The following is a 55829-nucleotide window of genomic DNA, read 5'->3' as shown; positions in this document are numbered from 1 at the left end:
AAACTTTGTTACCATCCTTATAAAGCACGTATAGCTTCATTAAAACTAAATACTTGCGAAATTTATTTTTTATTTCTCAATAAGTTTCTCTTTCAAAAAGCTTCACAAATAATAGTATCCTAGCCCACTTTTTTTTTGTAAAGGGTCAAAAGTGTTTCTAGCCTATAGGTAAGAGGTGGTCATGTCAAACACCTTTTCACACCCCTCCCCAGATCCGCCGTCGCTGGACGCCCGTCTCTTCACACCCACCCGCGCCCAACATGGGGCTACAACTCCCCCAAGCCCCCGCGGTCACGGTGCATTTGCGCCGACGCGTCCCCGGGCATTGTGACACAGCGTAGCGTGGCTGTTTGCTAAGCTCAAACCCCCCGTATAGTCCCCTATTAGCTGTGTCTGTCGTCGCCTTTGCATACGTCGTTACCTCTTCTTTGCCGCCCAGACGCTGTCGTGCCGCGTGCGTACCGGTTGTTAGCGTGATGAATGGCGGACGGGCGACCTGTAAGGTACCTCTTATTTTACGTCGATTGATTTTGATGTTGACCGAAAACTTGGCGTCGGGCTGTTTTTGAACTTTTTAGCGCGGTGATTATTCGTAAATGATCATAGTTTTGCCAGTGTTGTTATTTCTAGTAAACATAATTTAAATTGTGATGCTAAAATAACAGCTTTGAAATACCTTAGAAGCGGTTTGGCAAACAAATTTTAACCCTATTATGAAATGCTAAAAGCTCACGTACACCGCCTCGTTTAGTGTGTAGGTTTAGTATTGAAATTAACCCCTATCAAAAAACTTTAAAACGTGTATTTACTTCTAATTTTATACATTTAAGTTTTAACTCTGACTAGAATTAGTAAAAAACGCAACGTTTGGGGACCGTGGTTGCAATACACTTTGATGTACGTGACTTGTAACAAAAATGCAGGTCTATAATATATCCATATTAGCCTGACCGTATAATGATAATTTACTAATTTTTTGTGAGTGTTTAAAAAAAAAACGTACGTGCTCACGCCATCATTGCATCCCGTCCCGAAACCCCGGCATTAAGCATCATACGTCATCCCTTAAGAGTGAATAGATTCGCTGTAACTCTACAGAAGCAGCAGAGAGATCCTTATCCCCGGCCTTCGCCATTTGCAAGTCACCCGCGATCCGTATCCGGCTAACGAGCGGCGACGGGCAAAGTGCTGTCCCGGGGCCCAAACGCCAACCCCTGACGCTTCTGACGCCGCTCAGCCAGCTCTGACGAGCAAGCGCTCTCGCTTAAAAGCAAGCGATCCATAATCGACGACGATAGCGGGTATTTTGCGTCAAGGCGCTTAGATAGTTTGAGACAAATCGCGGATCGGGGATAAGAAGTCGATGCCCCCGTCTCTCGTAATTGAAATAAAGCGCCTTTAATTGCGCGTCTTTTTTTAACCCCGCCCGTCGACCCCTCCGCGATTTTCGATCGCTCGAGGCAATTTATCACCCCCTCCCCCCTTCCCCCCTGCCGCAAACGCAGTCGGACTAATTTCGATGTCGGCGCGCGTTTATAAATATTTAATCTCGACATGCGACATGCTGTTGATTTCCGATGTTTCGTCCATCGTTTGTTCGACGGCTTCTCCGCTTTTTGCTCCTTTTTCCTTTTTCAATTTTTTCTGTATTTTTTCTACGTCGCGTTCGACGCGACTACGTCACGTGGTTTTGGCGCCACTCGGGGTGCCAGGTTTGTTTTACAGGCGTGATGTTGTACGCGACCGCGACTTGTAAAATGTACGTTTTTTGCGTGCGTTTTTCATTTTGGTTTTGTTTTCTAGTGAAATCCATACAGATATACATACTCCCGAGTCAAATTATACAGCAGTTCTTGCGATAAAGTAACGGGATTGCAGCGACTTGTAAAACATTGCGTTTTGTAGCATTTATCGCGGTATAGCCTATACCTATAAGCTCCTTGACCGAATTCGTAAGCTTGAAACATTCGTTGTAAACACCAAACAAACAATAACTAGCAGCTCCTTTTTTACATCATTCTAAAACAGTTATAATAAAAAAATGTTCGTTCCAGCAGACATTGGTATCTATACACACAACCAAATTTGAAATGTCTCAGGAAAAAGTGCATGTCGCACCTAAAAAGCTATGTGGACAACTTCCAAATGGCGGCCCACATGTTATGAAGCACTGATGTTGCTGTTCGTATAACCTGTGTTGTAAGCAAGTCATATTGACACCTTGATTACCAGTCAGGTAATTTTTAAATAAGTCCAGGTAAAGCCTTTTTAAATCAATAACAATTCAACTCCTAGTCCAATACATCCGTTGTCCAAGTGAAATACCATCAGTTAAGCTATTATTAGAGCAAGTAATATCATTGATATAAAAATATAACGATAAACCAATAAAGTTGGTAAACGTGCCATTGTGTGCAATAAATAATAAGCTACAAAAGACAAAAACGCAACATATAACAAGCAAAGTATTTTATATTAAAAAATTAGGACAATTTGGCTATTTTGGTTTAAATTGCTTAACGGAAAGATTTACCGTAATTTAAACCCAAGTCAACTTTAGTCAAGTCAGGTCATTTAAAAATAGTGATTTAAGTGCACATTATTACAACACCGTTCTATCTAAACATTGGTTGTGTAGCTTCTTGTGTGAAAAAAAATATGTTAATATAAAATCTCAAAGGTATTATACACGTTTTTTCAAATTTGTTTTTTACATTCCTAATCATGTTAGAAATACATTGCAAAAATGGCGACATTGACAAGGAATAAAAGCAGAAATGCTTGTATGAAACATTTTTACAACTGTTTGTATAAAATATTTACTGCTTCAAACAACTATTTTATTTTTATTCGTGTTGTAATATAGTAAACTGAGACACTTGGCGTTATGGCGTCCATATATTTCTGTCAATATTACCAATTTCGGAATTCCGAAGTTGTTAACAACACATTTGATACTTGTGTTTGAGTTTTAATAACTAAAAATATATTTTATCCTCATAGTTTGTTTAAAGTTATGTGACGCAATTATAAGCAAAGTCTTTGGTTAGTTAAAAAAAATGGTTAAAAAAAATGCTCTGGCATGTCAACCATTTTGGTTGCTCTTGTCATTTGACAACTTTGATCACTTTTTGATCACTATAACACCTCAAATTTGTAACAACTGGAGTTATTTCTCATATAGGAAAAGAGTACATAACGGTTCAGAATGTGGGGAATTTTCAACGACGACAAAAATGAGGCGCAATTAGGGTGGTAAGAAAATGTCGCTAACGACAAACAACAAAACATATCACTTTCAAAGCGCGCTCGTGATTTGGCCAAACGGTGAAAGCCTAAAAAACTGAAACCCGGGGTTATAGCAGTCAAGGTCGACCTAGCGTGTAACGCATACACCCCGGGACAACCGGCAATGCCGCAAAACGCCCGCTAATGATTTGTTTCGCCGGTACGATTTAACGGTCGCTAAATACGGAACGCAGAAAAAACACGCCTTATTTCCAACGAGAGGCGCGCACGTGTTTTCTTTGCTACCTGAGCGTTTGAAACCGTGCGCACCCTTCAGAAGCAAGCGTGTGTTTTGCTTTGGCGAGCTAGGGGCATCAAAACACGAGCGGCCAACGCCAAACAATAACACCAGCGCCATTTATCTCGCTGTTGTCTCGCCCGACCGCCAAGTACAGCAAAAGCGGACGAAAAAGTCAGCTTCTAGGACCATTTCGAAAGCGGCCGGCACCCTTTTCGACCACGTTTTTTATGTCTGATTTTAACCCTTCTCTGTGTGGACGCCTCAAATAGCTACTAGCTTAAATTTTACCCCATTTTTGTGCACTTTTTGCAAAATTAGTGGCTTAAAAATGTCATAAAGTTGCCTAAACAAAGAGGTAAGGGGGGCAAAAATCGGCCTGGCGGGCCGGCCAAAAAATGGGAGGGGTTCGATGACGCAATCGAGCGCCGGGGCAAAAGTGAAAACAAGCGTGGCGCTTTTGGCCATTTGCCGTCACCTGTATACTACACGCGTGCCTGCCGATCAATTACAATATCGCCTTCCAAACCCATCGCGGCGACATGGGAAAGTGAACTCGGGGGCCAGCAGCGCGCGGTATGCGCCCGACCCTGCCCCACGAACAAGGGCCAACGCCCCAGAAGAGGCTCGCGGTCGTGCTAAGTGCGTGGGTTACGTGTGTGGCGATTCGGGGGCTTTCGGACGGGGGGTGGGGGACTTGACCCCGCCGACGCGATGCGCTTTTGGGTGGAGAGCGCCGAACGCGAGTTTGTTTGTTGGGTTTTGCTCCGTCGACTTGAGGGCATTTTTCGGGGCGTCGCTCCCCTGAAGCGATCGACGTACTAAAGGCACTCAACCAATGTCTATATAGGTTTGTTTAACCTCCAGGCTGGCCATCCTATGACCCTCAGTTTCGTAGTGCACGTTTTAAAGTCCACGGGTATAGTACTGTACAAGAAAGGGCAAGCATGTTCGCGAAAAATGTATACGAATTTATGTAAAACAAAAGGTCTGAAAAAAAACAAGTTTAATAAAGCACAAATACCGGTACTACATGTATATATTTTAGTTCTGCTTAAAATAGCAAACACAAGAAAATGACAATTACAAGAAAATGATAAAAATTTAAGCAACTTATCTCTATAATCGAGTTATTTCTATAATTACTGCGATCAATTCTAATCTATAAAACATGGGGATACATTTTGTGTGTTGCATGTGAACTGCAAATTAGAAAATTGGTGCATACAGCGAATATAAAGTCGCTCTTCCCTAGTAAAACATAAAAAATCTACCATTCGATTGGCTCGGAATGGTATAAAAATATAGTCACCCTTATAGTTAAGTTAGTAGAGCGACGGCCCTGATGTGATCTCATGCCCGTTGCTTTTGCATTTCTTGCATAAAAGTTTGTTTTCTAAAATCACTTTTCCCGGCGACCTTTGCTCATAAATATGTGTGTTGAAACAGTACTGACCGGGGCGGGGGATTTGTTAACCTGTTGACACTCGCCGCACGTTTCTTGGTAAAACAAGCACCCGTGTGTCGTGTAATGACGTAGAGGGAACGCTTCGGCCATTTTGAATCCCCGCCTTTTATCGCTTCGAGAACTTTCGATAGCGACGCTTTTGGGGCTACGGCTTTTTAATTCATACGAGGGAAGAAATAAGAAAGACGTTCGACAAACTTAATTCAGTGGTTAATTGTTTTTTTAGCGGTTAGTATTGATAGACTATTTTTAATTTCAAGTTCGAAATCATTTTTTTTCAAAACAATCATGACTGTACATAAATAGTCATACTCACATCTATACTGTAAACAAGTGAAAAGCAGAAATCATTCAATAAACTATTGATCAATTTATAAAAGAAAATTGAAACACACAAGTTAACTAAAAAGTAAGAACGCCATTTAACACCTAGCCAAGATTGCATAAAAGGTTATTTTCTCCGTCGGAACACATGACAACACACCTCGATTTAACCTAATCGCTTAGATCTGTTTTTTGGTAACTTTTTGCGAAAGGTTTTAGCGTGAGGCAGACACGAACAAGTTTCCCCATCGCAAAACATCGCACATTTATTTCTCGATGACGTCACACCCGAGAAAACTTTCTCGCGCCTTCGATTGTACAGTTCTGGGACAGACACGACGAACGTCCTAAGCGCGAGGTCTCGAGTGGCGAAAAAAAGCGGCGAGATATTTTCGCACGGAATTCTCGCCAGTGTATAGAAGCCATTGTGTTCGAGATCTCGGCCCGGAACACGGGCAGATAAGCAACGGGGTCTGCTAAAAGCAACAGCTTACGGCCACCGAGGTCTGTGTGTTGACCTTGGACAAGTCGCAGGCTCGATCGTGTAAAACGCCGGTCGAGACGGACTCTTTAGTTTTTTTGGCATACCTGGGCCCTCCGCCCCCCTTTCGAGGCCTGTTGCCCCCCAAAAGCAGGGACTCGTGCGAATGGACACAGAAGCAAGGCGCCCTTCGGCAAACAATTGGCATCGCGCTGCGAACAATGACGGTTTATCTTCTTGGCCATCGCCGGAGACAATGAGCGGAGCTGTTCTCTCGGCTTGTCGCGTTGTTGTTCCAGCGTCCGAAGCCAGCGAAGCCAGCAAAGCGCGCGCGTTTGATATTGGGAAGGTCGCGAGCGTCGCGCCACTGTTACGCAACACAGAGGGTCCCCCCGCCCCCTTAAGGCCGGTCGCGTTATGAAAACGGCGCCGAAATCGCCCGCATCCTGGATTCCAGCGACGCCTCCGGTTCGCTGGCGAAAATGCGTCGAAAAACGATGGCCGCAAAATCCGCTTTCGCTTTCACGTTTGCGTGCGTCGGAAATCTAGGCGCGATTTACGAGTGTGCGTCGCCTCCGCTTGCGGGAAATGTAAAAGCGCCCGACGCCGCCCGGACAGCACGACAGGTTAACGAGCGATTGCTTAGGGGGTGGGGAGGGGTGCTGTTTCTTTTCGCGACCGGAAATCGCGGGAAAATATAGCGGCGTCACGCGTCAATCAAAGGCCGACAAACCTTGCAGTTGTTGTTCGCCGTCGCCGGCCGCTCGCGCCAATGTTTGTCCAGTCCGCGGTAAACACACCTCGCTCGCCGCTCGCTCTCTCCAAAGCCGAGAAGAAAATCGTGATCGAGCGGTTTCCGCATTTGTTCCATAGCTGCTGCGAGAAATCGAGGCGCGGGTGCAGTTTCAAAGGGCTGACGTAAGCCTCGTTTCTGAAACGCGTGTTTATTTGCTCGCGACGGCCCCTCACCCCCACACCCCTAGGGACCAGCCGCCGGGTATTCAGACATTGCGGCCGGGCAAGAAAGCGCCCCAGGCCGGGTTACGCGCCGGCCATTCAGCCCTGGAGTGCCGGTGCTCGCCGTTTGAATGCGAAAGACAAACCGGGCTCGAGTGGCGCTGCTTAATCGCGCTGCTGCCGAAACAAGACAGGCCACTCGGGATTTTGACACGTTCCGCAAAGTATTTGACACCCTCGCTGCGCGCCGGCCCCATTGTTTCCACCCGGAGCCCCCTTGCAGGCGGGGCCGGCGAACAGAAATCGGAGCCGGGGCGCTTTGTCGACCCTTTGAGAGGGTTTGTCTTTTGCGCGATTGTCCCGCCGTGTATCGTTTACTTTTCGCGCCTTTTGTCACCCGGGGGTTGCGATCTTTTCCACCCCGGCGCAAAAACAAGAGGAATCCCCCCTCCCCCCCGTGGTCGACTCATCAGCAGTTTACTTTTATACGCCCGCGCGCAGAAATCGGGCCCTTTTCGTCAACGGGCCGCCATTATGTGTTCGCAGCGCCGCTGTTGTGGGTGCGAGGGCCGAACACGCCGCGCGCCTTTGTCAGTGCGATCAAAAGAAAACAAACCCTCGAAAAAAAAAGTTCGGCTTTTTCTTCGCGCCCCCGTTGTTTGCCTTGCGCCGCGCGCTACTTTGTACTCAGGGGGGCCGAGCGCGACTTCTTTTTTTGCTTCTGTTGCCGTTTCGGGTCGAGCGCTCCGCGGCCCATTTAAATCGCCTTCGCGCGAGGTGTCCGGTTCCGTGACTGACCGCTCTCGATGTCCGCCGGCCCGAGGGTCATCTGTCCAGCGGCACGCCACCCCTGGGTGATCAATCATCGCGCCCGTCTGCGCCCTGACAGCCCCCTCTTCGCTGGGGTAATGCGCTCTGGGGTCCCAACGCAATCGAATCTAGAGCATGCGTGCCATTGCAACGTGCCACGTCGGTCGGAAGCAAAGGTGCCGAGAGTGTGGCGTGTTGAGGTTTACTGACACGTTGCTTGAAAGTCTGCCCCCTTGCTGAAAAGCATGGGTTCCACCCTGAAAGAATTGCTTTTAAACACCTATATATGCATTATAAAGGGGCATAGTTCGAGGTTGTAAAGTAACACGTAAAAAGTATATCAAAGTCCATACACAAGTAGGTAAATGCTTTAGCTTTCGTTGGGTACCAAATTTCCCCTTATACCTTTGCGTTTTAATTGGACACCAATCTATATTATTCTTGCATCACAGACAAGTGCTTTGGATTGTTCTCAATTTACTTAACCCTAAAAAAAGATGGGTCACCCAATGGGTTTTGATGTTGATTCAATGCCCCCCGTCTTTAAAAGCAAATCATTTCGCTAATCGACAACTAAAACATGGAACGACTGGTTGCTATAAGTTTGAAACATTGATTAGGATTTAGCCCTTAACCATTTCCTTGATTACGCAGCCATCATTAAAATATCGCTCTTTGCCCACATTTACTTTTTACAACATTGTTGTTGGGCGTTGTACTAACGCAAATTGTCTTTTGTGGTCCCTATTTACTGTACTATACAGTTCGAAGGATTTCATGGGCGCCTATATCTGAACAGGTGTAAAAAGGCTATTGTAACATAGGGTCAATAAGTAATCCCAACTCACATTTGACAGCCACATCAATTGCTTTAGCGTTCCAACACGCCATCTGTTCTGAGTTTTGTTTTCTTGATTGTACAGCTTGAATCAGAGCCCAACACATGCACGCAAAAAGTGTAAGACTCGTCCAGGTTTAAAAATAGCCGCCGGGGCGCCACTAGCAGTCGAGTGCAACCGGTCAGAAAGTCTCGACGCTGGGGCGGTGCTGGGGGGAGGGAAGTGACCAATGCACCTTTGGCGGCCCCCCAAACCCCCCAGTACCCAGGGCTCGATTGCATCGGGGCGGGAAGCGCTGGAGTGAGCAGGCGCTAAGCTTCCCGCTTGCACAAAGGGGCCCCGGGCCCTAATAAGTGTGGAATATCACACCTCGGCGTCGGCGGCACCGGGCCAGGCCCACTCCTGCGCGGCGACAGCACAAATATTAGTGTAACTGGAGCCCCAAGCGCTGCGCCAAGGCCCTGTCAAGGTGAGTGTGGGAAAATGGGGCGTTATTTTTTTCATTTTGTTCCGACCTTACAAATCGTCCGAAATTCGGGCTGGCTTGGGTAGCAGGAGCATTAGGGTCGCAAAAAGGCAGCGATTTTTTCTTAAGAACAAGGCGATACGTTAGATTCCAGTAGCAAATGGAGAAACGTGGTTAAACGCATGGTGTTGGCCTGTGAAGATTTTTTGCTGCAAAATGCCCAAAGCGCACCTTTTTGCTACATATCTTAGCATTAGTTGTATAGCTTCATTTACTTTCCACTAAATTTTTCGATTTGAAAACAAACGTTTCTCATTCTAAAACATTCTTGGCTTGGCGTTAATTTGGTAAAGCTAGCTTTGGGCCTTGTAGGTATTTAAGTGTCGAGTTGTCTGCAAGAAATATATATCCATTAATGTTATTCACACTAACAACAAATACATAAAAGGTGTGCTTCATGTTGAAAAGTGAACTCAAAGCATGTTGCTGGTCTTAACCAAATTAGGACACGATTGGGATTAGGGTGGGTTCTTTGCAAACTGTTTGAGTTGCTGTTTAAATATATTTATAATTTGACCTTCCACAATGTTTCGTATGCCCTGCATAAAACTTTATTACAAGCCCACTCATGATTTTATATTGCCAGACTGTAACTTCACGAAAGGCTTTAACTTTATTTATAGACAGATCATCAAAAACAAAACGTTCGAATTTATAGAAACCAAAAATACATAGAGACTGTTTTATAACAATCAAATCAAAACAGTTTGTTTTAAATTGTTGAACCAGCCTTTTTGTGTTTTAGTTCAAGCACCTTAGATTACGTAACCTCTCCGACTGATCTTTGGTCCAAAAAAGGTTAACCTCGTTTAGTGCAGAGTAACCACCCCATTCCTTTGCGACGAACTGAGTAAACAAACTTTGAATCGATTTGTTTTCGGATTAGGAGCTTTGGCGAAGTTTCGCCTTTGAACAAAATGGCGATTTACAGGTGGTTTTGGGAAATGAAATTGTGTCCGTGTTGGTTAATCACGAAACGTCTACAATTACACAAATCAGCCATATTGTGATTGCTTATCAATATTTCGAACGCCAACGAATATATTTCCTATTTATTTTTTAGTTTGTCCGTGCGAACTAATGGGACTATATAGTTTTTTTATGCTTTCGATATTTGTTTTGAGTTCTATAACATCCCTTTGAAAATCAGTGAAACGAATGTTCCTTTGAAAAGTTTTCAATTCACTATTGTGTCGCGGGTCGCCAAAATAGCTGAATAATCATTTTGTGTGCTAAGTCTAACACGCAGTGTGAATCAAGCCAATGACTGTTTTCAAATTACTCGACTTGACATAAGTCTTTTGGGCAAAATAACTTGACTTGCCCCAAGTCTGCTGGACAAATGAATTGATTTAACTTAAAGTGTTTTGGACAAATGGCTTGGGTTAAAGTGTTTTCATTAAGAATTGTTTTTATAAAATTAGGTTGTGCAGGCCTATCTTAAGTTTTGCACATAAATCAATTGAATTGCAATATGTTGACTTGGTATTTCAAAAAGACTTTTCTGGGACTTAACAAAGCTTTAACAAACTAAAAAGGTATTAATCTACATTATTTTTTTAATAATAAAAATTTTGCACTAGTTTTTTACACATCTTATTACCCGTATTTCGTTGCACTAAAAAAGGTCACAAAACATAATTTTGTGGTTTGAACTTAGGAATAAACAAACAATAAACGTCCAGTATGTCTTCGATTGCTATCATCTGATAAAAACATAAAAAAGGCTAATATACCAAAAAGCAATCAAGGTTAAATAATATAAATTTGGCTCTGCCAGGTACTTTATTTACCATTTGTTCGCATAGTAAAAGTACTGAAAAGATATTATTTGACATTAATTTATGTACTGCTGCAGTAAACATATTGCATTTTTCAAAATGGATAAAATCAAAGAGGTGTCGAAATTGCGTGATCAAATCAGCGGTTGTTACAGAAAGGGCGATCTCATCTCATTTTGCCAATTATGTGCTAAAAACAGCAACTTGGGTTGTGGTGAGGTACTTCAGAAACAAAGGTTTCAACAGACCCATTTACACGACCCTCTGCAGATAGCTGGTTGCGAATTTCAAACCTTTTTGTCTTGTTGTTAAGCCACCTGGCCAATTTTAATTAAATTAATTTTTTTTCGTGCTGACTCGTAGGCCAACTGTTTTTTTTAATTGTGAAAAATTTTGTCGTGTCACTTATTTTAAATGTTTTTCTATTTGCACCCAACATCGCGATAAAACAAAACGATGAAAGGGCCTACAACCTTTAAAACAATACCGTTGAAATAAATTGCCTTTTAAACCAGGTTTACCATGTACTGGGCCTTAACGTTAATCCCCGGGTCGAAAAAATCCGTGTTTGGCTGTTTACCCGAAGCAGTCGCTCTTTGGCGCGTGTTTGGTTTCAAGCACAATAATCGCCATCCCTCTCGCGCTCTCACCAGTGTTTTCGGCGTGGCGGACTCGAAAGATAGCGGCTACAAGCTAACTGGAGACGGTGCCCGGGCTTTGCCTTGTCCGCGCGCTTGTACTACATGACAGTCGCTAGCTGTCGGACTGACAGTCCGTGTTGCTGACGACGAGACACTCGGAAACAACACAATTATGGCCGCCTGTGTACTGTATAGATGGTGCTGGTGCTGCGGCGTAAACGGGTCCCTTCCCACGCCCGCACAACCAGCACACTCTCACGCCAGCCTGTTAGCCTTCCATGGCCGGACGGTGGCGTCTGGCAGCCTATAATGATTAACTGGTGACAGGCCGGAGTATTGTAGATATGTTGGCGACCTGATTTGGTGCAGACTGCTTCGGATGTATCTTCACAGCAGCAACACTCCATACGTCAATGTGTTTATCTGGTTTGGTTTACAGGTTCCAATCGATTTGTTTTTGCGAGGCAGCCATTTAACGCGGAACTTTTTTCCTCTGGCTGTCAGTTGTCCCAATTCCGATACACTATATCTGCCAAATTTGACAATACAAGTTCAAGGCATTCCCGCTTTTGCTAACGGGTAGATTACCGGTTCGGAACATGTCATCAGGGTTAACAAAAGTTAACCCCTGGGCTAAAGTAAATCTAGAACTAATACAAATGTCATTCAAAGAGAACAAAGAAGGGCCTTCTATGGACTCCCCTCTATTTTTGCCCCTCCCATTTTTAGTCCAGTCAAACAAACGCCATAGTTTGTCTGTTGTGCTTTGTAAACCAACCTCGAACTTGGCCGCTTTATGTTTGACTGACACTTTCACTACAGCGTTGAACGCGCTTGTTTGTACTTAGGCCTTCACCCACTTCGACCGCCTTACCCCCGATCCAAGCACCCCTAAATCGGGGGCGTTCACCCTCACTGACCCCCGACGGTCGCGATCACTTTTCGGTGCAACCCCAAAGCGGACCCCACAAGGAGTCGCGGTCCCATGGGGGCAGAAAATGCCAGCGGGACTTTGGGGCTAAAGCATGCATAAGGCCAACAGACCCCAATTGTGACTACATTCCAACCTTTCTAAAGCATGTTTTGACAACTGCTGTCGATTTGTAACTGACAGAACGACATAAAGAAGCGCACAATGCTTGAGGGCGGACAGCAGCCTGTGGTACAGCTTGCCATTTTATACGCGTTTGCATTCAAGCGGCCGTTGCTTCACTACCAATACAAGAGGCACTTTGTCATCATTGAAAGCTACAGCGAAATTAAATGTGCATTTTATTCCAGTAAAGTACTATACCTGCAGCTACATATAGATAAATTTGAAACAATAAACATTTTTTGCTATTGTCCATGTAGGTCGTCATTCTCATTATTCTTTTCAAAAAAGTTTAGGCTTGCTTGAGCATTAAAAAATAAAATCCTTAAGTCATTTTAAATATAAAGTTGTTAACTATTTAATTATAAAATGAGTATGAAATTTGAATTGCACAGACTTATTTCGTATAGGTCGTTTAAGGAAATCCTCAATATGAGTTATACCAATTTTTGCATTTCCTTAGAGCTGATACGTAAAAAAATATGCTGTAGCAATTTTAAATGCGCCATATTTTTGGTTTTAAGTGTAAATGTTAGTCAAGGCCTTCTTAAATCCATAATACTTTATGAAACGTTTTAGGAAAAGAGTTACGCATGTTTGGAATTTAAGCAAAACAGTCCCATGCTTCAAGATTGTAGGCCTACGTTTAATATGGCGCTAACAAATTTACTATTTTGCCTGCTTTTAAAGAAATGCTGTTTTGTTGCTACAAACCGCTTCACTGCTCGGGAAAAAAATGCCGGTTGAAAAAAAAACACACCGACGGTTATTTGTGAATGTGTCACATCACCCGGCCATCAGACCGACGGGCGGAGCTGTTGTTTGCCGATTGTTTACGATTTGTTTCCGTTTCGGGGCGCGGCAGCCCTGGCAACCTTAAGGACAACCTTGTAGCTTTCTCGTGGGATTTTCACCTGAAATTCCCGCCTAACTTTTGACCTGCTGGCCGCCTTACAATAGAACCGCTTAACGACGTTGTAGGTGGCCATAGACCACAATGCCGGACGCTGTTTGCAACACAAGCGCGTTAAGCTGGATTCAAAGCATCGCCGGCAAACAGATCGCCACTTTCGCCTAGTTTTTGGGTAAATATCATCAGCCCGGTTTTGCATACATCTAGCTAGCAGGGAAGCCCAGTGTAGCGAGGACTTGTCTCGACCTGTCGACTGTTTTGTGTTAGTTTAACGCCCGACGCCTGAGACTGTCGCGAAACAAAAATAACAACAGTGCTGTATTGCCTCTTGCTATATACCAGGGGAGCGCTCTGCCAGTCAAAAAAGCACCATTCGATTTCGTTAGAGATTTTCTCGTCTGTTCGTCGTTCAAAAATACAAGCGCCAATAAGGAAATAGGGGACACGAAAAAGAGAGCGGAGAAAAAAACAAAAACAAAACGGATGAGAAATAGCGAGGCTTCGGGTTTGCACACAAGTAAATAGGGGGGCGGCCACAGGCATCGCAGCGTGTGAACCGCGTTCTAGTGTATACTCGCCGTGCGATGCCATTAAAGAACAAGAACGTGTTGTGCTAAGATTGGGCTTAAGAGGCCGGTTGCAATATTCGCATGCAAGTTTTTATCACTTCTTGTCAGAGCCAAGTGCGACCAAAATAGCCAGAAAAAAACGGAAGAAACTTAACGCGAACGGTGGGAATATCGAAGCACACAGACACACACGCTCATACACACACACGCACATCTACGCACGCACGCGCACGCTCATACACGGCAAGCATGCGCGCAAGAGTAACATAGCCGTCGTCGTTTCAAGAAGGGTCACGTCAATGTTGTACACAAGTCATCGTCACAACGAAAAAGTACCTGATGCAAAGAACGTATATAGTGTTTTGGAGCATTTGAAAAAAACAAAGCGATAGACCGAGCAAAGAATAAATAATAAATTAAATAGGTATAGCATCTCCTCTGGGCGCATGGAACGGGGATAGGGTGGGGCGGTCAAGTTGGTGAAAAAATAGTATGTAAACAGCTTATATGGTAAACGGTTCTTCAAAAAAAGGTCATTTTAAACAAATAGCGAAAAATTTAAATTTATTTTTCAAGTTGAAGCAGCTGTAGGTTTAGCGTAATAGCATGCCTCCAAGTCGGCGTAATTAAATATTTGTAACGTATGATGCAACTCACGTCAAAAGTATGGCTTCCAACCGCTGAAAGTTTAATAAAATTTAAAGGTTACCGGCTGCGTTTGCGCAATAAAGCAGCAAAGGACGCTAAGCGGGTAAAACAAAGCACGTCATTGTGCCGAGAAATGCCAGCGCACTTTGTCTTTACAGAGAACGACGCGTTTTACTTTAAGCCAAAACGATGTCAATCAGTTGCATCTTGCCCTGCCGTCGGCTCAGGCGGAAATTAAACCCGGTTCCTTTGTGTGTCGAGCCGGCGGCAAAAGGGGGGCTGCCAACTCCACGCGTTGGCTTTGGGGCGCTTTCAAGTTTTTTCTTCGCAAGCCCAACGACCAGCCAGCGGTCGCTCGCGATTCGCCGAGAGAAGGTTCGAGAAGAAACGCATGACGTAAATAGAGTGTACGGCACCGGATTAAAGAGTTTAGTGATCGAATGAGCGCTGCTTTTTTCAAAAAATTACAGCCTCGTCTAATTGGCTTTAAGTACATAGTTTAATAATTTTGCAGTTTTTTGTGGCCCCGAAACGCCTTGACCCGGTGCCTGTAAATGCGCGCTACTGCAGTAAACTGTATATATATATGCAATAAGAGCCCGAACGGGCCAGCAGTAAGAAACGAACGCACGCGACTGATAAAATAAAAAGAAGCACCGTGACGACGAAATACTTATTGATTGATTGATGTTGCGTGAAATTCTCTGCGAACAAAAATGGCCAGAAAGCTTATATCCGGCCCGATTTTGATTGCGTTTGGGAAGTTATTGCAAACAAACCAGTGTTTTTAACTGCTCACACGAAAGCAGCTTCGTTCTTATAAGTGATTGATGCGCAAACGGCAAATAGAAATCCAGCAGTCGTGTTGTGCGCCTCCAGTGGTCGAAATGGCGAGGAAAAAAGCGACCGGCGATGATTGCATTTTAAGCTGACTTGCTAGAGTCACAATGTAGCATCAACAACGAAAGTATAGATTACTGAGATTCTTCCGACTCGGTTTTTCGCTTTTCTTTGTTTAGACGTCCATTTTTTTAATTGACAATGTCCCGCGAATAGTGAGGCCGTTAATGCCTTTTGTTCTCCGCGTGCTGCAGTTTTTCAGCTCTTTCTGGGCTCTTTACCAGCTTTTAGCGTCTCTAGAACCCTTTCGCAGATTCGAGCCAGTTTCAGCCGCTGTAGTGACCCAAGTCCCGGCTTTTGCGTGCGCCGATACAACGCCAGCCCGACAGTCAGTGTTACAGCAAGTGCGGCGTAAGTGTGGCGTTGAGCTAACTGCAAGCCGTCATGTTGGATTCGGCTGTAAGAGGGGTAGAGCAGGCGTTACCAGGCTCGTGACTGGCCGACGATACCGAGGGAATGCTGCTGATCTCCGAGTCCGACATCGAGCTCTGGTTGTGATCGGAGAAGTTGCTTACCTGGAAAAGAAAATACACGGTTATCTATTGAGAAGCATGTTAAAATAGCGTCAACCGTTTTCTGTTGTTTTTTCTTTCTCCGGTCGCTATGGTAAGTAATTTAGGCGGTGTTAAGCTATTTCTCATTTTCAACGGCTAGTTGGCAGTGTGTTAAAAAAGAAGCTCTACGAACTAGTATTAAATAGGAGCTGGTCACCATCAGTGGTGAATAAAAGTGGCATGTGCTATATTGTGTTGTTTTGCGGAAAAACAGATTGGGACAAAAACTGTTAAATTTAAAAAAGAAGCTTGGATTTATTACGGCGCAAACAGCAGTCACTGAGGTATGGATCAAGATTCAGCAAGATTTATGTTTGTTTCGGAAATGCTTGAACGTTTTCATGACTGGAAATAGTTTGCGTACTAAAACAGAGGAAATATTAAAAAACGTGGAAAAGGCGGTTCGTAAACCTCAGTGCTGGATAACGGACAGCTACAACGCAAAGGATTCTAATCTTGAAGCAAAGTGTATGACAAAAAAACTACATTGTTTTAAAAACAGTTAAAGAAAACTGAAAACTGTGCCTGTCGCCAAATTCAATGCAATATTGCTGAACAACAGTGGGAATGGGTCGACAGAATCGTATAAAAACAATTAATTTTAATGACCAATTTGGTTCCTTAACATTCGGACTGACTTGCTGGACAAATGTAACAATGGGGTAAACGTCGTCGCAAAGAAACAAAGCCAAAACAATCAATTTAAGAAGGATTTGCAACCTAAATTGTTTCAATGGCTCGTCGAACAGCGCTGTAAAGCCCAAGGATCTAAACAGGCCAAAAATGACTCCAAAAGTAAAATAAAAAGTGTTATAAACTTACCAGTTGCTGGAAGGCGGGTTGTTCGATCTCGCTTTGTAGCGCGAAGTCACTTAAAGCTTTCCAGGCTGGCTGCTGGTAGTTCTGGACGTCGATCGGATTCAGGGAGCCAGTCGAGTCGTTCCGGACCGGTTCCGACGCCACCATCGGGACGCCGCTCATGCCCGAGAGGGCCTGGCCGCCGTTGGGACCGCCCTGGAAAGAAAGAGTGACGTATTAGCCAGTGAAACGGTCATTTTCCTTAAGGTGTGACTGAAGGCATAATAGTTTTGGCACTTTCTGTTTGGCTGAATCGTGGGTGTTTGATTTTGAATCTTTTGTATATTTTGGAAAAGTCATAATTGATTTTTCATCTGTTAGCTATTTCGAAACTCTTGTGTCTATTTAGGATGCTCTTAAAAGGGATGGTTTTAGCGGTTGCTAATCGTGATGGTTAAGCGATAAAACGTTAAGAAAAGTAGGAAACTACACTTTTTCTCAAAGCCACTAAAAGTGTATCTCTCCAACATAAAACTTGTCAAATAATTATCATTTTAACGAAACAGGCTCGCAAGTTATCGACCCCATGTTGTGTAATGCGAAAGCGGTTTTAATAGGTTTAAAAAAATTCCAGGGCGCCAAAATGTCACAGCGCAGCGTAATTTTCATTTGCCGTTGCATTTACGCCACTGGAAAAAAAAACGAAAATCGCTCGGCGGCGACGAAGGCAAGCGTACACAAAACGCGCCGCTATTGAAATATGCAGAGAATTCCTTTTCCGTAAGCCCGTAAGAATAGCATACGCTCTTCGGCCTTGTGGCGAATAACCGATTCTTTGTTGGCGCGTCGCCGTCTTATCGCGGCAGCGTCAATTTGCCGAGCAAAGCAAATGTGTGCGTCGGGCGCCGGGCCAGAGTATGGGACAAACGGACGGACTGAGAGTGATCAATGATTCGCGACCCTTCAGCAGCCATTGCTCGACGAGTGCGGCGCGCTGGGCGGATAAGACCTTGCGTTCGGCGAAAATCACGTTTTATTTCCTTGTTAGCGCTACAGCGGCTAACCTTGCACTGAAACAGACCCCTGCTCCGACGGCCAGTTAATTTATTTTGGGTATTTTTTTAAATAAATCTTTTACATTAATTGCAATGAAAATGTTAAAGCCAGCATACTTTGTTAACTTGACATAATTTTGTTATGGTTTCTTCAAGGGTTTTGGAAAGCTTGTGTCACCATCGGTGTAATAAAAAAGCGAGTATTGAATCACTAAGAACGCAATAAAAAAAACGTCGATATTAATGGTTGAAAAATTTTTATAATTCATTGAATTGCTTTTCTCAATATTGCATAGCTTTCTGAAGGCGTTTTGAAAAAAATTGTCATTAACAAAGCGAAGATAAAATCGTTAAGGACGCTAAAAAACGTCTAAAAAATATTGTTGCAGTTCTTTGAAATGTGTTTCCATGCTATATTGCAAAGCGCAACAAAATTAAATTTTCCCTAGCAAAATAATTAATTTCAAAACCTTTGTAAAATGTTAAGCCTTAAACAATGTGTCCATAAGCAAGATGTTGAATACGAATGAATTACATTACCTTTAACCATTTAACTGTTGTACCACTGTAGGTGTTTAATTTGATGTCTAGCAGTTTGTTTTACCCTAAACTAAACGATTGAGCCAGTGCGCTGTAACCCAAAGACTTGATTGTCGGCAACGAGCCGATTTTCGCGACATTTGGCTGCATTACAAGTCCACTCAAAAACATCCGTCCACCATTTTCCCGCCCGCTATTGCAACGTAGGCCGCAAGCAAACCGCGGGGTGGAAAACCGGCAAAGACAAAGGGTGGAAACTCGAGTTAACCGCCGTTGAAGTGGAAGTGTTTTTCGGCCGAATCCAACACGGTGTTAGGTTGCCGAGTGTGTCTGCCGCTTTTCCGCTGTATTTGTCTGTGCTTGACGCTTTGGTGCAATTCTACTGTATAACGTGACTTAAGTCTTTGCGATGGTAAAGCAAAGACGTGCGACTTTGCGATATAATCTTTCGAGGAGTATAAAAAGTGGGTGATAAACCCTAATTTTGTCCAGTTTTATCAAGTTTTACCAGTAGTTTTTCTATCCCTATGGTCAACTCTAAATTTAAAGTTGCATTTTGATTTCGAAAATAAAAAAAAACAATTAAACGTGGGGCTTTACGTAAACCATAAATATAAATCTAGCTGTGTTTTCCCGAAAAAAGTCCTTTGTATTTTGGCAATTTGCGATATTCACCGTATTGCTTAAACGACGTACATTCTCGCCGCGTTTAGTCAAAATATTCGTTGAAATTGCGGTTCGCGGTCAACCCCCCAAAAAACTTTTGTGTGTACCGCTCAAGTTTCTGAAGTCATTTGGGCTGCTGCCGGTTTAAAATCCTACTGGCCGTTGCTTGGCTCTGTGGGGGGCTGGTATGCCACTTCAGCGTCCCTGTGTGACCTCGATAGCCCAGGCCAAGCGGGAGGCGAGATAAAACTTAACCCAATACACACATATTTGCTCAGTTCTCTTTCGCCCAAGCTTTTCACGGCCCGCCGTCCGGATTAATGATTTATTTTTAGGCGCTGCGGCAGCGAAAAGGTGCTGCTATACGTTTGGAAAGTTACGATAGCGCGATGTTCCCTTCCACCACACAACTTACATTAGTTAATATACTAGTTTAAAGGTGGTCGTATTTTCTCAATCCACCCAGAACAATTATGACATGGATGCTTTAAAAGGATGAATTCCTGTTTTTCCTATACAGTTATCTTGCTATTTTTAGGGTGGAAAACCAAGCCTTGTTCTTTGACAGCATTCACGGGGGGTGAAAAAGCACAATGCTATCTGGTTGCACCAGAGAAGCTTTCGAACGGGTCGCAATGTAAACTTGCCTGCTGGTTAACTGTCCCTTGGTCTTCGCGCGTGTTTGTCTTTCTGTCTGTGTAGGTGTACAGTATGTGAGCGCGTTTGCGGTCGTGTGCGCGACTTTACGCGTAAGCTTTACGTGCATGTGTGTGTGCGTGTGTTTGTGAGCACACAATCGCCCCTCGCGCTCAAAGGTTATGTCAACGGGCGTCGTGAGCGACCAGAAAACACGGAGGCGCTGAGCGGCGTAGATTAACATTTATTTCATTGCGCCTCTTGGCAAGCTACTGTGGAAGACTCTACACGCGGCTGACGATGCTTGAACTGCTCACTTCTCTGCTCGGTGCGTCAATAAATTTACAGCCACGGCTTGAGCTTGTTTGCTCATCTGTGCTCACGCAGTCTGGTTTCGGGAAACGGTTAAGGCCAGTTGAAGTTAAGTTGCAGGTTTTAAAAGTACAGTGAGGTGCATTTTTGATCCATTTTTTTAGAGCCCGCGAGACGAATTGAAATGCGTTTTTTAACAAGGTTATTTTGTGTCTTTGATACATCTTTGGCAAAACTAAAAAACACGCTTTTTTAACCCAGATTTTATGTTTTTCTTTTACTTGTTTGTGCGTCTACGTGGCTGCTTTAAAACAAACACGATCGTATTTTTACCCACTTTTTTTGTGTTTTTCTTCCCCACTGCACCTTACAATTTTAAAACGCACTAGATGCAAAATGTTTTTTACTTTTGCAAGTTTTTCCACCCTAGAGTCAGTGCGACCGAAAATCATGTAACCAAAACAAACAGGTCTCTCTTTTTACACCCTCCCCCCTATTTTCACACAAGCAAACCTGAAAAAAGAGCCGACTTTTTTGATTTAGCAAATTATAGCCTTAGTTAGTCTAGGTTGTATGGCGGACAATTTCCTTTTCAAGTTGCCGGTCACTCTGCTTTATTGCGATTTTCTGGCGTGACGAATTTACGGCCCCGTGCTGTAAAACCGCCAAATGCCGAGAACTGGGGTCGGTATTCTTTTTTTCACGCGCGCTCGCGGTGTCAATGCCCCCCTGAAGGTCTTGCGACACGCCTGCTTCAATGGAGAGCTCCTTGCATAGCGCAATAAAATTCGTTTTGCGTGTTGGCCGCGCCGAGATTTGGCGAACTTGACAAGGCGGATTAATCAACTTAATGAAAGGAAATAATTTGATTTCGGAAACGTGCTCACTGTTTCTATTTTTTACTCGGCGCTGCTTTAAAGTTTTGATTGAGAAAATTAATCAGGCCCGTTTGGTTTTATCTTATCCTGACAATTAGCTTTTTAAAATTTCCTGAAAACGACAATTATTCCTAAAATTGAAATTAGTTTTTTTACAATAAATTCTAAAAATGAAATTAGGTTCTAAGTCACACATTTTGATAAGAATAAAACTGTATAAATATGACACCGCTAAAGTTCTACTTTGTATATGGTATATTGGAATTTGTGAATGCGTGTCAAAACCATTGCACATGGGAGATGTACTTTAAGTTGTCAACTGCGAGCAAAAAAATATTTGGACTGAGGAAGGCCATGACAGCTGTCGCACCTTTGTAAAGCTAGAGGCCCCTAACTAAAGTAAATACTTCGAAATTACCCCTGTTAGCACGCGGGGAGATTTAACGTGGGAATAGATAACGATCACATTAGGCTAACAAAAACCATAGTATAAGTAAAAGGCGTTGGGCGCGTCTTACCTGATCACCGCCGTGCTGCTGTTGCTGCTTTGCCTGTTGCTCCTGCATGTGTTTTAGCGCGATCGAGCGCTTCTTGTCCTTGCAGCGCTTGTTCTGGAACCAGACGCGGATGACGCGCGACGAGAGGCCGGTCATCTCGGTCAGCTGTTCCTTCATGAGGGCGTCCGGTCGGCAGTTGGCCGCGTAGCAAGTCCGCAACGTGTGCAGCTGTTTCTCGTTGAGCACCGTGCGCACCCGGGTCGTCTTGCCGTTCTTACTCTTGCTGCTCCTATGTCCTCCTCCTCCTCCACTCTTGTGGTGGTGATCCGAGCCTCCGCCTCCGTGCATCCTCGTCAGGGCCGGAGGACTTACGATTCCGCCGCTCGGGACACTGGGAGCCGGGTAGCCGGGCATGTGGTGGGCGTCGTGTCGGCCTAAGAAAGACGAAGCAAAAGTTTTAGTGACGAGTTCCCGGGGTCGTGGGTTCGAGTCCCGATCAAGGGCAGGATAGTTAACATACGTTTTTGGGGTTGTGGGCCGGGCCAAAAGGGATTTTTATGCGATGTAAACGGAGCTACATTTAAAAGTGGGTCTTAAACTCGAACTTGTTTTTATTTTAGTAATATATATTTGAGTAAATTACTTAAGAATTCATCATTTTCATGTTGCAAACCATTTTATTTTATCTTGAAAAATAATGAAAAAAGGGATGTTTAAACTGTGTTATTATGCTTTAATGCCAATCGCGCGATTTTAGGCTAATACATAACAGTCTATTTATTTTCCCAGTGGGCTAAATTCCAAATCGCCAGCTCATCGTTGCGGCAGGTTTCGGAGAAGGGGCCTAAGCGCCTACTGATCGCTTGTTTGATCGGCTGTAGTGTTCGTACACGTACACATTGGCACAGCGGGTTCTATTTTAACTCGGGCAAGCGGTGCTCAGGTATGCGGCGGACGCCCGCTTCCCCTTGGAGCCCCTATCGCATCGGAGAACAAATAAACAGCAGCGGGCAGCGACATCTGGCTTCAAAGCAGCCCAGATCTAGCCCGGCCGATCCTTATCGACATAATTGCAGCGTGTGGCTTTTGGCCTTGCGTCGTCGGCCTTTCGCAGTGAATTTCCGTTTGGCAGGTGCTTGTTTTTTAAATACACAAGGCAGAGCTGTGGGGCGAAGACTGTGGCTGAAGTTGGTTTTCAGCTTGAGAAGACTATATAACAAGTTTTACCCTTGAAACCCTTTTAATTCGCAGTGTATTGTAGTTACTTATGCTGAAAAAAGTATTCCATAGTTTAAGGCTTGTACGTTTTCATGTATTTCAGCTGCATTTTGTTTGCGCACTTCAGTGACTTAAAAGCGGCACACTCTAATTTTTGATGCTTGCGTTCATTGAGACTGGATCTCTTCGGTGAGAGAATGGCTTATGGCCAAACCAATAGTTATGTTTTCATTGCAAGGGCCTCTGGAATGAATCGCGCTATACTTTGCGTCTCGGGTTTCGGGCGCGTCCGAACGCTAATCCAACACGGCCTCGCAGCGCAGGAGTGCAGCAGCTATCAGGGGAGAATCTCCCCGAGCGATCAAAGCGCCACAAGCTCTCTGCGCGACGGCGCACGCCTGTCAATCACGCCGAGAGGATTTGCTCTTCTGTGGTCAGTTCAGGAGATCTCTGTGTTTTATCCAGCGCCGAAAACCCACCGGAACGAATCTGAAGGACCGCGCGGCGAATCGCCAGGGCACGCGGCGCCGGCCACAGACTGCCCGATGCGACCCCTGGACGGCCAGCGCTGGACGCTGCCGCCTGTTCCTGCTGACCCTTGGGTACCGTTCTGTTTCGATTCACAACGGGCAAATGGGCCTGCTGTACAGCTGTGCACTTTACTTTATTTAGGTTTTAGTCAGTGGCGACTAGTTTGCAAACAGCCACCATAAACAGAATTGGGTCAACTAAATCAGCGTTTCTGTAGCGTAGCTTTAAAATAGCAAATGAAAAACAGGAGAAATTAGAGATCGGCCAGTTGACCACAAAATGGCCAAACATGCTTTTTATATTTTGTCTGTTGGGAAAGAACAGCTGGACACCTTTTAAGTGACAACAAAACAGGCATTTTGTGTGTTAAGCGTAATCATTTTTTCTTGCTACAAACGGTGCCGGCTTTATTTTATAAACAGCCAAAGGCTAAAGATAGGCGCTTTGGCGAAATATGGCGCGCCATTTGCACATTTCATTCCACCGGTAAGGCGTTTTTGCCTCTTCAGCCGCTGACGAAAAGAGCCAAACAGCTTCAAGCGGCCAGACCAGGTTTTACAACTTCAAAACACGGCCCCGATCAGAGCGGCGGTCGCCTTCGTAGCGCTGCTATCGGCGCGATCGGCCGGCACGGCGAGAAAACGCGCCGTCGATAAGGATCGGACAGGAGAAAATCGCGCCTTGATCCTCCCGAACTAAACCCTCCTCTTTGTGCCTTGCTCGACAGTCTTTCAGCTTGTTGGCTATAAACACGGCTGTGGTGAGCTTGGGGAGAGTAGACTGATGATTGTTTTGTTTGTAAGGGCGGTTTTGGTGTATAAATGGAAAGCACCGGGAATTTAGAGTTGCGTTTTTTATTCTATGGTAATCTTATCTAAGGTTAAGCTTACCCTAAGGTAATCTTGGTTCAATTTATTTTTCAAAATGCAGTTAATTTTTTTTTTTTTTTTTTTTATCCCACTACCCGTAGCCCTGCTGGAAGCTCGCTTAAACTAAAATGCTAGTATTTCTAGTATTTTTAATATTCATGCCCATTTTTCAATCCTCTACCGTCGATACGGAGAAGGGTTAACAAGGGAACGCAAATTCTCGACAAAAAGATTTAAGCGAGTTATTTACGTCATTTAATAATTTCCACCGGTTTGCAAGGCTGCACAGCGGCCTGCATATTCACTTTTTCACATCTCTACAACATATTCAAAGGGCGTTTTTGTTTTAGTTAGGCACAGAATACCTATCTTCCACCACAAGCGTGTGCGTTTAAACATTTTTCAACCCTCTTTTGCAACTTTCAGCCTCGTATATCCCTGACCCTTTACAGCAGGGCAAGCCTATAAAAAGCAGCCATATTGGACGGCCAATTACGCGTCGTTTGGCCAAGATGAGCTGCGGCGTTTCGAGTATTTTCGCCGAACACAGCATCACGCTGGCATGTTATCACCGCGCGGGAGAATGTTCTTCCTTCCACGTTCGACGGGCCCGACGCGACCCCGATGATTCGATTATGTCTTGCGCCCGGGGTCGCCGCAGCTACGCGTGTTTAGGCAACACTGTTAACCTCGTCTGTGGAGGTAGACTGTAGGGCTTCAGGAAAACTATAGCGGCTTCTTCGAATCGTGTTTGGGCGAAATTCGACTCGGATAGTTTCGATTCAGGCGCAAACACTGCGCAGCCATTTTGAACACGCCTGAGTGCGTTATTTATGGTTATGTAGCGCATATAGTTTGTACTTGATATGCAAAGTAGAAGTAATGGAGTAAACATTGTTTTACCATCAACAGCTTTTGTGAAACCTTTGTATGTGGGCTTACAATGCATTTCTTAAAATTACAAATTAAGAAATTAAAAGGACTGACTCGTTAAAACATGTAAGGTATTGGAAGAGTCAAACTGATATTGTTTGTGGTAAAGTGAAAGTTTTTTCGCAACAATCAACTCAACATCTGTTTATTTATTAATTATACAGATCCAGCCTTGTATAGGTCATTAACATCACAAATTACTAACGCGTTTAATTTAAACTTAAATCCGCGGACAAATTGTCATGTTTTGTAATATGCAACTTAAATCTTTTAACGGAAACTTGTTAAAATTCTTCCGCTTTTAAATTGTTTTAAAACGATTAAAAACGTATTAAAATTGAAACCAAGGATAAAATCGATGCTGCCATAATAACAGTTATTTTTACAGACTTATGAGTCGAATTTGGCCGATTTCAGGGGCACTTATAGAATTTGAGCTCTATCTGTAACTATCCTTGTGTCATATAAGTTCTAAAAAACAAGCACTCCCAAAAGCGCACTCAGGACCTACCCATCATGTCGCTGGCCGCCACTGCGTCGTGGTCCGCCTTGCAGAAGAGCCCGTCATCCCTGAGAGCGAACTCGTCTCCTGGGATCAGCTGCCGGCTGCAGGCGACACACTTGAAGCACTGAATGTGGTAGATCTTGTCCCGCGCTCGCATCACGAAGTCGTTCTTGCTAAAGCCCATTCCGCACTTGTTGCATTTGGTGCCGAACAGCCTGCAGACCGCAAAAAAATGAGTTCAGAATTTCTTGGTGATCGTGTTTTGAATTGTGATTTTCCAAGATTGATATGATGATATTCAAAATAAACAACTTTACCAGAAAAGCACATAATGTGGATTTGTATGAAAATGCATGTATGACATATGATATATGCATGAAAAAATCTTGTAATTTTTGCTTTTAAGGGGTGGATAAAAAATATAAGCCAAACTCTGACAAGCAAAGACTACCAACAAGAAATACAGTCCAGCCCTTGCCCAAAAACGAAACTCGGAAAGTTTGTAAAATCCTGTGGCACGTCAATTTGGTATGTTAACACACAACAAAAAATGCATTCTAACTAAAATCAGAACACCAGTGTGAAAGGCTGGAAACGCCGTTATGGGCCACTAAATAATTACAAATTCAACACACATTTTTTGTATATTAACTTGACCAAAAAAAAGAATGAATTTTCATAGGAAAGACGTCATGCTTTATGTGGCGTGTACGCGTAAAAAAACATATCTCGCACTTTAACGAAATTAAACTCTCGCAAGACGAAGCGCAACTCGACCCTACTAGTTTTGCAACTTGTTAGTCGCCCGCAGATACTGTTACCGAGAGAGAGACAGAGAGAGGCGAAAGATAGCGAGGAGAATACATCCCATGCAACCCAAGTCGCATTCTTGCGCACAATTCCCGGCACGACTAGGTTGCCAAGTATGCACGATACAAGGAGAAGGCGCGCTTGGCGAAAGCGAAATTGCTGCGCGCGCGCCCAAAACGCCCGATATTGTTGACCCGCCGAAAATTGCGGCAGTTTGCGGTTTTTCAGCGTCTCGGTCGCGATTCGATCGCGCCAAGTCTCGGGTGTCGCCAGGACTTGGCAAAGCGGCCGGCTCCCTTTTTTTCGTGGCCCGCTTTTTGGGCCGAACAGCGCGAAAAGCGGCCGCTTGTTATGAACAAGCTAGGAGATGATTGTTATGAGGCCGCGAAGCCTTTACCTTAAAAATTAGGTAATGCTGTCGTGGTAAAAGTGTTACTCACCAATTAAGTCGACCCGTAACAAAACTCAAGTATCTCTTTAATGAATTTACAGAAGTTAGGAGTGTTTTGGGGTGCTGTATTGACATTTTTAAGGTTTGTATTCGACGCCACTATTGCATTTAGGTAAAGATAGTAAATCACAGCACAGGTAATCCCCCTTTAAATTTAAGAGAAATTTTAATGGAATCAATAGGGAATATGAAACTTTTGCGTGGTAGAACAGACTTTGCGTTCATATTTGGCGCTTTTACAGCTTACGGTTTAACGCCAACACAAGTGAGCGCTGTCAAACTGTATTGACAGCTATCAAACTATACTTTGGTCATACTTTAACGCTTCGGCGGTCGCTACGGAAAACGCGGCAGCGTAAAGGTATAGGACAGCAGCTGTGCGACAGTGACGACCTACTTTCGCGATAATGGCGCTAATTGAGAAGTCTTGTCGCGTCGCTGCAAAGGCAAGAGAAGACTTCCAAAGGGGGAAGACGAGGCGGGGGGAGCCGGTAACGCAAACAAGCAGAGAGCACACCAGGGGTCGCGGCGCGCTCGCTTCTGCGGCCAACGAAGTCTTCAGAGGCCGCGCAGGCATCGGCTCTCCAGGGAACGGTTCAGGATTCGACGGAACACAGCCGCTAATTGCCTGCAACTGGCTTGGAAGCGTCGCTGGTCGGGTTTGTAGCGTTTTCACCTACGCTGGCTCGACGCCCTTTCGAGCGCGGGCTCGGGCCTGGGCTCTTGACAGATTCACATCGAGGCACGCAGCTGGGCGCGATATGGTGTGACGTCATAATGGGAGCGTCGGGATGCGTGGAGTGGCTCCGTTAGCTGTACAGAGGGACTGACGCAAATCTGTTGGCCGGCTTGGATAGAGTGAATACAACTGCTGGTGGCTTACTGCTACGTTGTGTTGTTTCCAATCAGCGAACCGACTTCAACTGTACGCGTTTTTAATTTTTCTCGTCTTGAAAGTTCATTTTTGATCGATTATTTAAGTAAGTAAAATAAACTCGCCATTGAAAAGGTTTGGGAACCTTTGCTATGAAAATTCTCCTAAGTCGGTATAAAAGTCTGTGTCATTGTGTGAGTGTTCCAGTAAAACAATGGAAACTTTTGACGTCATAAACCGTCAAACCCAACTGTAAGCCGTTCTCGCGGTGTAAAGTTTACCCATCGATTAGAAAAATTCTCTCTCCTTAAAAATTTAAATTAATATTTTTAGAGGAAAAAAGTTAAGGGGTTTGGAAACTTAAAACGCCTTGCAAACAACAGGTTTAAAATTGCAAATGCTTGGCTGTACTGTTGTAATTTCTATGGACTTTGAAATAGCAAAATGGCACGAAACTCAGGACAAAAAACAAAAGCTTAGAGAAATATATCTAAACTACTTCTAAAGAAAAGTGATACAAAGTGTTTTTCAGACAGTTTATAGCTCGATTTTCCAAAAATCTTTTTTGAAGCAAGGTAATAATGTGCTGAACGTGCTGAAAAAAGGTCGCCTTTTTTAACTTCCCGGATTAATTACTATCGATTGCCAAAACATCGCCAATATTTGCCACTTTAGGCATAGACACAAAACACAAAAACGCGGCGTCCCGAACAAGCTCTAAACAGTCACACTCTCCCATTAGGCGCGGGCAGCCGACCTCGGGAAAGTTGAAGTTTTCCAGGCTATTGATCCTTTTATGGGTTTTATGCCACAGGGGCGGGTCAATCGAAAATAAATACGACGGCGCAAAAAATCGGCGAATCTTTTAAATCGTTATCAGGCCGACTTTGTTTTGCAAGTCGAGAATAAATAATGAAGCTATGCTCGATATCACCCTAGGGCTGATGACTTAAAGCCGACTACAGACTTTCCTGGATATCAGTGAAGTTCCCTGAGGTATATTTTATTGTGTTGATGAAATCGCGATTACCGTTGAATTTTTCGAGGGTGTGTGTTTTCTAAAATCGATCGTTATCGTGTGACTCCCAATTAATTTGAATCATAAAGGTACAAGTTTCTAAAACATATTTTCATCCAAAAAACAAAAATCTTATCAATTTTCGACGTTCAATGAATAAAAAACATTGAATTATAAACAGAAACAATGGTTGTGATTAAAGTTTTACAAATTTTTACAGATGCGAAAGTTCTTATTTCGACATAAATACACAACTTGAAGTTATAACATACAGTCTGCACTGTGTGGATGACCGTTTTACACCTTTACAGAACACAATTTCTGGCCGATTGAAACAAAAACATATCAAAACAGGAAAACTTGGCCTTGGTTTTAACAAAAACGTCAAAAAATGTTGTTACCTCACGTACAGCTCGTGTTATAGGCTTGTGTATAGCCGACACAGAAATCTTGTTGGTTTTGCTCTAGCCGGGTTGCAGCTAAAACGGGCTGGTCGCAAAAACACAATTCGCCCGCCTGTAACAACAACGAGCGACGTGTCGCGCTACGAACCGCGGCCAGCGACATGCGACACAAAGGGCGAGCTTTCCGCCCTTTTGTCAGCTCTTGAATCAACAGCACGCCGCGAAATTTTTCGCTCGGTTTATTTTCGCCCGAAAGGCGCTGATGCATGCGCGACACGCGACGTCGCGTTAAAGGCCTTGTGAAATATTAATGCGCGCGACAGGGACAGAATCATTGCGACACATTTGTCGCGCCCGGGCCGGAGGAGAGAGCTTAGCGCTCGGGCTGGATTTCAAAGCCGCTTTTAAAAGTTATTTTTGTCCACCTTTCTACCCGGGCTGCTTAAATGTGCTGGTTAAATTTTTTGATTTTTTGCATTTTGTCTCTTTAAAACCTGACCGTTTTTATGTCTGGAATAAACGGACATAAAAGTTGTCTGGAATAAACGGCTGCTTCAAAAACAGAAGTATTTTAAGTGATTTGGTTATGTTTTTTGGACGACAACTTTTGCTTTGTACAAGCGCTTTGAGTAAGGCCTTTTTACCATTTTTTTACGTTTTGGGGAAATCTAAACTGATAAATTTTCCGGAACTCGCGACGAACAAATGGATGTTGTATTGTCGTATATTGTAAAGTGGCCAGAATAGTTAGGTTACTAATTCGTTAACATGTAGCTGAAACTGATTGCATCTAGTTCAAGTTTTTCAGCACTAGCAAACTGCGACCGAGGGCGCGTCTTTGACCTCACAGTGGCCCTGTGTCTCAAATTGCGCGATAAGTCATCGACAGTTTTTTTCGGGGGGGAGGAGGGGAGGGGGGCATTGTTTTCGACGCCGTCGGCTTAACGCGTTCCGCGCGAATTCCGCAAGGCGCTTATTACGCGTATCGGTCGGAGGTGTAAGGCGACACCATCTGATGCCGCATCGCCTTGTCTGTTTCGCCATCTCAAATGCGAGCAACGCCCGCTGTCAATGTTTAATGCGCGCTCTAGGCGACTGTCGGGCAGGTGTGCGGTCGACCAACTTGACCGATTCCCCTCCGAGATAGCCGCACACTTGCGCGACCGGCTTGGAGTGAAATTAATTGAAAAACCTTGGAGTCATTCTGAAGATGATTTGCTTTTCTTTGGAACAATGCTTTTTTCAACTCTTGATTTTTGTTCTTATTTTAGATTTGAAATCGATTCTATTTGATTGGTTTACAATTGCGTGATTTAGACAGTCCTTAGCTTTTACCTCGCTGGCTTTTCTGCAAAACCGCATAATTATGAAGTATAATGACCGACAGATAGGTGAAACGCTATTGACTGTAGGACTTAAATAGAACTTTCACTACAAACTTTTTGTGCTGCCAAAGCATGGGCATTAATTTTGCATATGGTGCCTTTCGAGAAGCACATCAAGGCCACAGGATTTATTTTTGTTTCGTGCCTATTTTTCGTTTTCTTCTGGCATCAAAACGCGTGCCAGGCAGTCCGGCGCGTTTTCGGGGGAGGCGCCGAAAGAGGGCCAGTGACGTCACCAAAATGGTCGGGGGCGCCGAGAAGAGCAACTATCGATTCCGCGACCCCTCCCCCTCCCCCGGTCGATGAGTAAAAACATGACGGGAGCGCTAAAAAGTCGGGCGCGGAAGCGTGATGGATTTGCGCCGCGCGATAAAAGGCGAACTATTAATCCTAATTGCAGCGGCGAGATAGAAATTCCTAGGGTCGCCAGGTACGCGGCCGGGGGGCAACTGTACCGGGGAAGGGGGTGCGCCGGTCAGCCGGGCCGCGACGGGCATCAATAATTAACGCGCACTGCGCTTTCGTGATTTTATTTTTCGCTCGGCCGAGGGGTATAAATTACTTTTTATGTGTCGCCGTCGCCGGGCACTTTGCGTTTTCCTCGTAGCACGCTCCTGTTTTGTTTTACCGTTAATTGTACCTCACAATTTACGTCACCTTCACCTGCTGCGCCCTCGCTACACGGCTGCTGTTTTTTATGCTATAGTTGCTTTCTTTCACTCTCTTTGCCTGTGTGTGTGATAGGAGGGGGAGGCCTTTGCTTTTTACCTGTCTGAGGTAAATTTTTCCGAAATAATAACTTCCTTGTCATCTTTACGGCTACACATTTCGGAAAGATTAATAAACGCTTTTAAAACTTTTCGTTTCCCTTAGCATATTGACATCGTCAGTAACAATAAATATCACGTTTGTTTTTTTCCAATTTATCTGCTAAGTATCCATAACGTTTAAAAGGCTGTTTAATTGTTAAAAATGTCAAGCCTGTGTTTTTCCAATCTTATTTCCGCAAATTTGTCCACTGAAAGTTCTTGAACCCTAATTTTTTAGTCTAGGCAACTTAAATGATATGACCTGACTTTGACTTTACCAAAAAAAGCTTTACAAGATTTCAATACAATTGTTTTTATAACGGCCGTTTACAAAGATTCAAATTTAGCTACTCTTTCAAAGTTACAAAAAAGTGACCGCCTGCGACAACATAAAAAGTTACTGCCACTGACAATACCAAAAGTGACTATAACTAACACTACAAAAAGTGACTGCCACTGACAAGTCAAAAAGTGACTGCCACTGACAAGTCAAAAAGTTACTGCTACTGACAATACAAAAAGTGACTGCCACTGACAAGTCAAAAAGTTACTGCTACTGACAATACAAAACGTTACTGCCACCTATTCGCAGCTGTAGAACCGTAAACTTGTACCAATCTACATTCACTCACCGTGTGTAGTCCCTCTTGCAGTAGGTCTTGCCGTCGCGCACGAAACATGTGCAAGTCTCGTCCAGGTATTGGCCGCAGTCAGCGCACTTCAGACAGCCGGCGTGCCATTCGAGGTTGGGCGCCACACGCAGGATGAACTGGTCGTGGATTGGGAGCCCGCATCCAACGCACAGTGGTATGTGGCAAGGATCTGCAATAGGCAATACATGCATATGTTTAAGCGACATTCGATACTTGTCCGGCTTACAGGTTGTTGCATAACTTTTGGAGTTTTGTTCTGCCTGATTTGGGGTCCCACAACCGAAGTAATAGACCAAGCTTTGATGTAAAAATCGAAGGAGACTTGTTGAATTAGGAATAATGCATATGGCTGCCAATAACTAGAGTTGTTTTTGTTAAGTTCATTTGTTAACTGGTCCAGGGAAAAAAATCCTTTAAATTGTTTTTACAGTTATCACGTTGAACGTTAAATAGAAGACGGGCGTATGGTGGTAATGTTACAGCTGGTGGCATTTTCCAGTCCGCAGTATTTCAAAAACTAGGAGACCAGTTTTGGTTAAAGTTCCGGTAAAACTTTCCTAACCTATATAACCACAACCATTTTTGATCCTGAAAAGTACAAGATTCAAAGTTTTCGCCTAACAAACTATGCAGCTTTTAATTGCAAACAACTCAAGTTTTAACTCGTCACATTATTGTCAAGTGCTCAATAAGAGGCTGAAAACATAAAAATCTAACTTTTACTTTGAACAGTTTTTCAGATTTTTTGCACAGCAACCGGCCGCGGGCGTGATTACTGGATCGAACCTTTCTGACTTTTGCGCGGTCAGTCGCACACATGCAAACGCAAAGCGGATTGTGTGTGTCGGGCGAATAATTAGAACCGATTGTCGGCTGATTCGCGATTAAGAGTGCGATTCAAATCCGGAAGGACCTAATATCGTACGCGAGAACGACTTCATTGTAGCGTGGATAAGGGGGCGGGCGCGCGACATATGCTGTAATTGAACCTCATAATATAGGAGCCCCGCCGCCTATTGGAAAGCTGCAATACTCTCACGGCTATTGGATTCGTTATCTGGAAATTAGGCGCCTTTACTTTTAAAAGGCGGACCGCTCGGCATTCTTGATTCAATGCAGAACTGGCTTTTTAGTGTTCAATGCGTCTGGTTTTGGACTCTGTCCGTGCCGTCTGAATTTGGTAGACAAGTTACCAATAGCAAATTGGATTTTTGGTCGTTGAACAAAATTTGGCACACCTCTAATTTAGTAATAATTAGACAAAACTAAGTGGAATTATAGGTCACATGTATTCGTGCCCATTTATAGTTATATTACAGAGCACAATTTTACAAAGATGGCACAATGTTTATTCGAAAATATCACATTTTTTTGCTAATCTTGCTAGGCCAAGATAAAATATTGATTGCGTGGATTTGGGTAAAAAATTAACAAAAACTGCTCAACTTATAAAGCATTACATGTTACGTTTTTTTCTTGCTGCGAAAGTTTCCAAAACCGGTTTCGCGAACATTTTCTTGAAAACATGGCGCGAATGCCGAACCAAACCAAAAACCTTTTTTTTCATTATTTCCCGCCAATTTTCGTCTGGCCGTTCGCCACGCAAAAAGTCGCGCGTGTATAGCAAATGACGTGGCGATAAAATGCCTTGCAACGAAAATATTGCGACCGCGGGCCGAACTCGGAATGACGCGCGAAGCAAACGGGCTAATGGCGTATCGCGGTCTGCATCGAACGCAAACAAGCGCGAATAGTCGCCGACGCGTTTTCTCGCTGGCGCAACGATTTTTTGAGCCGTCTGCGTATTGTCAAACGCGGCCCAGGTTTGAATGCTACCCTGGCAACTTTTGGGCCACGATTTCACGCTTTGGTGAATATTTACAACTCTGGGTTAAACACAGCAATCGTGTTTTTACGTCTTGGAGTCAAAATGCGATATAAGTGCTTCTACAATCGAAATAAGAAAGGTGCCGGCCGATTTTCAAACGGTCGTTTCGAATGGCCAGTTGCCGAGCGCTGGCGAAAATTTGGGGGCGAGTTATGATTTTATCGGCCTAACTGCACAGGTGCTGCCGGCCGACAAAAGATCAGAATGTTAACGACGCCCAATTGCGCCACATTAAAGGCCCGGGACGGCCGACCTTTCTGACCCCCCCCTGCTGGGGCCTGTTGCCAGCTGCCCGCCGCGTTATGCACATTTCGGCTTAAAACCGACGATTTGCGGTTTTGGCGCGATTCTAATTTTGCTTGAGCTCGACCAATTGCTACTTTGTCGGTTTCTGCAGACGGGCGTTGGCTATCACGCCAACTATTTTTCAGATTACGTTCCATTATTGATACCTGCGCCGAAAAAATAAGGGGTCTTGGGGCCTTAAAAAAACCGCGACCCCTTCTATACACACACAGCACTATCGCGGGCGCTCGAAATCTGCACCCTGGCCGCCGCGCTGGCGAACTTTCGACTTCAGTTCGAGTCGCATTAAACTTTAATGGGGTCGGCGGGAGCAAGCGTCGCTATTATGCATGCACCGTCATCCGCTAGATGGCAGGATTCCAGGAGAAAGGGAGACGAGTCTGTTTCTCTTTTTTCGTTGGGAGCCTTTTGCGCTTTATTGTGGGATCATCTTTGTCGGCTGGAGTTTCCGCGCTAAAGTGCGAAAACAACTTGAAGGGACTGGCTTATAATAGAAAGTTAGAACGACTTGGTGATTGAAACTTGAAAGCATTCAGATGGTTGCTGATGGTGGCTGTGGGTTGCGGAACGACGTAAAAATAACTTGGAAACCCCGTACAGAATCCAAAACAGCACATTTAAAAAAAACGATCAAAATGCTTTTCGGGCCACTATATACGGGGGCTTATGTACAACAATTCAATTAATTTTTGTTGATATTTATTTAATTCTAAACCTGGAAATCGGGTGCCACTGTTGAACGACCAGTCGTATTGTCGAGATTTTTTTAATTGATTCATCACTGCTAAACGCAGTATTAAGTAACGGTGCTCAACATTCTGCTTTTCATAGTGTGTGTTGGCGATTCAGATATACTCTGTGACAATTTATATACAACTCAAACTAATATACAGGCGGTTATGTAGGTAGAGAGCAAAGTTAGGTAGTGTTTGCCTTTTCCTGCATAGTTACTTGGCAAGTAATCCGTCAGATTACTCAACACACGCTTTACATAGCGTTGTTAGCACAGCTGTCCTTCGTGTATACGCCAATGTAAAACCGATTCCCCTTATTTAACGATGTTGCCGTTATGTTCGGTTGAAATTGCTACTTGAACCACTACTTTATCCACGGATATGCGAGGTAAAATAAAGACAACAAGCGGAAATTTTCTTTGCTATAAAACCGTTTTTAGACTTTGGGCAATTGCTAGTACTAATAGATTAAGGCTGTTTTGTAATGGAATAACAACCCACCTCAGAGCGCACTGATCAAAAAAGTTATTTGAGAAAATGGCCCATTCGAAACACACCACTCGGCCCCAAATTGACCGAAAGCGTTTTTTTGCGATGACCCACCCAACCTCACCCTATCGCGCGATTGCGCAACAATGCCGCTTTCACGCGTCACAAAACCGCCGCCCCCCTTTCCTGCCCCGCAAACACACTCTGCACCACAGGTGAGGCGACGGGGCCTTGCGCCCGAGAACGTACAATTTTCCCTTCTATCTGATGGCGATAGGGCTCTGCCTCTACCATTCGCAGAGCTGGGCGCGCGAAATTCGCTTTATTGCCATGTGGCATACGTCGACAGATTGCTATCTATCTAGTCCAGAAGTTCGAAAAGCGAATTTTTTTTTCAGCCGAGTCCCTTCGACTGGCCGTATTTCACCTTTTTTGTGGTTATTGCGCTCGAGAAAGCCGAAGTTTCCGCCTTGTAGAGTTTTATCTGATGCCATTCGCTTCCGCAATGCTTTCGCCTCTCCCCATGTTTCCCAAGTGAAGATTTTTTAGTATTTCCGCGAAATCACGAACGATTAAAAGAATACACTTCTAGGTAACAGTGAATATAGGGTCACCTAAATGTAGAAATGTTCGACTGTTAGCTTTTTTGCACATATATTTCCTACCGCCTCAGTCCTTTACGCCTTAAAAGTAAATTTCAGAAAAAGTTGCTGATTTAAATAAATTGAACAGAAAATATTAAATTGATTAAAAATATATAAAAGCTCTTTAAATAATAAAATATAAGCTGTTCGCGTGATGTTTTTTAACAAGTATTACGGGGCATATTTAGCTACTTCTATATAGTATGTTTTCTACCACTTTAAAGTTTAGGTGTATTGTTTCTCATTTAGAAAAAAAACAAAAGCAAACAATTTCCCCAACCAAAACTGTAAGGAAAATTCTGGCGTTAGAATCCCAAAAACTTCGGGCAAGTGATTTTCAATCGACTCTCGCATTCAAAATGGCAACCGCGCGAAAAGCAAGCAAACGAAATGCGGGAGCGGCGCCCAGTCTTTTCGTGCCACAAGCCGTGAACGACTTTCGCCGAAAAAAAAACGCGCTTCGAAAGGAGCAGTTTACGTGTTGGAAGCCCGGCGCCGAATCAAAACAAACTAATTACCGGGGTGGGTCGAGCTATGTCGGGATCCCACGGTGGGACAGAACGGAAAGGAATGCGGTCCAGGTAAACGTCAACCAAAAGTCGAAAAAACGTTATCAAGTTGATTTATTTTAGCCTGTCTGCACAAACAGACCAAGCTGATATTTAACTTTTCAGGAGAAGATTATTAAAAATTTAGACTTTTTAGTGAATAAACACGGCGACACATTGAAAAGGTTGCTGTAAATTATACAACTTCCCTATTAAAAATGGCCTCTTTTTTAAGCATAATTTCGTGCGCCGTATGATTTTACGGTCGTCCCAGATGCGGCAGCGACGCACTATAGCTTTTTGCGACATTTTAAAATACCGTTAAACCTTATCGTACTCAAGCAGGAATGAACTATGGGAAGAGGTGTATGGGAATAAAGCTGGACTAAAAAAAATAGTTTGCATATTTGAAATAAATAGGTGACGTTACCACTAGATTCTCCATTTTAAATATTCTGTAGAACTTGTTAGTCAGTTTTATGTTCTTTTGACGAATAATGCTAGTACTAAATTAGATATGTAAACGATACTCATTAAAGGAAAAAATCATGTTTGTAGGCAATAATATTTCCATGGCATTTTCATTCCATAAAATAATTTTCCAATCGAAAAACGAAAAAGCGATTTGAGAATTTCCCATAGGTGTGTTGAAAGTATTGGCATTTAAAGCCTTAACGCATTTCTCTTGCATTGTTTTTTCAGACGCCAAGCGTCTGAAACTTTGACCAATTTCGCATTGGCAGCGCAAAGGGTGTCAGCTTCTCTGTGGTCTTGAGTCAAATCGTCCGGGTCTCAGGTTGCCGACTGCTTGTCAAATTCACCCCGCGCCGCCTGCTCAGCAAACAACGAAGTGGCTAGAGTTTAGGTTTTTTTCCCAATCTAGACGAAAGTAACAGCGCTCACGCGTTCTTCGGGAAAGTGGAAAGTAGGGGGAGGTGTAATCCTAAAGTGGCGACGGGCAATTAATGGCACGCGCGCTTTCGCCAGGGCACTCATGTAATTTGCAACGCGCAAACTCAATCCCGATAATGAACAGAGGGCTTGGAAAACATGTAGACTAGAGCAGGGAGGGGGGAGAGGAGGGTCGAAACTTGGTTATCGGACTCTGCGCGGTTGCATTTCGATTTCGGCCACTTTAACGCTAAGTAAATGGACCGCTCGCGTCGGTAATTCCCGGGCGACGCGGCACGCGGACCGTCCGACCAATATGCCGCCGCTCGCGCAAATTGAAAGTACATTAGCCGACGAGGGCAGATGTGTACTTTTCCTAAATAGGACTTGTAACCACTACAATACTGCTGGAAACTGTGAAACACGGTATAATGGCATCAACATAGTGTAGTCGTGTTTTAAGGACTATAAGGAAAGTAGGACATGATGAACTTAAAAATTACCACAAGTTCGACTTGCAGCATTTTATTTAATAGATGATAAAGCTCTTTTTATGTTTTGACCCGTTGCCGGCCGTATTATTGTTACGTGCTCTGGCATGTAGCTACTCACGGCTAAAACTCAGCACCAATGGACATCAAACGTGTTCAGTTGAATTCTGTAAAACTCTTACGCCACTTCTACTAAAAAGAACTACTAAAGTCCAATCGGTAAAAAAAATATCCTCTACTTTATATAGGCGTTTTTGCGTCTTGTCCGTCTTGTTGCAATCTTAAGCCTTTATTTAGAGTTGTGTTTTCGTAATAACAGAACAAGTCACCGCGTTTTTTTGACCAAAGCGCCTGAAATCCACCACGTGGTGTCGCTAAAACGCGAGCGCTATTTTCAGCGAGAAATTATGCGTTCAGAGGGGGAGAATTTGCGACTCACGCCACCCGTGAACCCCTACTTTTGGCAAGGTGCCGATTTAATCCGCCCGAGCTCGCCTTTAAACTCAAACGACCAGATATTTGCCAAAAGGCTGAATTCAATTGGTGCGGCAACTGCCGGTTTGCAAAGCACATGCGTTGGCATCAAAACGGCCAATGCTTAAACAGATAGGATCTAAGTACAGCGTATTGGCCGCAAAGTTTATTTTTCTATTCGGGTTGAATTGGAGTCGCGCTGGAGAAAACATAAAAAAATGAGAGCCTTTGTGCGCGAATTTCGGAGGCCAAAAATAACCCCAACGGTTTCCTTTGGTTCATTGACAAATCGGGCGCCTTATCTTGGGACGGGCGTGCGAAAACTTCACAAGGGGTGCTGGGAAACAGGCGTCAGGCAAGGCGAAGAAAGTGGCCGGTACAGTAAACAGCCGAGCAGCGGCGGGGATGCTAAATCGTCGCGGCTTCATGTTTCGCATCGTTTGTAAATTATTGACGCGTCTCTAACTCTGCCTTCTCAGCTGCCGCCCGCCAAGCAGTAATCCGCGCGCAGATAATTTTAACCCCGGTCTGGGCTACGTCACGTACTGGTTACGTCACGGGCTCGCTGAGCAAAGGCAGCTCTCTCCGGCGGCCGCACAATGTACGTCGAGATTAAGTCATTTGTGTTCCGTTCCAGTTTGAAACAGCTGGTGGCGGACTGGCAACCCGCGCATTGTAACGATCGAACTGCTATCGCCCGGGGAGAGAATGTGGCCGCCATTTTGGGCAAGCTGTCTTCGTTTTGTTATGTTTGGCACGAAATCAGACGCTTGGGGGCCGTTTTGTTTTGCGGTATAGTACGTTGTCATGCGTCTGAGCCTTTCAACCTGGCTTGATTGACGTTTTTCCGCTGCAAAAGGTTTATAACGCCAAGGCGCGTCTTTTAAAGTAACGCAAAAGAAAAAAGACGCCACGCATAAAGCAATAGCAAGCAATTCTAGTATATATCACCAACCTAAAAATTACAAAATAATGGTAAAGACAAAGGTATCCGATAAATTTGAACACAAATGTGCCGTAAAAAGGGAAAAAAACAAAGTCGCCCCATATTTGTTATATCAAAGTGGCTAAAAATATGGGAAAAGTAGAAGATAGAGTCCAGCAACGCAGATACCCACAAGCAAAAGTTTCCAATACCCCTAGTTTAGAACAGTTTATTATAGCAGCGAATCCAGAGGTTCCACGGGCTTGGGCAAATCGCCTGACTGCTGCTGCTATTTTACGCAGACCGGCTGCGTGCCACTGTCCCTTATGCCCATAGCACCGCCGGCGTACAGTACGCTCGGTCGCCTAATTCACTTAGCAGAAGGGCTTGCGTATAAGCGGGACACCCCGGCCTCAACGTGTGTACGTTGTAGGCGATCGATGAATTAGCGCATAATTTATGGGATCCCTCTTGGGGGGCGCGTGCGAAAAAGTCCATGAAAACCGGCCACGATTTCTATTGCGGCTAATTCGGTTTAAGGGCGACGAGCCGGTCCCCGGTGTCACGTGACCTCACGTCGTCGTTTTTCGGGTCACGTGACCGATGACGTAGCCAGGATCCAGCCCGAGATTGGATCGGGACCGGAGCCAGTCATTTACGTTGCTGTGGTCGCTTCGTGGCATTAATCATCGTCGTACGTCGTGCGATAAAACTGCAGCTTAAGGTTGTCTATATGGTTTGCAAATCTCACTCACATAAGTGGTCCTGGCCATTTTTTAGCGTTTTTGCAGGCTGGGGGAATTGTTTTTTCAAACTTTTTACACTATTTAGTTTTTTTTTAAAACGTCTTAACAAGATTTCGCTGTACAGCCAGAAACCACCTTGTTTGTTCCTTTTCGATTTCAGACAAGTTTGAGGGAAACTGTGCGTAAATCTACTTGCTTCGGCTTGGATGGCCAAGGGCGGCTGGTTAGCGACCCGGAACCCTAACAAGCTTACACATCACCCCAAACCCAAAAACAACCCACCTCCAGTGATTGCGGCATGAACACGTTGAGCGTTTGACTTGGAGTCAGTTGTAGTAAAACTGGTTACGACAACTGTATTTACGAGCACTGCTGAATGTAAGACACGGGCGTTCGCTTTTCTCTTATTTGGTGGTCGTAAATTTCACATTACTGGGCACTGCAGCCAAATAAACAACAGTCCTAGTAAGGTTAATACAGTCTACCTAAAGAAATAAGGTTTTTATCGCCGCTTTGATCTACTTAATTTCACAGATGTCATGATGCAAGTCAAAAGTAGTCGCAACCACGGCAGCGGATAACAAGTAACCGCTAGTTTAAATTTTAATAAACTTCAAGCAATTTGGCAGAAAGTTGCAATGCGAAGCGATAACAAAAATGGCCGAGATTAGGCGGCCGAGGATAGGTCGGCCCCGCAGTCTTGGCCAGATAATATCTCGCAATTTGACTGCGTGACTTTTTGCCGGGCTGGTCGCTGGCCAAGAAGTACAACGGGCGGACCGCGCGGCAACGGTTATGGCGCTGACCTCTACCTATTTATGTTACTTGGAGAACGCGTGGCGATAAATAATAGATCGCAGATGTGCAATCAGCGCCCGGCACTAACCGACTTGCCGCCTCAGCCGGGTTTTGGTTTTGGTTCTAAACTGTTATGCCGATAAATATTTCATGGCCGACCGACGACGATGAGACCGCGGGTGAAAATTTAATCGCTCAAAAAAAAGTGGGTTGCTGCTGACTTTGACGGAATTTCCAAATGGAAAACTAAAATGCTTTGAAGCTGGTTGCCGCGAATGGAGATTGTGTGCGACGAATAAATATTAAAAGTGCTATAGCCCGTGTTTTCAAGCCTAAATGCAAAGTGCTGGTTATTAAATACAGTCGCATTGATAAAATTGACTATATTAATGCAACAGATCTGTCATGAATGTAACTTGACTAATATTTTTTTTTAACTTGCGATACGGCCCAAGTTTATGTTAAAAATAAATAGCTCTGCTTAACTAAGGTAACTGTTCGAATTATTTACAGGGATACAATTTTTAGAAGTAATTTATTAAAAGCAGATCAATGTATTTTAATTTAAACTTGTGTTGTATTTGCCTTAATAGAAACGTTAATAGAGTGACACTGTTACCGGCCAATTGCATAATTAAGTCTCTGGGGAACCTTGTTTGTCACTTTGAGCTGATGAAGTTCGCTTGTGCGAAAGCTTGTCTAATTTTACAACGTACAATTTGTACTTTCGAATTGCAGTTACTCTCAAGTGGGACAAGCTTGTAATAACCATGCAGTCACAGGATTTTAACGCATTTTAAAGTGCGCCCGGCGAAAAACCGCCACGCGTCGCAACTCAGTAATAACGCGGCGATGAGCGATTCCCATTTCCGAGCCTGCAATTTGTGGATTAATCCAACACGCGTCCAAGTCGGATGGGGTCCATTACTTTAGCGAGGTCGCCCTTTAAGACAACAAGTCGTCGGGCACGCGAGTCTATTTGTCTTTGTCCAGTCCAGTAATTAGAGGCCTGTTAATGCTTGGCTGCTAGTAGTGCTTCCACTTTCGTGCACGGACGGATTATTACCAGCGCTTTCGCGTACCGGTCGTCGTAATGCGTTATATCACTTTGTCGTTGATTCGACAACTTAAGACCGCCCCCCCCCTAATTATTGGGTTTCGCAAATGGGGGATTAATAACGCTGCCCACTTTGGCCGGGCCGATTTGAGAGCGTGAGAACGTCTTACACGGGAAAACACTTTTAACGACAGATTAAAACTTCGCCACCTGAAAACTTTGTCCCGCAAAGTGTGACAAAAAAACATGTTACCGCGTGAGAGTTGCCTACAAATTTTGGCTGAACATTACTGAACGAAACTAATAGTCAATCTTGGTTTTAGGCTCTTTAAACGACCATTTTGAAACGATGCCAATGTTATTATTTACCGTTGCCATTTTCATTTCTGCGCCATTTATTAAAATCAACCCTTGGATATTAAAGATATCAATAAGTCGTACAACGCAAAGGCAAAATGTAAAGGGAAGTGCATTAAATTTTACTGCAAGACGTTTTCTATTCTGTGCCATTTTTATAAGGGGAAATAACTTTTATTATGATTCCAGCAAATAACTATCGATATGCTAGACAGGACTTAAATCTTTATAGTAAAAATTCGTCGTTATGTTATTATAAGTAGCCCAGGTTTATCAAAGTTGTTTTTCATGGCTAGTGGGTAACTATTTTTAACCGCAGTGAAACAAATTACAAATACGAATAAACAACTGTAATTATTTTTCAACTAACAACGGATGTGATATTTTTTATGATGCTTTGTTTTAAGCCTAAATCGCAAATTAGGCAATTCCGAAATGCTTCTATAGGTTCACATATAAAAAATACCTTGAACTCAACCTGTTGGGTTCACATAATACTTTTCTTTAAGAACTCCGGAAAGTTATTTTTATTTATCAGAAAAAATCTAGTTTTAATAATTAACTATAAAAACTTAGAAAACGATTAGGCGGCCGCCCAAAAATATTTCGCATATCTTGTAGAAAATAAGGATTTTAATTTCTAATAGCGATTTGTTTTTTTTTCAAGCGTTTTTATTTCCACCCTGCTAACAAGGGGTTTTTGATGTTGTGCAGTTAATTTCATATGGTGTTTTGAACTGAGTAGTTCTGAAGTGTGTAATCGTATTAGCCGTTAAGAAAATCAGTGTCAACTTTTCACAACACTTTAAGCCACAGCAAGTAAGCAAGGGCGCCATACCAAGTAGCAAAGCGAATAAAAACAACTCTTACTTTTTTTTTGTTAAATTTGTTCTGTGGCAGCGTCGACCTTGTTTTGATTTTTAAATTTGTCAGTTACGGCTACATACCAGTGATAAATCCAGTTTTGGTCGATCACTACACAATGAAGGTCGCTAATATAAAGCGAAGAGAATCCTGTACAATTTTTTGGCCCCCAAGTTATAATAACTCAGATAATTTTTGAAATACTTTTAATCTAAAACTAAGACTGTAGTGTCAATAACATTAAGAAACCAACTACACTTGTTTTTTACGGCAAACACACTTTAAAAACGACCTAAAACTTGGAAATTTAGGGTAAAATGCTAACAAATGACTCAAAAAACAAAATTTAGGGTAACAAAAAAGTAAAATCACAACACCTACCGCAGTTGATTGTCGCCGAAACGCATCCGGACTGGTTCATGGGGTCGCCGCCCATCATGCACTTCTCCTCCAAGGTCAGCTTATCGTCAAAGTCGAACGGCTCGCTACCGTAGCTTATTGGAAAGCCGTCGCTGCCAGTGGCGCTCAGGTGGCCGTCGGCCGAAGGGGGTAGGTACTCCGAATCCAGGTTGACGTCTTCTCCCGTCGTGAACTGCTCGTCAGCCAGCAGTGCGGCCGGAAAGCTGTTAACCCCAATGTTGCCGACCGGTGGAAAAAACGTCGAAAAGGGGCTGGGCTCGATGTGGTCCGTACCAGCGGCGGCGGAGGGGCTGTGAAAGTCCAGCTTGCCTGCTGCCGATGCTGATGCTGCTGTTGAGGTTAATAGGCGCGGTTGTCAGTCAAAAGGTTATCGCGCAGGTTGATTCTCCCAAGATGATGATCTGATAATATCAGGTAATATGGCCGCCGCTCTGCTTGTAGCCTTTAATTTGAGTCCGGGCGGTCAGTAGCTTGCTGCGTCGGCCAGTCTATGATCGTTGAAGACGCGGTGGGTCGCTCTCTTTAAACTTGCCGGGATTCCCTTTTTTCCCAGCAGCACCGTTTTTCCTAACCCGAAGTAGTAAGCCTATACAGCGCGTCTTAAGCTGCCCCGCGGGTAAAGTAGTCACCTGAAAAGACGGAAAAAAGAGAGAGCGTTAGCGTCGGAAATTCGGCGGCGTTTTGCGTCTCGAAACCCGGCCAAAGGCTTTTGCCTCGACCGCGCTCGGCGGCCAAGTACGCCGAACTACTGGTGCTCGTGTGTACTTGGGCATGGTTGAATCATCGGGTAATTGCATTTCGCATTGACATGCTAATTACGGCCGCTCCCGTCCAGACAACATCGCGACATTGCCAGTGTGTTCGCGCGGCAAACACGTCTGCGGACGACGCTGACTTAATATAATAGGAAGTCCAATATCGTTCGCTTGTGATCTCTACAACGTTAGTTCGTTTCGAAGCTTAAGAAGATTGACAATTACACTGACATCTCTCTCCAATAACTTCAATAATAAAAAATAAACTTTTCGGAGTAAACCGGGTTTTCGTTTTCAGGTTGCTAATGCTGGATGAACTCGCTAGCTTAAATAATTTTCATGATTTCCAATCTTTGTCCTTTTAAAACATTTATACTTCGCGTGCAGCGACGATTTGCGCACAAAATTTTTTGCTACTAGACAAAGCAGCGATAAAACTTAACAGCGGGTCTGAGGTCCAGACGGCATTGAATCTACTTCGCTCAACACGGACCTGAAGCAAAAAACCACAGTGACACCGACAAAAAACGGCAAAGGGACAATAAACGTTTCGCATCTGGGCATCTCAGTTCTTGGTGTTGTCGTTCCGCGGCCCGGCGCGGCGTGTTTACGTTGTGAATGTTACTAGCAGTTTGCGGCTTTCCCAATCGCACAGGGCATGAATCATTTATTGGGAGTCAGCGCCCGGGCCACCAGGCGTGCCCCCCCGTGGTGGCGTGGCGAACAGACCGAGTCTCTCTCTCTATCCCTGTGCTTGCCTGCTTACGCGGCTGTCGCTCTCCTTGCATAGACGCAGTCTGACCGACTGGACGGTCGTCGCTGGCAAAAACCTTGTTTCCCTTAATCCAATGCAAATCCGTCGGAACGTCGCTAGTCGAACCATGGCGCATATTACTGGAAGCGAAAATATGCCGGGTTTGATTTGACTGGGCGCCCGTGACATTTTTTGAACACCGTTTAAAGGAACGTGTTTTCGGTGGTTAACAACGTTAAAGAAACGATTCAAAGATGATATATTTTGGATAGTTAACAAGGATAAAATAGTTTTGTGTTCGCCTAGAGTTGCAATATCATTGCCGGATGACGATTTCCTGTATAGGTTATCGAAACGTTGGTACTTTTAATAAAAAATAACGCCTGGAAGACCAATTTTACAATTTATACAATGCCAGCAATAGTATATTCAAATAATTTAAGTGTCTAATGACTGAAAAATGTGGTGCAAAACAACTGGCCTCAGATTTTGACTTGGTTTTCAACTCTACGCTTTAAAAGAATTGTCCGCGCGTTTTGTAAGCTTCGAGACTGTGACAGATTACAGGTAAGGAAAACAGGTAAACACCCCAAAGCTAAAATTAGCGCCGACATTTATACGATTTTCGCAGGGGGCGCTTGTTTAAAGCAAAGCACAACAAAAGACCAGGACCCGACCCTCGTAAGCGAAACATACCGGAGCCCAGGGAAAGAAGAATTAACACTCGCAGTGAATTTTACGGCGCCGCGCGTTCAGCCTCCGAACAAAGCGTCGCGGCGTGCGTAAAGGCAGGTGCGCTTAGATCAGGGCTGTTTGAACTGGCATCCTACCCATCATTGATCCACGCTCGTATAAGATATAAACCGGACACAAAGGACCGAGCGCTTTTTTAACAGCCCCCGACCTTTTTTGCCCGCTACTGCCGAAAACAGCTTAGATTTTAACCATGGTGTGTCTCTGTTTTTTGCCAACTGTTTCTATGCAAATTTTCTACGACGATTTTACGGGTTAAATACGAAAGTGAGTTGGCTTAAATTCGCTAAACGTTAATCGTGTTTCTGTTGACGGTTCCTAACAAATTTTTTCTCGACATTACTTACCATTACAGCATTACTTGCTATTTCAGCTTTACTATTACAACAGTGCTTTAAGTGGTGCGGTATCAATTACAAAGTATAAATGGGTAAGCAAAAACACTCAATCATGGTTAACAAAGGGAAACAGATCATTACTTGTAGATACATGTACAGTAAGAACACGTTTCACGGCGTAAAACATCAGGGCGATTTTAAACCAGGCCTATTTGGTTAGTTCGTCATTGCACAAGTGGCAAAGTTCTGATGTGTCCTGCTCATGTCAGCTCTACTCATGTGCCGCTAACGTCGCAATTGCGTGTATAGCGAATACTTCGAGCGGTAATAAACGAACAACAATCCTCAAACGGCAAAAAAGCCATTATTAGGTTAAAATGGGCGATTTTGAACACAACGTTAAAAAGCCTGCAACTGCCGCTGTTCAGGCCATTTCTCATCGCAACAAATCATCACAAATGCTCGCTGGTGGGCGATGGACCACGAGCCGTCAGGGCAGATCAAATAGTGGCGTTTCTGGTCGCGGTTCGACGCCTTCGTTTGGACGTCTGGCCCGCACAAAGGGGGCCAGGGGGAGGGCCGGGTCGGCCGGCGCCACGGGGCCGCAAACGGAATTTGCCCGGCACAGGCGCCCAGTGCGAATTCGCGAATCGTTCTGGCAGAACGTCTGCGGCGGGCTTGTAATTAATCCGCGGGAGAGGGCGCCTCGTCTCGCCGCAGAGATTGAAGCGCGACACGAGCCCTTGGCCAGGCGCGGAAACAACTTTCGCCGCTTACCTTTCATTTAGAAGCCGTCACTTTCGCAAATTACGGCGTCGAGGCTATTGAGCGAGGCCCGCGAATTACATGTTGGTTGTTTCTGCTACGGTTTTGGGAAGTCAGTACTGCCACACAACCCTGTTTTGAGATTTTTTTACTTTTACGTTTCCAAATTACCCCGAAAGTTTTTCAGGTAAAATAAATATCTGGTAAAATATTGCAATCTCACATCGTTAAACTGCGGTGTCTGCTGCGTGTTACTGCAGTTATTCGCTGAACCCCAAAACTTAAAATCCGAATAAGATTCACTTTAAACGCGCTAACCTAACTATACTGGAAACGTTAGAATACGAGGAACGATAAGTTGTACAGTTTATGCTTTCTAATTAAAATCGAAACTCTTTATTTTCTACTAATTACTGTCGAGCCTTCTTAGCTAAAAACCAAAATAACACAGCGACAGTTGTTTTGAAGCGGTTGGCCGTTCTGCGTAGGCTGTCCAAGTGCATTATGCCAGCAGCAAGGCAACGTCATGTTTTCTCCCCGTGGTATTTTTTCACGTCGTCGGCCGCCCCGGTCGCGCTCGCGCACAATCGGACGCAATTACTTACGCGTGATTAGAATTAAACAAAATTGACTTGTGACTTGCCAATAAACGAGCTTAGGGCATTATCGCCAGCGAATTAGCAAAACACTGGGGGTAGAGGGGCGGCGTTTCCCATTACAAATTAAAACAGAAAACGTGAGAAGCGAATTTAAACGCGAGAGGACACAATCGCTGGCGCGAATAGATTCGAAAAATTGAAATTGCAACTGGACACTTTTGTGTTTCGCAGCGCCGCCAAATCAAAGAAAACCGCACGTTAGTCGGAAGGCGATAAAGTTTCAACCTTCAATGGATGGGGCTTTGGCCCCATAGACCCCGTCCCCTGTCTAGTGGCGCAACTTTCAAGCCAAAAAGTAGGTGTTTCACGCCGTGGGTGGAAAGTCTATAGCGACTTCATACAAGTCAGATCCCTTTGTGACGAGCGTCTAGAATCTAGATATCAAAGCGAATGGACAAGGCTACGTTACAGGGGCCTACGTCACTGCTGTTTAGCGCATTGGTTTCCAAACTGTAAAAGAACTTTCACGAAGAATTGCTGGATTAATTATATTTTTAATGGTTTCCCAAAACAGATAAAAAATGTAAAGAGATAGAGTTGACTCGCCTTAGTCATTCCACCATATTTTTTAGGAAAACAGTTATTTAGGACAGGAATTTGTTTTTTCGAAAACTTTTTCCGAAACTACACGGTATATGGGAACTACTGGTATAACCAAATTACACACAACCTTTATACTAAAACATGCAGGGATTTGTTTAAATAGGGTCCCAGACATTAGCTAGAAGCATGAACACTTCCAGTGCGTTCCGTTGCATTTTAAACGTGTTTGGGTGCGACTGTCAGCTTTTCAAATAAATCGTGCCCAGAGCCTCACTACACCATGTTCATTTTGCCAAGGCTAACCTATAGAATATAGATACATGAAAAACAAATCCGGCCACCGGCCCAATCGACAATCGTGCTTTCCCATCTGCGTTCTAAGCCGATTCCGCGCCGCGATAACCAGAATTAATTTGCGCGCCGGCGCCGGCCCAGGGCCCTTCGCAGGGCGCCCAGACGCCAGGGTCGCGCGCGCCAATCCGTCGGCAACATGCATCCCCGGTGATGATGATACGGCGGTGACGGTGGCTGGATTATTGCGTTTTCGTGAACCCGGGCCCGCCGCGTCGACTTCCTATTGAAAACAGGCCGAGGCGACCGTTTTGAGCTCTTATACTGTGTAGTGTGTAGTGGAATGCGGCGCCGTCGCCCGGTTTTGCGTCAAATTGCGAAATAGCGTCGACGTTGTATTTTTTTCGACGGCGGATATATCGATTTACAGTTGATGTGATTCGCAGTTTTATTCCCCGAAAACGATTCGCCCAACGCGAACTTTTGAGTCTTGCGCTTTCCACCGCAAGACAAATACAGTGTAGGAAATGTATATTTCGCTAAATACAAAACATTTTCTAAAAGTGGTCTGTTTTAACGAATACTTATTGAATCACATAAAAAAGGTTAAGACAAGTAAGATTACAGCAAACTTGAAACTCCTAAGGTAATTCACAATTGCGTTAAACGCAAACACGGCTAAAAACTGTTTTTTTTAATTATCGCCCTCAACGCTAATAAAATCGGGCGAAAACCATTGCTAAAGGCGGCAAACGAAAAAATCAAAAACCGCCCAAACCGCATTCGCTGTGCCAATGTAACGAAAACGATTGGGGACCCAAAACAAGCGCATTGTTGCGAGCTGACGTCGCGCGCATGGGGCCACCTCGGGGGCCGGGGGCCGAAGCGGGAGTCAGGGGTCAGTTGAGCGGCTTGTCACTTCACGAGTGCCCCAATAATCGCGCGCATGGGGCCTGTTTAGCGAAAAAACGCCGGCACGGGCCCCAGGGTGTCGGGTTCGCTCCGCATAACCCCATAACCCCGCCACGCTGCTTGCGTGATCATCGATGGGGCCAGGATTCGTGTCACTTAATTGAACATGGCTGTACTGAGTCTGTTCATTGGCGCAGCGCCGACAATCTGGCGGCCTTTATAGCGATAGAGCGCATCGACTGAGGGATGATCTCTTTCCACTAAACTTCGACGACTGGGAACTGCTGCTGCTTTTGCTCGTAAGGCCGAACGGGCGCGCTTAATTTTTTAAGACAGTCGGATAGCAACGTTTCGTGCCTATGGAATCGCGAAACAGCGGTCCAGTATTGCTGTGCCATATTGGCTTCACGAGTCGGTCGGTTGTGTTTTTAGCTGCGATGAAACGCCGCCCACCAACACGTTTGCTCGTTTGCCTTTTGTTGCACAATTGTCTGTCTGTTGGGTGCCTCTAAAGTTTGCGCTGTCCTTGAGCTGGAATTATCTTATTATAGGTATCTTATTTTTAATTTTTATTGCGCTGCGGAAGAAATAAGCTGAATCCCAAACCAAACAACAATATATGCAGAAAAAATGCAGATAATGCATTGTTTGTACAGTTTCAAAATCTATATAACATAAACATCACTACTTTGACAAATAATTGCACCAGAAGCACAGACGATATTTCTTACTTTTTAAGTCACTCTTACTTTCATTTTGAAACAACACCTTGTATCAAACAAACGAACAACATTCCTTAAAGCCAAAAACGTACAGTCAAAATTTCCAGCATCAGAAAAATAAAGAAGCGTGTCTCCTATATGCAAGCCGGCGAGTCTTTTCATAAACACAAAGACTGCCCGTCCGCCTTCGTCAAATTACCGCCCTTTGGTGACCCAAACCCGCAACACCTAGGTCGTGTCATTGCCGTTGAGCGTACGGCGCCGATTTATCGACTGACCCAGCTCACAGCTAGACCCTCGCCTTTAACTGGGCGCCAATTGGCCAGGTTGGACGAGTAAGGCAAGTCGCTTTTCTTCTACGCGTATTATAGTGGAGTGTTAAACAAGCCCGGTTGCGCCACCACCTTGAATTGAAAAAAGATTTTTTTAGGCGTAATTTGTGAAATATAGATCAACATAATATGATACATAATTTGCTTTGCTTTTGAGCGACCCTGTAAATTCCGATAAAAACGGTACATCCTGTTTTTCTCTATTATAATAAAATCTCAATCTTAAAAGCCAAGATAAGCCAGCCTGGAAAACCAGCAAACCAGTGTTCTAAACAAGAATTCCACACGTTTAAAACTCTTGTCGTCTTTTCGCATATTTTCGAAACGTAGCCTACTTTTGTGTTGGTGGCGAAAACTCTTTCTTCTTTAACAGATGCCAGCGCGACGCCCCATTGTGCAAGTTTAAACGCGCAGAGCCAAGCAACTTCCTGCTTTCAAAGGTAAGATCAGGCCATGCTTTGAAAGAGCGCGCCAGCAAAATCAACTGTGTGGTGCGGCTTATCTCCGCCTGCGCCCAGGCCTTGTGTATTTTGTCGACAGCAGCTTAAGGCATCGGCTTCTTTGACACGAGAAACAACCCGCGAAGAAAAAACAAACACATTTTTTTTAATCCAAGATCAAAAGTGTTAAGAAAAATTCAGACATCCCGTGTTTATGATTAATAAAAAACAAGCAGGATGTTTAAATTCGCGCAAAAAATACAGTTGCCAATTTAAGACGAACTTTAAAATGGCTGTAAGTTTAGTCGCCAGCCCTAGTATGTTTTCATTCGTGTTTAGCACCTTGCCTAAAAAATCCGACATCATTCCCACACACGCCGTGGCAGAGTCAATATAATTTTCGTTTAGCTGGGCAAGCAAGGATCTTGGCGAATTTGGGACAAGCCGGTGTTTGGGCAGCTAATCTGGATCAACGCACCTGCTTTGGATCATTTCCGGATCTCCTGGGCTTAGGAGACGATTTCACAGTCGAAAGCATTATTTTCGCGTTCTGGGCCCATTTCTGTTGTAAGTATTCTTTGAAAAATAGATTTCCCAAATGTTATGCTTTGTAAAAATGTCTGAACAATAACTACCAGCAGCCGGCAGCTATGTGTGCTCACTGGCGCAATCAACAAAAGTCTTAAAACAACTCGTCCATTTTCCGCTGCGAATGAGCAGGCCAAGTCCCCGTGAAACAGCCTCCATCAACAAAGCGTAAGCCTAGCTTAAACGACTGTGCGCGCCCAGCGGCGGCTGCGCTTTAGCCCCGTGGGACGCAAGGCGAAGGCAGCGGCTGCGTCAAGCAGTAAAACGTGAACCACTCATCCTAGTAAGAATGACTCAGAGCTTGATTTTATTAGAAAAAATAAAGATGAGATTACCTTTTTACGATGACAAGTACCATTTCAAGTGCTGTCGCTTAAGAAAATGGATTATCGCATTGAAATCGTAATTTATTAAACCTGCGCAAAATGTTATCTGCTGCAAAAGTCGCCTATTTTTATTTGAATGTAACCTGTTCAAGCCTGTTTCGTTCGCTGTATATACTTCTTTAACTGCAAGGCTATTGCCAGTTTTCTGAGTCAGGCTGTGGCCATTGGTGCGAACGTGCTGCAAACGGCTGCTTTAAACTGGGTTTAGCGACTGTGACGAAAAAGTCTTGGGCCTTTCTGTGCGATCATTTCTCTCCCGTATAGAGTTTCACGCCAACACGTGCTTAATTATCACGTCACAGAGAGGCCTGGGCACGGTTGCCCGCATGCTCCGTCGCCATTTTGATTTCTTCACGGGCGATTGAGCGCGGTAATCCAATTAGTGGCGGGCAAAATTAATTTACGGTTTCGGGTAAGTTTGCCAAATTGCGAGCAGCAAAACTAGCTCGGCAACAGCGGAACAAACAAAAACCGCGTGTTTTTTCGACGGATTTAGCCAGTATCAAACTGATTTGAGCGCAGCAAGCCTCGCTTGGCAGAAAGAAAATCAATACTTACAAGGGTCCGCATGACATAATGACAGCTTGCAAAGCAGCAGCACAGCAGCGGCGCATGTATTCCTGCGAGTCCCGCCGGCATTCCCAGGGCCTTGCGCGCGCAAACCGCCAACTACTAGCTCTCCAGGCCAACTACAACTGCTCAGCGCCGTAAAAAGCCTAAAACTTGAACTTAAAATCTCGCAGCCCAACCACTGATCCTGTATGACTAACTAGCGCTTCTTTCACACCTTTTCGACCCCTACAAGCCTTTGCTAGTGCCAGGCCGACGCATGGGGTGTTTCGCCCGTGCGCCTAAACCTGAACTGAGCGCCTGTGCAGGGTCGAGCGTTTAGCTGGCGCTGGGCCTTTTTTTAGGCGCTGGCGCTAACGAAACGTCAATCTTTCGCGCTGTCTGTTCTTCTCGCGGCGCAAGCCTCTCTCGATCGGTTCGGGTCGGCGCGACGGTTTGATGTTTACGAGCGTTGCCCAGTCTCTACACTCTCTCTTGGGCCTTTTACTATGCCCGCCCGGGCCCGCTGCCAAAGACTGCCCGGCGTAGGCGTTTGGGGCCAGCGTGGCATTTTATTGCTTCGATATCGATGCGATTGATGTCGAGTTTTCGAGCCGGAACACACACGGCGATGCGGCCCGCTACTGATTCTTTCTTTTGGGAGCTTGTGTTATTGTCCCGTCTTTGTAACTTTGTGGCGCCCTGGCTGGGATGGTGCGTTTAACCGATTGGTCAGTCGGTTTTGAGCAATTTTGTTATTCCATTCAGTGCGAAAAGGTGGCCCTAGTTTTTAACTCTGTGTTAACCACAAAAAATATTTTAATTGTTTTAACAGTTGTACGGTGGGCAGAAGAAAAGGCTGTTTTTCTATTCTTTGCAACGATTTTTTCACTTGCTTTCGTCAAAAACACCCTTTACCCAGACAGTTTGGCAACAAAGCTTCAAAACCATACAAGTTTTTAATTGCATAGGTATCTAAATGTTAGGCAAAAAGGTTTATTTTTATGTTGTTTTTATCCTGCCGTTGCTTTTTTTGCAATACCTTCCTCGGTTTAATAGCTGTATCAAACTAGGTTGAGTATCGCACAAGTTTATATTAGTAAAAAGAAGCCCTTGCGGTACTTTAATACCTGAAGAGCTTTGTTTAGTATACTATGCCTGGCAGCAACAACATATTTATAAGTATATAATAGTTTAACCCTATAATGGTAAAAATAACGGCCTAAATAGACGTAAAAAGCGACATGCTTTATTGTTCAAACGTTTCGGCAAATGCTCATGCCACCATCAGTGATATGAAGGCCACATCATATACACTTTAGTCGCACAAAGGAATGATAAACCATTTAACTTATGAACAGATCCGTATATAATGTTCCAAAGTGTAACCCTTCTTGTAGAAAAAATAATCTCTGTTTTTACATTCCATAGTTGCTGTGTTCAGCACCTGTATTCGCGAACATCACCCTCGCCCTTTCCCTACAAAAATCTAAAACATTTTCTTTTTGCGACGCTTTAAACTTCGCCTGACGTTGGAAAGTCGTACACTTTTCGATCACGAGCCGTCAGAATCGACTGCCATCACCAACCAGCACCAACGCCATCAATATTTTAGCGGCGGCGCCGAGCCTAGGGCCCCGCTAAGTCGCTGACCCCGGCGCCGGCGGGCCAGGATGCGGCCTGACACGCCGATGAGGGGAGGGAGGGGAACCAAAGGGGGTACAAAGGTCACACCAGTTGAGCTGCCGGGCGCTTTACAAGCCATTGACCGCAAGCCGTGGCAGCTATATGGCAAAGCACAGCTCGCCGAGGTGTCTGAGGCTTTCTTTTGCTTTCTCTCGCTCATTTCCGCTTGCTTGGAACCGGGCCCGTTACCGTAGGCCGCATTTCGGGGTCGGCGCTCTTTGTTGCTCCACCTTCGGCACCTATTCGCGTGTTTGCGAGCAAATATCGTGCTTGAAAAATGTACGAAAGCGGCCTTGACTTGCAACCAGAAAACATACTACAGGCGAGCACAACTGTTTTGGTAGTTGTTGCATTAAAAACTTTATACTAATCCCCTAACTTTTCATAAAGTTTGTATTTGGAAAGTAAGGGACTCCACAAATGTATTCCCTGAAAATCACATAAGCAGTTGGATAAACGGCCATATCGAAACGGCCCTGGAATCCTGCCAATCCGCGACTTCGGAAAAAGTGTACGCTTGCGTTTTGCTCGCGAGAGAAGCAATGTCGATTTTTTTCGTGTTGCCAGGACGATCGCGCGCGCGGCCATGCAAGTTTAATGAGAGCGCTGAGCAGTATTGATGAACGACTTGGCCCTTTTCCCCGGGATTGCGCCAGATAGGGCCTTGCGGACGGGCGTTGAATATTATGTCGACCGCCGTAAAATACTTTATTTACGTCAGCGTTTCGCCTTACCGGCCCGAGCCGCGAATAGTTTTGCCTTCCCCCTTTTTTTCTCACATACTCACTGGCCCGTTGTGTCTGTCGCGTTTTCGCGATATGCCGATTGATAAAATCTCGGCTGTTGTCGCTGTGCGACTCGGGCCTGAGTGATGATGACGCTTTCAGGCTAACGATAGGCCTGTGTGCGTCTCAGGCCGATGTTAACCGAGAAAGTGAATTGTGTGTATGCCATGTGTGGTATATAGCGGCTGCTTAATGTTCCTAAACTCTGTGTATAAAACCATTTAAACGTCGGACACTTTGGTTTGGCAATTAACGTTTCACTGTTGCATATATTAACACTGTAGGTTACAACACTCCAACTTATTGCAACATTACCCGCGGGTCAATCTAACAATTTTTGTTTTATTGGAGACAAATTATTTGAGGCCGTTGTCTATCTACTGAATCTAATTGAAATATAAATCGCAACATTTAAAATAATTAAATATTAAATAATTTTCACTTTTCAACTATATATCTTTGAAAGTGAATTAAAAATGTAAAAAGAGCTTCTTAAAATAAAAAATAACAAGTAAAATTTATCCAAAAATGCAAACAACGATATGAAAAAATCATTTAACAAAGGAACAGAAACCATAAAAAAAGGTTTACTAAAAATATAAAATCCGAAAATAAGAGGCTATAGTTTGCAGACACATTCCACGAATACAACCCTCAACAATCCACATCTGCCGAAGCCTTTTCCCTGGGAACCAAAACACCACATCAGCAAGTGTCGAGTGCCAGGCCTGGCTCCCGGCCCTAGTGACGTAACCTCCCCCCTCACCACCGGAACTCCCCGACTCCGTGACGCAGCCGCGCTACCATGACAACCACGTCTTCTGGGACTCAAAGCTGCAAGACCCGGTTGCGGTAAATAGCTACGCCGCTCCTGGGACCTTGTTAGCGGAAGCGTCTGATTCGCCTTGTTTAAGTTATTATCTCGCGCTGCGCCCCTGTTTATATCTGCGCGGCTATAACGCACGAGAGTATAAGTGAGCTGTAGGTGAAAATGACTGCTGGTTACTTGTGCAGTGGCCTTTGCGTTATACCCTGATGAGCGGCTTGTGTGATGAGGATATAGCAAG

General features: G+C 44.4%; 1 protein-coding gene across 1 annotated transcript; it reads right to left on the bottom strand.

Annotated features, from left to right (window-relative positions):
- Nucleotides 1–13754: 13754 nt before the first annotated feature.
- Nucleotides 13755–44121, bottom strand: LOC146167030 (insulin gene enhancer protein ISL-1-like). The gene is made up of 6 exons (XM_083390953.1): nucleotides 43466–44121; nucleotides 31852–32041; nucleotides 25475–25683; nucleotides 21434–21846; nucleotides 16853–17044; nucleotides 13755–15991 (listed from the first exon to the last, which is right to left on the bottom strand). The coding sequence occupies exons 1-6, from the start codon at nucleotides 43521–43523 to the stop codon at nucleotides 15845–15847; spliced, it is 1209 nt and encodes a 402-aa protein (XP_083247079.1). The 5' UTR covers nucleotides 43524–44121; the 3' UTR covers nucleotides 13755–15844.
- Nucleotides 44122–55829: the final 11708 nt, after the last annotated feature.

This window comes from Ascidiella aspersa, chromosome 1, assembly GCF_963924565.1.
Source record: "Ascidiella aspersa chromosome 1, kaAscAspe10.2, whole genome shotgun sequence".
NCBI lineage: Eukaryota > Metazoa > Chordata > Ascidiacea > Phlebobranchia > Ascidiidae > Ascidiella > Ascidiella aspersa.
Note: the sequence above shows the minus strand (reverse complement) of the source record. Positions and strands in the feature narration are given on the sequence as shown.

What these genes read in the sequence shown, in the direction of transcription:
- LOC146167030 (XM_083390953.1), bottom strand. Translation starts at nt 43,523, where the DNA reads ATGATGGGCGGCGACCCCATGAACCAGTCCGGATGCGTTTCGGCGACA. An exon ending in TTCGGCGACAATCAACTGCG is followed by an intron (nt 32,042 to 43,465) that starts GTAGGTGTTGTG and finishes TGCCTATTGCAG; the next exon opens with ATCCTTGCCACATACCACTG. An exon ending in AGCAGCACGGCGGTGATCAG is followed by an intron (nt 17,045 to 21,433) that starts GTAAGACGCGCC and finishes CTTTCTTTCCAG; the next exon opens with GGCGGTCCCAACGGCGGCCA.